Source organism: Ruditapes philippinarum, unplaced genomic scaffold (genome assembly GCF_026571515.1).
Source record: "Ruditapes philippinarum isolate M1 unplaced genomic scaffold, ASM2657151v2 ctg613_1_1_1_1, whole genome shotgun sequence".
NCBI classification, from domain to species: domain Eukaryota; kingdom Metazoa; phylum Mollusca; class Bivalvia; order Venerida; family Veneridae; genus Ruditapes; species Ruditapes philippinarum.
The window spans coordinates 156,251-228,339 of NW_026856642.1; the positions used below are offsets into that span (position 1 = coordinate 156,251).

At 32.8% G+C, this 72,089-nt stretch overlaps 2 protein-coding genes across 2 annotated transcripts; one reads left to right on the forward strand and one right to left on the reverse strand.

Moving 5' to 3' along the window:
• Positions 1-1,360: 1,360 nt before the first annotated feature.
• LOC132747201 (neurotrypsin-like) lies at positions 1,361-33,277 on the reverse strand. The gene is made up of 6 exons (XM_060736533.1): positions 32,630-33,277; positions 24,353-24,511; positions 22,434-22,598; positions 17,587-17,916; positions 14,824-15,126; positions 1,361-1,955 (listed from the first exon to the last, which is right to left on the reverse strand). Exons 1-6 carry the CDS (start codon positions 32,742-32,744, stop codon positions 1,387-1,389), a joined length of 1,641 nt encoding a protein of 546 aa, XP_060592516.1. The 5' UTR covers positions 32,745-33,277; the 3' UTR covers positions 1,361-1,386.
• A 30,054-nt stretch (positions 33,278-63,331) lies between these two features.
• Positions 63,332-69,913, forward strand: LOC132747203 (protein canopy homolog 2-like). Its single transcript, XM_060736534.1, has 7 exons — positions 63,332-63,441; positions 63,683-63,780; positions 64,191-64,306; positions 64,854-65,048; positions 65,890-65,989; positions 66,197-66,364; positions 67,941-69,913. The coding sequence occupies exons 2-7, from the start codon at positions 63,693-63,695 to the stop codon at positions 67,997-67,999; spliced, it is 726 nt and encodes a 241-aa protein (XP_060592517.1). The 5' UTR covers positions 63,332-63,441; positions 63,683-63,692; the 3' UTR covers positions 68,000-69,913.
• Positions 69,914-72,089: the final 2,176 nt, after the last annotated feature.

Sequence of the window (72,089 nt, forward strand, 5' to 3'; positions counted from 1 at the left end):
AATGGAAGGAATAATCAATATGGGCAGGGTTTAATGTACAGATTAAATCAGTTAAGAGGTATGTCCTCAGTTAGCCAGCTATAGTACAAATTGCGTAACTTTGTTTTCCAATCATTTATTGGAGGGGAAAACGGTGGCCTTGTGATAAACAAGTCTGCCTCTCATCCAAGGGACCGTAGGTTTGAGCCGTACTTGAGACATGACCACTGTCTCTGCAGATGACATCAGATGTCGAGGTTATAAAACTTTTTTTCTTAGATATGTCCTAAATCTTATGTTTTTATTGGTCAGTGTCCTTTTGTGAAGGTTTCTGACCAATAAAATGCATGTACCCGAGAAACAAATCGAGAAAAACAGAGGGCCTGAGGGCCCCGAGGTCGTCACCTTATATGGGCCCCCCGGAGCGGGCCATTTTAAACCCAGAGTTTTTTTGACAAATTTGGGAAGACACCCATTAGAAGATTTTCATGATGTTAAGTTTTTACTACACAAAAAATGAAAAACAATGACCTCCGCCCCCCAGCCCCCCCCCCCCCTAAATTTTTACTATATCATTTAGGGGAAAAAAAATGACCCTGGGAAAAGGGCCAATTTGACCCCCGGCTTTTATTTGAACAAACTTTGGGAGACACCCATAAAGGGGAAATGTTACTAAATTCTTTGTCTAGCTCTATGGGTTTTTTTAAAAAAAGTTTTTTTAGTTTTTACTATTCATATAGGGGAAAATAATGACCTCTGGGGGGGGGCCAATTTTGACCCAGGCCTTTAATTTGAACAAACTTGGTAGACACTCACTAGAAGATGTTTCATGCCAAATATCTAAGCTCTAGCTCTTTGGGTTTTTTAAAAGAAGATATTTGAAGTTTTTTCTTTTGGTTGCCATGGCAACCAGAGTTCTGCATGGAATTAAATTCTTTGAACAATTTTTAAAGGTGACCACCAAAGGAACATTCCTGTGAAGTTTGGAAGAAATTGGCTTAGTGGTTTATGAGGAGATGTCATTTAAAGTAAAAGTTTACGGACGGACGGACGCCGGACGGACGACGGACGGACGCCGGACAAAAGGGATCACAAAAGCTCACCCTGTCACTTTGTGACAGGTGAGCTAAAAATTCATAACTGTCCGTCTCAGTATATTGTTTCATTAGATACGCAAGCTCCAAGGGAGTAACAATTCGTCTTTTGTTTCAGTTTGTACAAATTTACTTTAGTTTAATTGTGTTGGAAGCTATAAGCTTATTGAAACACTCTTATATCCATTCCCGGAACCAACCAGTACTAAGCTATGAGTGTAAAGTTTCTTGCTCAATGAAAACAATGGTTTTCCCCTGACATTGTAATGATCTCATGCGGCCAGCAATCCTTAGATTTCTTGATACTAGTCTATCAAATGAACCACTCATATTCGTACTTACATAGCATTTTCTGGCAGTCGTTTATCGTCCAGCATCTAGGCATTTTCTTATCGTATTCTAATGTTTGATCACAGTTACTCGGACACTTGTTAACGCATTCTTGTACATCTTTATTGCCTTTAAAGTAGTTCTCCGACATCGTCACTCCCGTTGTTATTTTCTCCCAGTCAATCGTTTCAATATAACATAGGTTCGGATTTTTCTCCAATCTGATGGCACCTCTAGGAATCGACACCAAACTTGACAAACCAAGTTCCACGAGATCGGGCATTTCAAAGGCGACCAATGCATAATCGTTGAACAGTCGATCTCCGCGAATGATGGCGAGGTTCGGAAACAAGTGATTTAGACTTCGTAAATTATCGACTCTGAACAGCACCAGATATTCTGTGATTTCTACAAGGTTTGGAAAGCTGTATTTCTGAAAATCTTCCCACTTGCCAGCTATCAGGAGTATCGTCAGGTTTCCTTCGATCACATTACAGTAGCGTAACTGGTTCAATGAATCTACCGAGTTTCTGACGTCCATGGTACCGCATACTGAAATTATAGAATAAATAATGTTTTAATGTATTTATACACTTGTTACTATAATAGTAACAAAATTGCCTAAATATAATATGGAAAAAATAAAAATCTGCCTTAAATATCAAAAGACTGTGCCCCACTCTTTTTTATAAATTGAACATTATATGTTAATTCAAATGTACATTTATTGAAATTTCTTTGGTCTACCTAAGTTATTCATCCTTCATGTGAAGTACATTTTAGAACTGGACGGAATTATGGCAAATGAATTATTTCTTATTACTTATTACTTGACTTTCACCTGTTCCTTGGAAGAGCTACACTTTAACCAAATTGTTACTGTAACAGTTTGTTTGTACCCCATGATTAGCTAGGGAAAAAAACAGCAAGTTCAGAAGTAACTATTTATTTTCAGAAATCAACAGGCACGAATCAATATCCCCCACAAGTAACAACAGAAATATTGATTATCAACCAGTACCAATAAAAATATTTATAAACCCAAAGTCATTAAAGGAATTAATTTTAAAATTGATTAATATATCTGACTAAAAGAAAACTGGCACTTTCTCACTTATTTTAAACATTTATAGCTGCTATCCCACGCATAAAATAAAATTGAAATTTTAGCAGGATATAAGTGCCAAATATTTAATGAGCTGTTACTTCTGTGAGCAGGATATGTATAAAATTTATAATCATCTAATGTCATATATTCAATCAAAACCGTGATGTCAATTCATTTTTCAAGGATATCTCTTTTTTGTAAATAAAAGATTAAACCACCCTACAAGGAATGGTAAATTAGCTGTTACAGACTTAATATATGCCATAATTCTTACTGTCTTTAGTGCCATGCAGTTTGACAGGGCTGAATACTAATTGGCAACTTCATCTAAGATTTTTCCCGCAAAATTTTAACACAGTCATGGTAATATCTCAGCGATTAATCCACCAAACTGACTTTACTTGATAACTTACCAGTGATCAATCCACCAAACTGATTTTACTGGATAAATAACCAGTGATCAATCCACCAAACTGACTTTACTGGATAACTAGGCAGTTATCAATCCACCAAACTGACTTTACTGGATAACTTTAACCAGTAATCAATCCACCAAACTGATTCTACTGGATAACTAACCAGTAATCAATCCACCAAAATGACTTTACTGGATAACTCACCAGTAATCAATCCACCAAACTGACTTTACTGGATAACTAGGCAGTTATCAATCCACCAAACTGACTTTACTGGATAACTCACCAGTAATCAATCCACCAAACTGACTCTACTGGATAACTAACCAGTAATCAATCCACCAAACTGACTTTACTGGATAACTAACCAGTGATCAATCCACCAAACTGACTTTACTGCATAACAAACCAGTAATCAATCCACTAAAATGACTTTCCTGGATAACTTAACCAGTACTAACCAATTTCTTCCCAATTTTCTTCTCCACTTATCCTAAATAATTTCTGAATCAGCGGTGAGAGGTAAATGGCCGATATATATTATGTTGGAGATCAAATTTGCTTAATTTCTTATACAAACTTGTCCAGCTTCCATTTTTTGGTACTGTCAATATCAATTTTGGGTATAACAAAATGAAAATTTGAACAGAAGTACAGATTCTGGCAATGTTCAGGCTTGTCTGGCTCTAAATAATACTGGGGCTTAATAATTTCAATGCAAGCAGACGGTTACTAGGTTTTAATTACTAAGTTGTGGTTTTATGCCTTTACTTGGTGTCTATACTTGTACAAAAACTGATTTTTCCATAATAACTATAGTAACAAATTATCACTATGGTCCACTTCTTGAATCAAAGGTTGATGGACACAAGACTAACTCTGAGGCTGCAAGAAGCAAATGAATCTACCCATGCACTAAGTGCAGACCAAAATCAGCCGGCACAACAATACTGTCTGATCATGGCCAGCACTCCTCACTTTTCAGTCAGTACTAAAGTTTTTCAAAAAAATTCCCTAAAAACTATCAATGGTTTTGTCCAGATTAATAAGTTTGACTAGTCCATTTACATAGGTAAAAGTTGGAAATTTTAAAGCAGTTTTTTGTATAGTTTACATAGGGAAATAGAAGGCTTTGAGGAGACTGAAAATCCTGAACTTCAGGTATAAAACTTTTATCCATGCATTCAAGATATTAACAGTAGCAAGGGCTTATTAGACCTTCCAACTACAGCAGACATCAAAATATAACACTAATTAATATTCGTTCTCATCCCACGTTATACAAACAGGTTCTAAAATATATTTTTAACCGCAAATAAAACATTACACAACAGATTGTTATCTGTGTACGGCCTTCAAGGTCTCTTAAAATTCATAAACGTAAAAAAATTGTGATTACATCAAAAACAACTTACAGGGCGACTAGACTGTTTTGTCCAAACCTAAATGTCAGATGCGTCACTAGAGAAAGTTCATGGCCGCCTATTATCTTCTATAACTGTATTGATTTATAGGAATTTTATTTTTGTTGTTCATGTTGTTGTAGTTGTTGTTGTTTGTGAAAGACAGTTTGCTGACTCATGAGTTAATTTGAGAATTTTATATTTGAAGTTATATTGTCATGTTTCATGTTTCAAGTTAACAGTATAAGAGTATTTTATTAAGTTCAATTTATTGGTACACATCATTTACTATTTTACGAGGGTCAGCATTTGTGGTTTTTCTATGGAATGTTGTTTACTACATATAAATTGCACAATGCATAATTTGCTTCCTGTCATGATTTATTCACTGGCAATGCCATAATGCTTACTGGTACAGTAATTTCTGAACATTTTTTTCATTATAAAGCCCAATGCCAAAACATAATTATGTTATTTTTCCAATTTCTTTTTAGCAAATAAAATCCCAATTAACAGTCTGTTTTAACTTCTTTTTTTTTTATTATTACTATTTTTTTTTAAAAAAACAGAGTATGTTTTACTCAAAATGGAAACCCCTTTAAACTAACACAAGAAAATATGGACATAGAGAAACTATTCTTTTATACATAACATTAATTATGTGTTTACAAAATTCTATAAAGTTTATGTAACATTCTTATTTTGGACTTTTCCCAATTCCATCATGATGTTGGTGGCATTCCCAAAAATTAGTGAAAAAAAAAGAAAGGCCTGCATAGGCATGATGGCGATTTCAACACCCTTGATAGTCATGATACATACGTCCGAGGGCAGCTGCAGGTGTTCATGCATGTAAAAGGTGCATTAGTGCCATTCTTGCATAAAGATATTTGTCTGATTCCGTACTTTGTTATATTTGTCTGAACTTGTGCTAAATGATTCCATATTTCATCATTTGTTTTTCTTGTACATACATGTACAAAAAACCGTTGGTGCCCTGTGTAATGCATATTAAAAATTTGCAATTTAATATTGCCTATTCACATAATTTTATCTGGTAATGTACATGTATACTGTTTTGTTTTTTCTTCTTTGTAAATGTAATACAATTGTTTGCGCAGTCTTTTTTTTTTTCTAAGAATGATGAACGCGGAACATACACTTTATTAGGTATAAATATAAAATATGAGTAACAAGAACCATTGTACATAGGGATCTCTGATAAAGAATCATGTTATATTTTTTTTCTCTCTAAAATGTGCATGACATAAGCTTTCTTTATTCACCGAAACATTCCTTTCTGAACCACACTATAATGTTTATAGTGACATGTTTATTATCAAACCTTATTACACATTCCTTTACAAAAATATCACTGCTTATCAGAGTGATACCATAAGTAACGTTTTTAATCTACTTTCTTAAATACAATCTTCAATACATAGAATAATATTTATTGTATCATAGTTTGGGGACCTTTCTAGAGTTACATCGTATACACATACATGCACAGTGTGTTAACTTGAGTGCAGGTATTAGCTACTTGCACTTTATTGACTGGCTCATTTTTTTTCTGGGGTTTATTTATTGCAACGACAGAGAAAGGGATTACAAGTGAATCAAAGTGATAGAAAAGTCATATACAGATGCTCGATCATTGGTTAGTTATTTCTGGGGTTTCATATTTTGATAACAGGGAACATGTTTTCATTTTGCCTATGATACAAAAGAGAAAGAATATCAAAAATCAAAATACTCAGCAATCTTATTTATACTTGGGGGCTATGCTTCAACCTACAAATCAAATAGCCTCGTGTTTAAATGCTCTGTCCTTTACTTACATTTACCTTATAAATACAATTAATTTCACAGCTTACAAAAATAAAATAAAATAAAAATTAAAGATATACAAGAAAATAATGTAACCTTCATGACAACAGATTCTACCCACGTGACCAGTGCAGACCAGCAACAGCCTCACTTTTACACACAGTCTTATTGTAGTCTGCACTGTTCCCTAATTAGTGTGTCTAATTGTGGTCCGCAATCAGCACATACATGTATTTTGAGACTTTCCAGATTGAAATGGAACATAAAAAATGAAAAGAGTATACAAGAAATGTCACCTTCATGACAACAGATTCTACCCACTTGACCTGAGTGCAGACCAGCAACAGCCTCACTTTAGTCTGCACTGTTCCATAATCAGTGTGTCTAATTGTGGTCCGCAATTAGCACATACATGTATTTTGAAACTTTCCAGATTGAAAGCTGGACAAGTTCATTTTACAAAGTGGTAAGGGTCCTAAATAAAGCCCAAGATGCAAATAAAGAATAACATTCACTGCATTGTTTCCATTTAACGCCCTGGTGGCATTTTTTTTTAATCAAAATATTTGGATAATTTGACTGCTCTCTCATGAGTTAAAAATCTGTAAGGTTAGATTTTTCTTCTACAGAATGTGGTGGGGCTGGGGGTGCTAATAAGAGGGGGGGCATTAAATGGGAAGAATACAGTATATATATATTTATCACCTTATAATTACGATTGATTTCAAAGCTGTATAATCTACAAGGAATTTAAAATGAAAAACGCCAGACGGAGGTCATTTACGGAGGTCATTTAACTATCAAGGTGAATAGGAAATTATGTGAATGCAAAAAGATATTTTCGAACCATTTATATCAAAGATTACTAGGTGCATACAAACAGTTCAATATAGATATTTGTTTCTTTCCCGCCGCTGGGGCTTTGCAAAAGAACTGGATACTAAATAAACACGACACTTAACAAACAAGTTTCAAGGCTGATAAGTGATAACAAAGTATGTTAGAAAATATATTTTTCATAAGGCTTATAGGAAAAATGTAACTGAAAATTGCAATAACTGCCTCTACATTGCCTCCCATTTTTGTTTCCATTGTATTATTGTATTGTTTGGCAATATTGACCTGAGACATTTAAACATTCACTGACCTTTTGTTGGTAATTGTCGGATTCCAAGGTATATACGGATTTTTAAGTATGGCATAATGATATACATGGTTTATGTATAAACTTGAAGTTTACCAACACAACACTTGCCTAACCTAAGCCTAGGTGATAAGGAGTTATTACTCTTAGTTTCTAGTGAAGGTTGTAGGTTCGAATCTTAATGAAACATTATCTTTTATGCATTCTTTTTGTTTTGTTTTTTAAATTATACTTTGCAAAACTTGACTACTACACAAATTTTTGTGCATGCTAATCACCATGGTGTGACTGTACTATTGAAATTATGAAGTTTTACAATATACTTCTATACATCAAAGTTATTTGTTTTTGGTTTTGTTTTGTTTTTTGTTTTCTTTAAAGAAAAGACATGAGAAATAAAAGCAAAGATTCATCCATTAATGCTGCATATAATTAAAAGGTCAAGGTCATTTATGGATGAAGGTCAGGGTGAGTGTGATCTACTGAAAGGTCTTGTCCCAAAGGTTGTTGTGGCCAAGTATGAAGACAATACACCAAGAACTGAAAAAGTAATGATCCAGGTATAAGTTTGCGGACGGCAACGCCGCCAGGACTATAACAATACCTCTACTTTTTTTTCAAAGAAAAAACAGTCGAGCTAAATATCAAAACTAAATATTTTTATAAAATTTATAAGCGTTGTTTCCATAATGCTACGGTAGATTCTAGAAAGAGTTGTCAGATGGAGTATCTCAAGTTGTATAACATATATGGATATTGTAAATAAACAGAATCGAATGATTATGCTGCTATCTTAAAGGGTATAAATCTATATCTTATGAAATATTTTAATAAAATTTATCAACAGTAAAATTATATTGGTTCCATTATTATATGGTTGATTCCCGAAAAAAGTTGTAACATAGAATGTCTCTGTTATTTAATACACATGAATAATGTACGTAAACAGAATAAAATGTTCCGGAACAAAATATTATTTTGCTATTTTAAGTAGGGTTTTATCCGTTTAGCAATGATTTTGTGCATGCGCCATTCGCTTTTAAGGCAATAAATTACCATATTTATTTCATACAAACATTTTGGATGTATACTTTTTTAAAATTCAAACAATAATTTTTGCATCAGATATATAGCTTTATACACTTTAAGTAAGATTTTTGCTATTCAGTGCATGCAGTATTTCACGCTAAAGAAGAAAACACACAAACATATCAAAATTATTTTCTTTCATAAAGGTATTTTTGCGATTATTCTTTTTTCAAACTTCAAAAAATTATTTCCTTACTATAGGTTTCAGAAAAATAGCTTTAATACACTTGAAAAGTAATCAAAATAAGATTAGAAATAGAGAAATACAACAACAAAAAAGTCTCAACACTAGTGCAGGTTCAGTAATTTAATAACCTACCGGTTTCAGTTCTAACGACCCTTCATCAGCAATAATAGTTACTTGATAGTAAATTAAAATTAATTTGTAGCTCAACAACAACATTTTTTACTGTCATTTATTCAGAACATTTTTTTTAATTTCCGTATAAAAAATTCGCACAAATGAAGAGGATGTGTCTTTCTTTAAATACACCTACCAAACTTTCAAAATAGTATGAAAGTGTAAGAAAATGAAAAATTGTCTTAAATTGCATTTCCTGTTTTACACACAGTCAATGAATGGGAGATGGTCATAAATAAACTGTTTTCTATTTATATACTATATATGACATCTTTTCCCATTTATATAACATTAAATTTATGTGCTTCTTAAAGTACTGTCAAAACTCAAAAATATGTTTTCTGGAATTTTTTCTTTAAAGTGGCAATATGCACATCCATGTAATAAGTGCAGGACAATGAAAGAGAAGATAAGTTTACATTTTGCCGTAAATTACCTTTCAATTTCAGACCATTAGTTCTGTCCAGCCAGCGCATTCTTGTTGGTTGATTAATTGGTCTGCACTGTTCACTATTCATTCACAAACATAATTATTTTCAACTTTTCCCCTTAAAATGATGAATGGTTTTGTCCAAATTGAAAGATGGACAAGTCCATTTAAGATATTTAGAGTGGTATAGGTTAAATTAAAGTTGCATTATGCTCATCCAAGTGTTAATGGTCAGTAAACCGGTAAAAAATAAAAATAACTTGACATTTTGCCGCAATTTTGTTCAATTTCATATTTTACATTAAAGAAAAAACCAATAATTCATGTGCCCAACAAAAATTTCCATAAATAACATTCAGAATGTATCGGTTAATTGCTCTTTTCTTTAAATTGAGAGTCGCAATCTTTTCATAATTTAGGTAGTTTCTATATTGTATCAAAAACAATTTCCACTATCAAATATTGGTCAATCACCATAATATTTAATAATTGCCAATGTTTTGAGATATATTACTAATTCAACTCAATTTGACAGGTGTTTTATAAAATACCTATCATTATTCTAAGAGATCACATGGTTCAGGTATATGATATTTTTTTATGTAAAACATATCTCTGTGCATAACTACCTTTATTCGGAAACTACGTTCATTCAAAATATATCCTAATTTTTTTTGCTCCTACTTTAGGAAATATGGAAATTCGATACTTTAACATAAAGCATTAAAATTTCAAGGTCATTTCCTCTGAAGACTATATGATACGACCGAACCACATTTTTTCATTTATCGTGACTTTTCTAAAACAGATAAAACCCTATACTGGCGAAGGTCACTCTACACTAGCCTTGACTGAATTCATTTTTTTTCATTATCTAAATCAGTATGACAGCGTTAACGAGAGTTAAATATAGCACAAAATTAGTATTAATTACAGTGTACAGTTAACTACGTAATCGATATAAAAAAAACACACACAACAACGGTAAACCAGTCCTTTTTCAATGATTTGTAAAGAATCATTCATGTATAAATACAATTCTTACTTTTCTTATCGAGCAATAATTATTATTATAATTATTATTATTATTATTTATATTATCATTATAATTATTATTTATTCACAGTTTCTGCAAAAAAAATGTCTTATTATTGTCCGAAATTATCATTATTATCATTATTACTTTTATTATTATTTATTCACAGTTTCTGCAAAACTTTTTTCTTATTATCATCCGAAAAATATCTTAAATCAAATATTTTATCTGGGGAACAATATTTCTTTCTTTCTGACTGATTTGGTTGATTTTAAGTTAAACGGATGTTCTGAAGGTCAAATCGGCACTTTTAAGACATTATTACCGAAGAAAGACCCCAGGTGTCTCTTCATGCGCTAATCTATACAGGACAATAATACAGCTCTGACAGTTACCGTCTTTAAACCAGGAAAATGTTGCTGTAGTTAACTCTTTTTTTTTTCAAAAAACATTTTCAGACAAGCAGAATTTAGAATGGGTCAGTCAGAAGGGCTAATTATAAACAAAGTAGTTAGCAAGGAAAAGTTTACTTTATGAACATTTCATAGTCTACAGGAAGGGTTCAAGGTGGGTTAATCATTTACACTCATCCCTAGCACGCACACAATTCAGTTTTCTCACCCACACACAAATCAATTTTCTCACCCACACACAATTAAATTTTCTCACCCACACACAATTAAATTTTCTCACCCACACACAATTAAATTTTCTCATCGGCATAAAACAAACATACAACAACAAAACAATGTTTTCTGTTTGTTTTTTTTTATTCTGATTTTAACACATTTTGGACATACTGTATCATGATGGTCATTTCAAAAACTGGCTTTCCCAGATAACTTACCAATAACAACAAATTTCTAAGCATTGGACCAACTTTTAATCCTTCATGACTTTGTAAGACAACAGTGAGAAGAAAATGAAAATTAAGACTTAATGTCTGAGATCTTCTATCCCGGAGAAATTTTGCGTCATTCCAAGTTTAAACTAGCAACCTGACTCTATATAGATGGCAAACACTTAAACCACAATTCATTTCCGGTTCTAACAATGTTAAGGTTTTACAAATGAACTTCAAAATATTTAACGTCATTACACAAATATTAAAAAGACCTTGACACGAGTCATCCTTGTTTACGAGAAGATGAATTTATAAACAGAATATGAATCGTGTTTCAAATATAGTATGAATGAAACAAAAACAAAATGATACAGATATGGTATCGCTTTCATAAGACATATCTCATTATCATATGAATGATATTGACACTCGTACCTTTAATCTAGTTCATAACTAAAATCTCGTTCAAACGTCAAAAGTGAAAACATAACTTTTTCTTTAAATTTTGTTACAAAATTACCATTCTGAAATTAATACAAAATAGTTTAACTTTTATAAAACCAGTATTTCATTATTTGTTATTGTTATTTTGACCTTGAACTGGTAACAAGAGTGCAAAAATCACGATAATAAATGCAAAATGAACACAAACAGAGATAGCACAAAGAAGCGAACCTTAATTACGTTTCATTAACAAAGCTGACTTCACAAAAAAACAACAAGTAACTTATGCATTTCAACACCTGAATTTATACATAACAAAAATCAATATCTGTGAATAAACAGCCTGCTGCCATGTGAAAGTCGAGCACAGTTAACGAGTACTGTTATAATACAGACAATTATTCTGATTCAGGTATTACCATATATTGACTTTCTATTTTTCTTATTAATGAGCAGATTTCAGTCATGTAAGCAGTAGGAAACACAGCATAGTTACGAGTTTTAAGCAACTTATTTATTTGATATGAACACATCTGCAGATGTTCTTGCAGAATCCAAAATCAGAAACTATTCATTTTTCATGTCATAAATGTTGGGTTATTCTAAAGCCTGAGTCAGCGGTCAATGACTATAGGAGATTGATTTTATCACTGCCTAGAGCTGTAACGGTTAACTGGTTCACCGGTATACTGGGGTACAGAGGAAATATATATTGCACCGCGGTTCACATTCAGTTATTCTGGTTTTATTTAAAAAGTCTTACTTGGCATTCACTTTCCAACGTAAAATCATCTGTGAGTCAGCACTTTAAAGGAACTTATTTTAAGCCAACAGTTTTTAAATTTATTGCAATGGTGTCTTGTAATATATTGCAGTATGCTTTTTGCCATCTTTTTTTGCAGCACTACCACTGCATTCCATAAAGAGCCTAAAACAACCCTAGCCAGGATTATTTTGCAACTTCGCCGTGTTGGATAATATAAGTTTCTAATTTTTACTATTCATTATTGTAAATAACTTCTTTAACCTTTTCATCACTATATTTGTAGGATGAATTAGCCTGACTTTGAATTGGGAACTGTCAATTGCTATTTTAAAGGGTATCAATATGAAAAGGCTAGAATGCAGCCAGCAGTCGAGTTTGGTCAAAATGCACCTCAAAGTCTGGCTGGACTGCTACATTCACATTGTTTGTTTTTCTGGTGTAAACACCGACTTTAACACATCTTTCAAGTTATATATAATCCCCTCAAATTTTCTAAGTAAATCTAATAAAGGGGAATAACTCTAAGAGTAGGCAAGGCAGACTTATGCTCTGGATAAAATTTAGGACAGATGCACTGATGGCGACCATTTCTAATATCATCCTCTTTGCATTTGGCTAGGGGATAAAAAATGCATATCCAATTCTAAAACTAACTGAAATCCCTAAAATATTTTGCGGACTGTTTCAAATTCATGATGTAACATAACCAGGGCAAGTTCTGTACACATGTTAAGTAGGGTCAGGAGTTAGTCAGACTCAAGTACAAGAAAGTGAGAAAATAATCATCTTAAACAATATGCAAAGTGACTGTGCCTTCAGCAAATATGATACCTATCTGATATAAATACAATTGTTTAAACCTAATTACCTGTATCCAGTTTGAACATGAATAGGTTTGTTGCTGCAGGAACGACTTACAGTATATAAAATCCTTACTTGTTTTTGTTTTTTTTGTTTGTAAAATTGTGGGAAATTCTAACATATATTGGTATATTCATATAAAATCCTTGTTAACAATTTGTTTTTTATTTGTTTGTTTGTATAATGGTGGGAAATTCTAACCGAATATCAAATCTTTACAACAAGAGGTAATTAATTATCTTATAAAAGTTCTTTTGATTCTTTGCCAGTACTTACTTACCTGCTTAAACTTTATATATAACTCATAAATCCTTCAAATAATTATAACCCTAGATTCATTAGTGAAAGACAAAATATGAAAAAAACTTGATGAATTGAAATTTGCCCAATTGCCAGCTAAAGATGCCCTCGAGATTCTACTTTGCATATCAAATTTCCACAAATTGACTCTTTAACCAGTTGTCACTCCTTTCAAATATGTCATAGAATAAAGCAAGTGGGAAGTTCTTTAATGCCCCCTGAAGAAGCAATGGTCATATTGCATGTAAAAGAAACAAGAGGGCCATGATGGCCCTAGATCACTCACCTGAATTATCAAACTCATCCAAACAATTACCTAGACAAGCATTCTGACCAAGTCTCATGACAGGTGAGTCAAAAATGTGACCACTACAGTGTTAACAAGGATTATCCATATTTGAGCAGTGCGACCTAGTTTTTTACCCAGGTGACACATATTCAAACTTGACCTAGAAATCATCAAAACAAACTTTCAGACCAATTTCCAGGATACTTGGATCAAAACAGTAGCAACTAGAGTGTTAACAAGATTTTTCTATTTTTAGCTCCGGTGACCTAGTTTCACATGCGATTTCGAACTCATCCAAGCAATTACCTAGACAAGCATCCTGACCAAGTTTGATGATAATTGAGTCGAAAATGTGACCACTAGAATGTTAACAAGGTTTTTCCATATTTGGGCGGTGTGACCTAGTTTTTCATCCAAGATGACCCATGTTCGATCTTGACTTAGAAATCATCAAAACAAACTTTCAGACCAATTAACAGAATATTTGGATCACAACAGTAGCCACTAGAGTGTTAACAAGATTTTTCTATTTTTAGCTCCTGTGACCTAGTTTTTCATCCGAGATGACCCATGTTCGAACTCATCCGAGCTATCACCTAGACAAACATCCTGACCAAGTTTGATGATGATTGGGTCAAAAATGTGACCTCTAGAGTGTTCACAAGGTTTTTCTATTTTTAGCTCTTGTGACCTAGTTTTTCATCCGAGATGACCCATGTTCGAACTCATCCGAGCTTTCAACTAGATAAGCATCCTGACCAAGTTTGATGATGATTGAGGCAAAAATGCGACCGCTAGAGTGTTCACAAGCAATTGTGGACGGACGACGGACGACGGACATTCACCGATCCTAAAAGCTCACCCTGAGCAAGCTCAGGTGAGCTAAAAAGTGATCAGTTAGCAGTTGTTAGCAGTTTTCCCAGAGTTTTTACACAGCTTCAGCTATCTAACATGCATCCTGAATTGAAAGTTTAAATCAAATGTGTGGGTAAATTCCATTTTCAGTTTCAGATTTTCCAATTTTCTGATTTATCGAGCTATATTTTCCCCTTAGGAAACCACAAGTTAGTTAAGTGCTTAAAACAAAGGAAAAACGTACTTTTGATTTCGCAGATGACCTCCGCATCGTGACACTGGCTCATCGACCCGGTCCAGCTCGAGTGATGACTACACTCTAGAATTGAACTTTCCGATCCGGTGCAATTCACATCATTGATCCGTACTTTTCCTGGGCTTTCACTCGGAGTGTTTTCTGCCCGTCCGTCAACATAGCCGAGCTGTCTACATAGAGTACTGGCTTCCTTGTTACCCCAGTTAGCATTGCAGACGCGGCCCCATTCCCCGTTGTGTTTTACCTGTACTTTACCATACCAGCGATCGGAGAGACGAAATTGTACGCCATCTGAAAGTAGGAACAATAGACTGTAAGTATAAACAAGATTGCATTTGAGAAAAATGCTATGCCACCGCATTAATACAACACTAAATAGTAGTGTATAGAACAGATATTTTTTGTTTTTATACAATTGAAGATTGTCATAATGCATAGATCCCTGACCTATCTAATTCTTATCATCAGATTAGTGGTTGAATCTATTGTTAATCCAATAAAAGATCAGAGTAGGAATATATCAATGCACTTGAGTCTGGTGAATTTTGTGGTGAAGGTAATATTTTCACACAGCCTAAATTTCATGACTCTATCAATGGACAACACAGTAAGACACTTTGTTAAAATCTAAATCCAGCTGATATCAGAGTTCACTTTACATCTTAATCTGTGCACATGGTTCAAATTTCATAGCTGTACATCAAAGGACAAGAAAGTAGGTCACATCATCAAAATCTAGATCACCTGATATCAAAGTTCAATTTTACAACTTTAACTGTGCACATGGTCAAAATTTCATTGCTGTACATCGAAGGATAAGAAAGTAGGTCACTTTCCCCTTGGGCAAGGCAAAATTTTGACCCAAGGGCTTAATTCAAAACAATCTTGATACAGGTCCACCAAACAACATTTCAAGTCAAATATCTAAGCTGTAGCTTTCTCCCATTCAGAAAACATTTGTTTTATTTTCTGTTTTTACTATGTGTACATAATGAGAATTACTGCCCCCGGGCAGGGCCAATTTTGACACCAAGGGAAAAATTTGAACAACTTTGGTAGAGAACCTATAGATGTTATTATATAGCAAAGATCAAAGCTCTATGCCTTGTTCCTTCAGACAAATTTTTTTTTTTTTTTCACTATATGTACATAATGAAAATCAATGACCCCCGGGGTGGAACCAATTTTGACCCAAGGGCTATAATTTGAACAATCTTGGTAGAGGTTTAATTCGCAAAGTCTAATGCCATATATTTAACCTCTAGCCTTTGTCAATTCAGAGAAAGTTTTTCAAGTTTTTACTTGATACATATAAGGAAAACAGTCGCCTCTGGGGCAGGGCAATTTTAACACTAGGGGCATAATTAAAACAACTTTAGTAGAGGACCCATGATATTACATACCAAATATAAAATCTCTAGGCCTTGTACCGTCAGACAAGAAGTCTTTTTTTTACAATATGTACATAGTGAAAATCAATGACCCCTGGGGGTGGGGCCAATTTTGACCCCAGGGCTATAATTTGTACAATCTTGCTAGAGGTTTACTACACAATGTTTCATGCAAAATATCTAACCTCTAGCATTTGTCAATTGCTAGAATTTTTTTTTAAGTTTTAACTACAAGTTTTTACTATATACATATAAGGAAAACCAATGACCCCCGGGGCGGGGCCGATTTTGACCCTAGGGCTATCATTTGAACAATCTGGGTAGAAGTCTACCAGACAATGCCTTATGCAAAATATCTAAACTCTAGGCCTTTTGGGTCTTTACAAGAAGGTATTTTAAGTTTTTACTATATGACATATAGTGAAAATCAATGACCCCCGGGGCGGGGCCGATTTTGACCCTAGGGCTATCATTTGAACAATCTTGGTAAGGGTCTACCAGACAATGCCTTATGCAAAATATCAAAGCTCTAGGTCTTTTGGGTCTATACAAGAAGGTATTTTAAGTTTTTACTATATGTACATATAGTGAAAATCAATGACCCCTGGGGCGGGGCCGATTTTGACCCCAGGGCTATAATTTGAACAATCTTGATAGAGGTCTACCAGACAATGCTTTATGCAAAGTATCTAAGCTCTAGGCCTTTTGGGTCTTTACAAGAAGATTTTTAAAATTTATTCTTAAAATTCCTTTTGGTTTAGATTTCTGCATGGAATGAAATTCTTTGAACAACTTTGGAAGCCCTTCACCCAAGGATCAATCCTGCCAAGTTTGGTTGAAATTGGACCAGTGGTTTTTCACAAGAAGATTTTTGAAGTTCACTATATAATCTATATAACACACACACACACACACAAACAAACAAACAAACACACACACACACGCACACACAGGTGAATCGCTATATGCCACCGCATCGCAGATGCTGCGGTGGCATAAAAATAACAGACATTTTTCTCAATTCATATGATACATGGAGTCAGTTGAAGTCCAAGAAACAAAATATAAGATATTTGTGAAATATGGTAAGAAAAACTTCATTTGGGTTAAGCTTGTACCATTTTTTAATATGCATTAATAAGATTTTCAAGGTATGAAATTCTTTTGAATATCACCACCCTTATGCAATAATTAAATTTTCAAGTTATAAGGGAGTGGAGCAAAGGTTTTGAGTAGTACCCCATTCAGCGTCGCCCCTACACCATCACGTAAGTTCTCAGGTTAACACAGCGGCACATTAATTTATCATATTTTTCAGAAAAAATTTATACCGATTAATTTTGCAAAAAGCTTGACTTACCTTTATGGTCATAGCAAAACACACCAGCAGCCCTTCTGTATCCTTTAGTGATCGGGTACTGACAACCGAGAGCCTCTCCAAATCCTTTGAAATCACAGTGTTTCAGAGCGCCCTCACCACCGGAGCAATTAAACCGACCAACCACCATGGGATCATCAGAGTTACTCACAGCGTAATAAGCGTATCCGCCTGCTTTACCAAGTTCCCGGCAGGCTGCGTCGGCTTCCAAATCGGTCCAGTCAAAATCACAAATTGGTCCCCAGAACCCATACTGATTAGCTTCCAACCGGCCATAGCTATATCCATCTTTAATTCTGATTTCTACACATTCTGGAGTGGGAAAAAAACAAACAACGAATTTTTATTTAATTTCACCGAATAAATATTTGTCATATTATACCTTATTTATTTTTTGAAAAGAACTATGAAATACAACAGGCCTTGACATTAACTTTTATATTTGGTTGTCCTGTCAAGCAAGTACTTTTGATTACAAATATGAAAGTGGGCGGAGTCAAAATTCATATTTATTTACAGAGACTACTTTCTAAGATGTTATTCTCTGACAGCCACTACAGTCAGTTTAATCATTACATCATAACAAATTATAACAAGAGCCATGTCAACATGGCCATCCCCAGCCGAATGTGTTTGCTCATTGGAAGAATGTATATGTAGTAGAGCAGAAAAATTCCATTTTAAGAGGTCTTTTGGTAATGAAAACTGATGGCTATAGTGATTACAGATTTGAAACCTATGTGAATACTGATGGCTGAAAATAACAAAGGGCAATAACTCAAAAATAATGCAGGGTAGGTTATCATCCTTGTGTGCTGCATCCCTCCTCAGTAAAATCTATCCACCTATGATGTTTCAAGTTGATACCTCAAATACTTTTTGAGAAAAAAATTGAATTGAAAAATTAAGTATGAAAAATAACAAAGGGCAATAACTCAAAAAATATAAAAGGTACAGTTATCATTCTTGTGCAGTGCACACCTCCTAAGTGAGATCTATGCACCTATGAAGTTTCATTTTGATATCTCAAAGGCTTTTTGAGTTATGCTCTGGACAAAAATTAATTTTGAAAAATAACAAAGGGCAATAACTCAAAAATAATGCAGGGCAGAGTTATCATTCTTTAGCACTGCACTCCTCCTCAATGAGATCCACCCACCTATGAAGTTTCAAGATGATACCTCAAATACTTTTTCAGATAAGCTCTGGACAAAATAGCATGAAAAAAACAACAAAGGGCAATAACTCAAAAATTGTATAGGGAAGAGTTATCATTCTTGCGCACAACATTTCTCCTCAATAAGATCTATCCTTCTATGACATTTCATGTTGATATCTCAAACACTTTTTGAGTTATGCTCCACTCAGGTGAAAAATTAGGTATGAAAAATAACAAAGGGCAATAACTCAAAAATTATGAAAGGAAGAGTTATCATTCTTGTGCACTGCACACCTCCTGAGTGAGATCTATGCACCTATGAAGTTTCATGTTAATATCTCATAGGCTTTTGGAGTTATGCTCTGGACAAAAATCAATTTTGAAAAATAACAAAGGGCAATAACTCAAAAATCATGCAAGGTAGAGTTATCATTCTTGTGCACTGCACTCCTCCTCAATGAGGTCTATCCACCTATGAAGTTTCAAGTTGATAACTCAAATACTTTTAGAGATATGCTCCGGACAAAAATTTCGGACGGAAGGACGGACGGACGGAAGGTCGGACGGACGGACGGACGGAGACTATTACTATATCCTCCGCCGAAAATTTTTGCGGGGGATAATAACATTTCTGGTTATGCTTTCCAAACAAAGTTCAAGATGGCGGCAATAAATTGTGTATTAAACCACATAACGCAACAATAAATAATTAATATATAAACTATTACTGCATGTTGTACAACTTTTTTTAAACAATGATGATAAAATTAAATAAAAAGATAACTTTTTTTCAAGTTTCATGAGATATTGAATATTTTTCCATTCAACATAATATTATTATATAGAGCAACATATTATTTTATTCAACGAGTTCAATAAATTCAGTAATGAACCTACACAAATATAATAATTCTATTTATCACATACACAAAGACTATTTAAAGTGCAAAAGAAATATTTTTTATTGATGCGACTATAGTGTAACGCTAACATTTTGAGCACCTTTACATTAAGTTTGTATAACACAAATGATGTCACATCAAAATATATGCATAGCCGTGCAACACCTTTTTTACGGAGCTGCAAAATCGAACCGTGTATGTAGAATTTCATATTTCACTCTCAAAGAAAAAATCACCTCTTATTATTAACATGGAATATGTTATTAAATGTCTATGAACTTATGAAGAATGTCAACGCCTCTATTAATAATACTCTTAGCCTTGCAGACATGTCTGTGAAGTTCATAAATGTCCAATGCCCTTTAAGAGAGGTATATTGGATATCCATTACATAGTAACATACGAGCAATATCATTCATAATTACCATCACTTCAGATGAAAAATAAGTTATTTATAAAAGTAGGATGATATTGGTTCTTTAAAAAACATGAAGCACAATCAAATAGTATAATGTCTTTTTTTTATTCCTCTTTATTCATTTTATTTCAATTTATTATTTTTTATTTGATTTAAAAAAATTATTTTATTTCATTAATTAATTAATTAATTTATTTACTTTATTATTTTATTTATTTTACTATTATATTTATTTAGTTAGTTATTTATCTATCTATTATTTTATATAGGAAAGTTGCCAATTTGCCAAAGAAGCTATTTTATTTAAGGGCTAATACGAGTTAAATTTTAGGCAAAAAAAAACCACCAAACAAAGCATATGCCAAACCTACAGTTCAAAAACTCATTTTAGAGTATCAGTGGTGGAAATGTTGAGTTCATTGACTTTTTATCAATTACACCTAACCACTGGCACTGTGGGTTCAAATCCTGCCAGTGACGTTAGAATATCTTTTCGGAAGGATAATTTTACTCAGGGACCTCAATGTGCTTGAATTAAAATGCCTCCTCCAACAGTTAAGCGGAAAGGTCCCAACATGACCATAACAGAATAACCTTTAATCTTTACATTGCTGGGATTAAAAGTAATTAAAAGCCTTTTGCCACCAGTATAGGGCCAGGCCAGCATGCACGTCCCCTCTATACTATTTGCTGACCAAATTCAAAATTTTCATCTTGACATCCCCAAAAATGATAATGGACAGTTTTAAAAAATGAAAGCTGGACAAGTAAACTTAAGAAATAATATTAAAACAGGTTAAGGAATAGTAGTGGCCTTCAGATATCTGTACTCTCAGTGCCTGAAAGGGTCGATGGACCCTCATTAAGCACAGAATACACAAAAGTGGCCTTCACGCTTCGACTCATGAATTTTATTTATCATCCTGCATTAGTTAAAATCATACATACATGATGTACAAAATGTATATGGAAATTATACGGATGACTGTTAATAAAGGTAATAAATAAATGTGGTAGCACAGACAGGTGCACTCTACAGGTTACCACAAATATGTTCTTTCATATCAACACCTACATTGTGTATTTATCATTGTTGCAATTTTATTCCTTTCATATCCTGCCCTATCCTCATGCCCCGTTCAATAATATATGAGCCGCGTCATGACAAAACCAACATAGTGCGTTTGCGCCCAGCATGGATCCAGACCAGCCTGCGCATCCGCGCAGTCTGATCAGGATCCATGCTGTTTGCTATTAGTTCCCCCACTTGTAATAGAGTTGGTAAGCGAACAGCATGGATCCTGATCAGACTGCGTGGATGCGCAGGCTGGTCTGGATCCATGCTGGTCGCAAACCCATTATGTTGGTTTTGTCATGACACGGCTCATAATTATACACTATAAATTACTTTACATATCACTGAAATAGACACATTAATTGAACACAGATGGTGACACTCCCCGATACCTATTTATTCGTCACATCAACATTCCGAATCCGTATTCAAAACAAATAAATTTTACTAATATGAACACAAGGGGGAAAGCCAGTTTCCAATTAAGGACTAAATTTTGCAGAAAATTGTGTGTGTGGTTTTTTTTTAATTCATTTATACTGCATGGAAATAATACAAATATAAAACTTCATTTGTCTGTCTGAGATTGGTCTATCGTATCAGCAAACAATTTTATGCACAGATTTATCTTCAAGAGTCAAGGTCACTACAAATGGTAATTTTTCTCCCCTGCTGTATAATTTATTATAAAGACTTGTTTTCATGTTGATTCTGTGGTCACGCCAACTTGCTTCATTGGATGAAATTAAAGGGATATGCCTTAAAGGGACTCCACTGACTGTATATTTGACATGATGGGATTGGAAATAATTTTTCGAGATTAATGTTTCATTAATAAAAAAATTTTGATGTAGGTCTAGACCAATAACTTGTGTACGAAATTTTATATCATTCGTTCACTCCATTTTTCCAGTATAATAATTCTTATTGTATAAAATTACTCAAAATTAAACAATTTTGTTTTTATTTATTTATATTCATTAATTTCAACTTTATTTCTGAGTATATTTTCTTAATTATCCCATGCTTATCTTCCTGTTTTAAGTTAAAAAGGGGCATAACTCAAAAAATAATTATTTCAGAATTATCCCCCTAGTCTAACAACTGCATCATTCTTGTCATGATAAGTTTCATGTTGAAACCTTTTAACGTGTTTGAATAATGGACTACATTAATGTTTCTGCACAACAATAACAAAGACAGTGATCCCACAACCATCATAATACTTTGAGATTTTTCTATGAAACAAATTAGCTAAAAATAATAAAGTAGTACCTTTTTCCACAATGGTACGAGGGCTACAGTACAGTGTAACATAGTTTTCAGAAAGACAGTGATTGGACACGGTATTGCTGCATTGAGATAAGTCGGTCTCGTTACCACGACAATCCAGTCTGACAGCTCCGATGACTTCCTGTGCCAGTCTGCCCAATGCTGAACCTGTAAATAAACGAGTACACACTACACTTGTATAAAATAGTATATTTTCATTCCATTAAATATTTCAAAACGATAACTGAAAATTGGCTTTGAAATCAACAGCAAGAAATATTTGTAAGAAGTCATATCAAAACATAAACGTTATAGATACATCAAAGGTGTAGTAGGGTAAACAATGACAAATGTAATTGTATATACATGTATGGTTCAATCAGGAATTATTCCAAATTCATATAATTTATATAAACCAATCAGACATTTTACCAAGTTCACATATAAACCAATCAGGAATTTTTCCAAGTTCATATATATACCAATCAAACATTTTTCCAAGTTCACATATAACCATTTGGGAATTTTTCCAAATTCATAAATCATCAATTTCAGGAATTTTCTAAGTTCATACAAAAACCAATTCAGGGACATTTCCAAATTCATATTCAACCAAATCCGAATTTTTTCTAAATTCAAATATAAGTTAATTAAAATATATTTTTATTAATTAAATAAATTGTTAAATCTGTCTGACTATTGTAAATAATCAATTATTGATTTACCATCAAGCTCCAAATATTACTGTAAAGAAAACTTCTACAATTAATGTTACATTCCTAAGAACTTGATGAGAATCTTACCAACTGGTGTCTAGTTTGAGTGAAATTATTTGAACAAATTGAGAAATGATTGTCAGATCCACAAAACAATAAATCTAGTGCACTTCTGGTACAAGATTTTGTTTGAAGGTTGCATATTTTAACACATATTAAGCATTTTTAACTCTCACAACACTATATGGACTTGACCATCCTTCAGTTTGGACAAAAGTTGAAGCCATTTAACATTTAGTAAGGAAAAAAATTTTAAAATATGTCTTAACTAAGTAAGCGGACAGCCCTGACCATGATCAGATTGTATGGAAGTGCCGACTGATCTTCAACTTGGTCTGCACTGGTCACATGGTTAGGATTTATAGAGGCTTAGAGTTAATACTGACACTAATAAATTTAAGTAATGAACATGTTCTACTGTAAATCTGGAACTGTCCATTGTCAAATAAAAGGGGTTTTTTTTCTTGTTTGTTTTTTGTTGTTTTTTTATTAAAAAAAAGATTCCAATTTCATAGTTCTAATTTTAAGGTAACTACAGTTTAGTTTGGTCAGACTCAAGGTGTTGGATGGACTGGTGACTGGTTCCAAACAAATGCATAATCATTAACATTGAAACCATGCTTAATAGGATCAATGACTTTATTGCACTCTCAAACTTTATTATACAGTGTAGATCTAAATTTACTATGCAAATCACTTACAAGTATGGTACATACATGTTATATGTAAATCACTTACATGTACAAGTATGGTACAACAAAAACAATCCTGATGGATGAAGTTTTGACAGTAAGTTGACACCTTTTTTTTATTAGATTTTACATTGCACCAATTCTGAAAAGGTCATATGGCAACTTTCCAGCTTTACTGGTGGATGCCCCTCTGTACATTATTTTAGGAGCAGCTCGATCCTAGTGGCAAAAGGCAACAACCTTAACCACATGGCCTTAGAGGCCCCTATAATACAATGTACATTGTACATGTAGATCTACATATAATAAGTAAAGCACATGTATCGTTATGGTAAAAAAGAATTTAGCTTCAAGTTCTGTTCCTATTTTCTTCTCTGTGCTTAATATAATGGTGAAATCCTACTACCGTAATTCTATTTCCTATAAAATCAAGGAAGTATTCAAGAACACTAACCAGGTTGAAATCTTCCGTCAACAAAGTTGAGCTGTCGACAGGCCACAACTGCCGCTGCATTGTCATCGAAATTATCATCGCAGACCGCTGTCCATGTTCCATCTATTGACACTTCCAGTATTCCATAATTATTCTTCTTGTTCGAGTTGGTCAACCGTACTGTAAATAAGCAAAATAACTTTCAACAATGATCTAAATTGACCTAAATGTATTCAGACTAAGTTTAGTTTGGTTATTTTTAATACAAATATAACATAATTTGATCCGATGCACTGTTATCAACTTAAATTTTATTAACTGAACAAGGCTGCAAACCTATATATATCTAAGTTTAACTGTCAAATTCTGCTAAAGCCTGTGCATGAGGGCATGGACGGCACTACTGTCCAAGACCACTTTAGCAGGCTCAATGAAACTGAGCCTGCAACATTTTCAATTTTTCTGTTTTGTGCTTTCTTGGGCGATTATGTTTTTTCTTTTTCTCTTCTTACTTGCATAACACATTTGTTTATTTTTATAATACATTTTTTTTTTGTATTGCACGTTTGTAACATAGCTTTTTTTTTTTTTTTTTTTATAATCAAGATGCTTATATAAAGTTAATAAACTCTATATCCAGCTGCGCCTGTTTATGAATAATTGCAATTTTATATCTAAAATAGGAAATTGACAGTATAATAAACTTATTAATAAAGTTTATAAATTTATAAATAAAGTTTCTTGACAGGTAATTTGGTTGTACATTTTCTGATTACTTGTAATATAACCCAAGCCATATAATTATACAAACAACTGTTTATATAGGACCATATAACATATCAAAAATCTTTGTAACTAATAATATAAACAAGAACTGTCGGAGGACAGTAACGCTTGACTACTCGTATAATAATGCTAACCTATATGAATACGTAAATTGTCCGAAAAGGTACCAATGCTTGTTATTAAGATGTTTTATCGAGTTAATCACTGCTTTATTATCATGAAAGCATAGAACTGTTCAAAAAAAGGCACAAACCCTTCAGTAGTTATGGAGATAACAGCTTACAAGCAAAAAATTTACCTTGAATTTCTCAGCCCAAAAAGGGGCATAATTATGCCAAAAAAATCAGAGTTATGGGACTTGTGTCAATCATGTTAAATAATCACAGAGAACAAGTGTGTGAAGTTTCAATACATTCACTTCAGTAGTAATGGAGAAACCAGCTTACACGCAAAAACATAACCACAGTGACGCCGACAAATGGGTGACTGAGTGAGTCTGAATATTCTGCGAATAGTAAAGCTAAAAACTATATTCAAAAGGATTTCTTATAGTGTAAAACACAGTTGAAAATGTGGATTTATTTTTTTTAAACTACATTAAAATTCATTTCTAAATTATGCATGTATCTGTTCATTTGCAACTAAATTGCACTTTTCATTTACCAGAAACAATACTCAGCCTTTAATGTTATCTAAATTAAAGCAGCATGACATCAGATTCATGCTAATTTTCATGAAAATTAAAAAAAAAATGTACTTAGAAGGTAAATATTGTCAAGTCAACAAGGATATTAATTTACACATTACAAACAGTGCTTACAAATCACGTAAATTACCAACAAGAGGTCAAATTATGCAAACGTAACCCTTACTTAGTGTTACTCACGCAGTAGAAATATGGTGAAAAATACTGCAAAATCAGATTAAAATAAGTCACACATATAAACATAAAAATTGTTACTTAAATCTCTTTCCTTAAAACCTTAGTACAATTTACTCAAGTTTGATTTTCTTGGAATATTTTAGCTAATATTTAGCTAATCTGGAGTTATGCAGCTTTAAAAGGTGGCATTCAATAATTCATGAAATGTAAAATCTATTAACAAACACAATTTATTCAAAAACTTCAAAAGCAGGTTTTAAAATTCTATGTGTTTTTTTTTTAATTATCATTGGGTACGTAAGCAATGTCAAAAATATTGATCCAAATATATCAAATTATCTGCACAGTTTATGCTATCTCATTACTTTACTTTTTTTTTTTAAAGGGACTTCACTGAGGTTTTTTGACGTGTAGGGACTGGGAACATTTTCCCAAGATTTGTGTACAATTTGATGAAGGTCTGGGCTAATAACTTGTGTGCAAATTTTCAGTTTATTCCCTCATTCGGTTTTTCCAGAATAATCATTTTTATTCTGCAAAATGACCAGAAAATGAAAAGCGTTGCAATGCTTTTCACTCAAATCCTGGCTAAGAATAGCACAGAAAATTGATTTTCAATTCAATTCTTAGTATATTTCTTTGTTATCCTTGCAGGGTTTACCATTTTAAGTGTTCCACTTGATATTTTTAAGATTTTCAAATTTTATGTTTTTAGGCCTTTGGACCTCAGTGGAGTTCCTTTAATATACTTTATTCTGATTTTTCAATTTACATGTATACTTAGTCTTTAATTATTTTTATTTTTTTTTTGTGTCATTGGGCTGATATTTTTTATCATTCGTTTTTCTTGGTGCGGTTTGGGGGTGGAGAGAGTGGGATGAAGTTAGTAGCATTATTCATGTTTGACCATGAACTTTACTGTCAGTATCCCAAAATGCAATTCTAGTTAGTCAACCATTCAGGCTCAACAATCAAGTATCATTTGAAAATGTATCCAAAACAATTTTACCTTTACTTTTAAATTATTTTAAATTTTAAGGCTTCGTCAAAATAGTGAAGTATGTAATTATTCTTTTACAAGGTTAATTTTATAACCTTTCGTTAGAAAGGTCACCTTTAAAACAGACAATAATACTATAAGCGCACTACATGTAAGCAACCATAAAAATAAATATCATGTAACCATTTCATGTTTGTCCCATAAATTCAGAGGTTTGTTTTGACAACTTTTGTTATTGGAGATTCCAGCAAATTAATCGATTCCAATAAAGGCTTCCTTGTATAACCCTTACCACTTCCATGTAACAGAAATTGCGTGCATATTTAAGGTTTCAAAAAGTGACAAATGTGAAACAAATACAATTATATTCATGAGATTACAGTCTGGTTCATTTTTATTTGTTTGTTTTGTTTGTTTGTGTGTATATGAGGTTATTGCATCAGCTCTTATATTTATAACCCGCAGGGGTTTTTCCCCCAAGATTTTGGGAAAATGACCCATACCCATGGGATTGAGAATTTCAGTAATGTTTTGTTAAAAATGCATGCCTTGAATTTTACAGTGATTAAATGAATGCAAATAATCACTGTCTAGGATGGCATTTTCAAACATTTAAGACAGGGTTCCGTCTGGGTTGAAATTAGTTTGTGCCACCAAATTCGCCAATCAGAAAAAGTTGGAGCCAATGGCTCCAAAGTTGGAGTACCATAACAGTGAAGAAGCCCTTATTTTTTAAGATTTAAGACTTTGTTATTCCATATTTCTATTTCATAAATTTCAATTTGGAATTTTTTCCTGTGGATTCAGGGAAAATAATATACTATTTTAATTTGATTAATTACATGTATACTCCTTTGATATTTCACTCATTATCACATACAGTACATTTAATATAAAATGCAATATGAAATGCAAGATAACCACTTTCTGTGACTCAGTGCTAGGTGCAATTAAATGTAACAAAATGACAATACTTGTACTTGTCTTATTTTATTTATTGTTCCTTAAATTGGCAATTTTCTTCTTGAAATGGGAGAAAAAAACATACTTTTCCAAATTTTGGCATTAGGAACATGGCCCCAATATCGGTCATCAAAATGGGCCAGAAAAATAATCAAACTGGCTTGATTGTCTATTTATCTGTTGTCACCTGGTCAGTTAATCTATCTATTCTCTATGCCAGGAGCCAAACAACAAGCATGCATTACGACTTCATACACATCGAAAATTTGTGTCTTTATTTTCACGATATTTCGCCCCACGGCAGAAACCCATGGTGGAAATGTTATCAGTCTGAACCGAATAGCTTCAAATAGAATAAATAAATAATACAAATTTAGATATCTAGATAAGAAAAATATCTTTATCATGAGGTCATATATCTAAAAACAGAATTCGAAATTTCATGTTCATTTTTTTTTAACAAATGACAAAAATGGCTATCAGTAAGTTCCTAAGACCTACGCACCATAAAATAATTAAAATTTTAAATCAAAATGGCAAAAAAGGCAGTGATTTTTCACCTTATATAACAGCTAGAGGTCTATAAAAAGTCTCTTGAACCCAATTGAAATTATCTTTAAAATCATGGAGTTTTCCCAAAAATCTAAACTTACACTACTCAGCTTTTTTACTTCACAAATTAGCAATTTTAGAGATACTTTTTCAAAATCAATAAACTATTTAAAGGCCTATTCTCAATTATGTGAGAAAAAACACTGAAAGGCCCCACATGGCTTATGTGTAACCTTCAGTAATGAAAAATTCCTGAAATGCGATAATTTTAGCCTAAATTGCTACAAAGCATACATTTTGCAGGGATTATCCCCTGGGGGGGGGGGGGGGCAGGGAGTCCATAGTAGTTCTTAAGAGAGGTGCCCATATTGAAACTTAATTTACACAACTGATATCAATAAAACTTGTCATAAACGTTCATACTTTTCAATACTTGGTTTCTATTTCAAAGACAGTCATCTTAAAGATAACCTGTAGAGGTTATAAACTGGGTATCTTGTTGAATAGAAAATCTGCCTTAATTATACTGAAGATCAAATTTTAATTATACCAAAAGTCACAAAATTACCATAAAGGAATTAAAATTCTAAAAATTGTTTTGCAAGTTTTGTGGGAGTCTTGTTGCAAAATAGCAATCCTGGGACCAAAACCTGGATAACGACAAACCCTGCATTTATGGCACATGTATTTTTTTCGTGCTTAGTTTTAAATAAACTTTTTCATCAAAATTTTTGATACAGCTACAGTTTTTATTTTGATTATATAACCCGAATATAACCAGAAGCCGTTAAGTTTTATGTCAATGTACTTTAGGTATTCAAGACCTATCCTGATTCACCGGATGAGTTCATTCACAGTCAACATCTACATCTAGTTTGCATAAAATTTAATGAGGTCTTTATTTTCTTATACTACGAATAAACAGAATACGGAATAAACATGTTTGCAACCCTATTTGAGAATATAAAATGGCAAACAAACAAAGGTGTCAGGCATTGTTTGTGAATTCATAAAGCATTAAGTATTGTCTTTCTTAAATATTTTCATGTGATGTTACCATGTATGCTTAATTTGAGTGTTACTGTAAAAGAGTTACCAGGTACTTTGTAACTACTTAGTTCTTTGACAATTTAAAGGGATTGCAATATCATATATACATACATGTACATTATTAATAATGCCAGGGCTTTTTTTCACAGGCTAGTGAAGCAGCCCTTACCCTAATTTTTGGGGGAAATAATATGGTATTTTTGAAGGGGAAGGAAAAATTTGATTGAATTTGATGTCAATTCAATTTTTGGGGAAAACTGCATGATTTTAAAGATTTTTTCTTTGGGGAAGCCACCCTTAAACGGCCCCTGCTATAAAAGGGATAAAAAGCCCTGAATGTGAAAAATCAGTTTACAGCAGCCTGAGTCTGACAGCATATATGTGCAACTTCGCCTCTATACTGGTCACATATATATGCACATTTCTGTAAAATGGGACAGAAATAATGGGGTATCATTAAGGATGGTAATTTATCTCAGATCTTTTTCTTGAGACCCTTAACAATGACAGAATTAGAGGGGAAAACGCTTGTCATAGAGCACAATTTTTAGAATAAGGGTTTCTAGTCTGTGTACTTAATAAACAACCCTCCTCCTACAGACTGTGTTATAAATATGACTTTATGTGGCTGTGTTATAAATATGACTTTATGTGACTTTGTTACATGACTTTATATGACTTACTGTGTTATATATGACTATGTGACTATGTTATATGACTTTATGTGACTGATTGTGTTATATGACTTTATGTGACTGATTGTGTTATATGACTTTATGTGACTGATTGTGTTATATGACTTTATGCAGAGCTCCAGATAATTTTTTTGGCCAAGGGGTTTTTACCCCTCAAAATTTAGAGTGAGGGGTAAAATGCAAATTCTGAAAAACTTAAGGGGTAAAATCTGTCAAAAAAGCATTTTGCATTTTTTATAAACAAATTAAACTTATTGTTTTGTTTGTTTGTTTATTTTCTTTTTTTTTTTAGAAAAACCTGTACAAATTAAATACTGATTTAATGTGAAACAATACAAAACATGCCATGTAAAGTCAGACTTCCAGAGTATACTGGAACTCAAGTTTAGGATACACAGCAAAATTATCAGGGCTTCCATTTTCAAAATTTGGACGTCAAAGACTTCAAAATCTCTGATATTGGAAGTCACATTTTATAGGTAAAGAAGGGAAAGTATTGATTTTCAGAAGTCAAGGAGTAAATAACTCCCAAACTTCCACTAGTGGAAGCCCTGAAATTATTTTATTTTCTAGGAGTCAATATTTTTCTTTCTTTATTTCTGTTTGCGTGAACCTTATCATGTACTCCATTTTGAACAATTATAGTTGAAATTAGAATTAAAGAAACATAAACGAGATTTTTTATATCTTTCCTTAAAAAAAATATTGGTCTGAGAGAAAATTGTCCATAACTGTAGACTGGGTACGAAAATATTGAGTACAAAACTGCATGTGAAAAACATGTTATTTTGTTCCAACAACAAAAGTAAAAGATATTAAAATATATTTTTGTTTATATTGAAGCATAAGCATGTCAATAGATGACTAAACAAACTTAATACTGTGTTAGCTCCTACGAAGATTATCTGGCACAAAGTTCATCGATAATTTCACAGGTTGATCTACGGGAGTTACCTCCCTTCTGTATTTCCTGCTACTTTCGTTTTTAACATGCGTTGTTGACAACAAAATTTTTAGTTTTCAATGCAATAAAATGGAAATATATGGTATTTTTATGCTCAAAACATTTTCTTTCTACATATCAAATGTTTACATTTCTATTCTTTTTCACGCATAAATTTTGACATACGAGCGTATTTTCATTTTGTTGTGCGTAACTGTGACGCACGAATTTTGAAAGTGATGCGTGTTTTAGATTTTCTATGCGTATTTTACGCTTATACGCACGCTATCTGGAGCTCTGCTTTATGTGAATGATTGTGTTATATGACTTTATGTGAATGATTGTGTTATATGACTTTGTGTGACTGATTGTGTTATATGACTTTATGTGACTGATTGTGTTATATGACTTTATGTGAATGATTGTGTTATATGACTGACTGTATTATATGACTTTATATGACTAACTGTGTTATATGACTTTATGTGACTAACTGTATTATATGTTGCCTCAAATTATATGATACAAAATAAAGGGATTCTGTCCCCTCAAATTTCCTTTATAATTATACAATATACTTGTATATCTATACAGTACACAGATATGACTGTCATTGATAGAATTGTATCGATATATCAGAGACAAATATTGAGGAAATATCAATATAATACTTTAATGATGTATCGACTTTGACAGTAGATACAATTCAAACGTTTAAATATGTGTTATAAATTGAGATCATGGTGTCATGCATGCTTGTTTTAAACATTACAAATACTACAAACAAACAGAAAGTTTGTTTTTTTTCTGTTATTTTTGTCACTGGCATTTGAAACGGAGTTTGAAGTTCAAGTTACAAAAAGTGACTTCTCTTATTAGACAAAATAGTGAGGCAGATCTATATTCCCTAACAGAAATAACATTTTTTTAGCTTGTATCATTGTTGAAAGTGTGTATCAAAATTGTATTAGATGATAATGCAATATTCAATGACAGCCCTAAACACAGATACCTAAAACCAAAAGTGACTCGATGCGTTGTGTATATGGTAATGGTAAATCATCTTGGATTAGTCATCAATGATATTGGCAGAAAAAACATGTGTTTCATGCTAGTTCTTTGCACTTTTTTATTAAATAGATCTATATACCAATATCTTCAATGTTATCTTTAGAATAGACTAAATTTAGAATTAAGAATATTTTGTTTTTTCCCAGCGAAGTACAAACAAACTTTCAAAGTTACAGCTTCAAAAATAAGTGCAACAAGTTGACTGATCTATTGTGAACAGTAGTGCACTGTAAAGTTACAACACTAAAAGATTATTTATATATCAAGGGATCAGCTTTGAAAAACCCATATTTGTTAAAGTTCCAGAATACAACAATTGCACGAGAATCTGAGGCTGGTACCCAAAATTACTCACCATCAGTGACCCGTGCATCATTGAAAGACCCCAGTGCTGGTTCTTCTGAGGTAACAATGGCTATCACAGGCACGAAATAAAGTAAAACTGTAACAAAATAACTCAAAGTCTGCATAATATCTGTTTACACTACATCTTAAACATTTAAACGTTGTTAATCGTCTTATGTCGCAGTAACCTGTGGCGAATATATTTGTTTTGGTCTAGCAATGGCGGCTGTTTATCAATGAACGATTCGGAATGTAATTCCAAGGTTTTCGACATGGTCTTCTTTCAAATAATCACGATACTGATCCACAATCACGTGTAACAACTATGTTAACGTATAAACAATACAAGTTATTTCTTAAAACACTATTTATTCGCTGAAAACAGGCATTATTGCACTGACTTCCTGTGTATTAAATAAGGCATCCATTTTCAAACAGCCTTGAACCTTGGTAATAAAATGTCACCCGCATATACACAATATTAACTTTCTAATTTGAATTAAAGAACGAGAGACAACAATACTCCATGATTTTCGTTAATACACCTGATTCCTACGGTAAAATATGTGTACATTATGTCAATTAAAATTACACATGTGTATTCCAAGAGTTTAGCACATAGAGAAACACAAACGTAAACAACCTCTCGCGTTGATTGGTCAATAGATCGCACAAGTTATAGTCTGTTTCAAATACAGAAAAATCGGTGACTGCACTTGTCTCGAAAATGGCGGACCTTGAAATTCGTGTTACAGAAACAGGACGTGTAGGGAGGCATAAGCTAATAATAGATTATTTTTGTTGAATTTAGCATCAGCGTTAAAGGCTTCTTCCGGCTAGGTAAACCGATTACTTTGGCAAATTGTTTTGCAATAGAAAAGAATAAACTGATACGTAAATTGTAATTAATTTAATCGTTAACTTGTATGAAATTGAGCTTTTGATAGTAGGTAGCTACCTCAACGTTATCTTAATGAGTCACAGTGAGTGCATTATGAGGTGCAAATTTTTCGTGCTCGGGTAAAAAAAGTTAAGATGTTTCAAGGAAATGAAAAGCTTGCGTTGTTGTAGTTTACATAATCATATAAAATGCCTACCATCTTTAAAGCAAAAAAAAATGTTATTTAAAGTTAAACACAGATTTATATTATTTGCTTCAGAAAAATAGATCTATACAACCATTTTTTCTAAACATATTTTAACAAAAAAAATATTTAAAGGATGCTCTAGATGTTTATCATGCGAAAGAGTAACGCTGAATAGAATCCTGCACTAAATGCAAAATGTTAGGCATTTAGTCATACAGTACTCGCAAATATTAATTAAATCTATGACCAATGAAACTGTAGCATAACACTAAAATATTAAGTTTTTGAGAATTAAAAAAAATATATAAATAGATAAAAAGTAGACATGTAATCTTTGTTGGATATTTAAATTCTTCATCAATAGTTATATAAATAACAAACAAAAATGAAAAAAAAAAAACAGAATCAAATATAATTAAATATAATTAATCAAAATAAAAGATAAGAAAAAAAATAAATAAAAAGATTTAGGTCTAGATCTAGCTGAAATCGCAAAATCGGCTTCATTGAGCCTGATAAAAAAGCGCAATTTGTTACGTTACACTGCATCCAATCCTTCAGCCCTTGAAAGATTTGCAACTCCCTTCTGAACATTGAACAAACATTTGTTTCAAGAGTGTCTTTACAAATATATTTATCCATTTTAATTTGCACTAAAAACCACGAAGAATTATTATGGTCGGAAATGACGAAATATGCCTTTTTGATGGTCATTAACAATTGCATAATTTACCCGTGAAACTAGTGGTAAAATTAGAAAAAAAATCTCAAATTTATTTCTAAATGTGTCACTTCATGTCTTTTCTGCAATTATATCCAGCAATCCTTAAAATAGAGCACAACTCCAAAACCAAATTCCACCAATAAATATGATGATAATAATAATAATAACAACAACCAAATCCCACCACCACTACTACCACCACCACTACAACTACCACTATTACTGCACTTTAGAGTCTCTCACCCCTCGGTACGTGCACCTCATGAAGATACAGATGATTGAAGATAGATTGGTGTTGGTAGTTTACCCTCCAGATCACGGCAGTGAACCACATTGAATTTACCAGAGAACAAATCACTTCCACTGCATCGTTCCTGGGTAGGCTGTCAAGCAGTTTACCAGCGGTACGTTACGATACCGAAATCAACTTTTCATTACCGAAATCAACTTATAAAATCAAAATTAAGCGTTTTATTATATTTTTTTCATTATAATTTATTGCAATGGGTTTAGTTTGACTTTCATGCAAAAAATCAGCTCAAAATAATTTATAATTATGAAATTAGAAACAAAAATCTAAACATCAAGATTACTTCCCTGATTTGTCACAACCGAAATATATGTTTCCATACCGAAATCGGCTTGTAAAAGTTAAAATAAACATTTTAATTGATCTTTTTTAATTAATCAATATAAAATAATTCAAACTGAACCTTAAACAAAGGAAAATAATATATAATTATAAAAAACGATGATGTTATAGACGAATATGTACTAGTATATTATATCATGATTACTTGGCTCATTTTAAAGGTTGCTATTTTTAAGGAAGATGGCCTTACTTAAATGATTGCAGAATTATTTTCACACAGCTTTCAAATTTCACAGGAACAAGTTTATCAAAAGAAAACATTAACTGTTAAAATGTTAAAACTTTGATCGAGCTTTCCCGAGTAGACCAACACTAACAGTTACAGTAAGACACTTGGTAATCGGCGAGGCGCTCCGAATGGAAGAGAGACACAGGCAAAATTTTCATTTCTTCGTTTTGAATTTTTCATTCATTATTCCGTAGATGTCATAAGACAGTCACAGGAACAAAACTTTTCTCCTTATAGGGAATAAAATAGTGGTTTCCTCACCTGACCCGCGTGGGTTAAGATTTCAAAAAAAAGTTGTCACAGTGAACTCTAATTATTTCGCGTTTTTGTTGTTGTTGTTGATGTTGTTGTTGTTTATCAACATAATTATTTGTGGAATCACTGCCTTTCCATTTATGGACTAATTCACTTTTAAAACATTATCTTAGAAAGTTTTCTGTTGAACAAATCACTACCATTGATTGACTGATTTTGTTGTTGTAGTTAGTACTTTTATGTACACATGCGGGAACTTCCTTTTTACATATCAAATTGAAAATATACTTCGGAAACGGCAATAATCTGGAAAAAAGACCGATTTCAAATGATTTTATTAATGAGCAAGTAAAATATTTCACAGATTAAAAACGTTTCTTATTGTTTTATATGATTTACTACGTAAAAATGTTATGTCATTTCAAAGCAGTATATACGTACAAATCAAATTAAAGTCTAATTCTGAAATAATTGCATGTTCTTTTCCCAGACTAATTGATGCCGTACATTTACGTCTATACAACAAAATGTGTGGGATTTTTAATTTGATATTATTTCTTCGATAATTGTGTTTACATCTCAGAAACAAATATATCAAGGAAACGACTCATTATTACGCACGGTTAATTTTGTAATTCATGTAACAGTACACCTAAATCATCTTATTTTTATGGGAAAAAATAAAATAGAAACCTCTTTAGATGTTATTTCAGGCAATCTTAGACCGCAGAAATATCACAAATGGAAAATAAAATTCTGCAATCGGAACGTGCTCGGCTATTATTCATAATCCTTATTTGAAGGCAATCGCAACTTTTGGGCCCTTTAAGGACTTTTTAAAGTACTTACTGATAATAGCCGAAAATGTTTCGATTGATCCAAAGGACGGAAAGGGCCGAAAAGTTGCGATTGATAAATTCTGCTGAAAAAACAAATGACGTCACTGGATTTATTTGAGAAACAATTTACTTTAAGGTAGAACGCGACACTTTGCGAACTTTCGAGTAGCGTCTTGAAAATCGGCATGCAAAAAATTGACCATATTTCTGATTGGATTTCGTTGATTTTATTTAAATAGTTTTAGCCAATTTTTGTACACACGACGTCAAAGTTGACCATGAAAGCCCGTTTTTGAACATGACGTCGTTGCGTATCCTTGGCAACTGTTACGGTATTTCAACGCCATTGGCGGCCAAAATATCTTAAATCCTACAGCATTCGACGGAAATTTATTTTTCCTTTCAAGCAGATATAAAATGTATTGCTTTAACGCCGAAAATTGTTTGAGTAATGGAAAGAAAATTGTCAATTTTGTGTAAAATTTGACGTTCAGTTTAGCCGCATTTTTAGGCTTAAAATCGGCTTATTAAAAAATTCCTGAAATAAATTTTTGATTTTTTTCTTTAAACGTCCTTTAAAATGTATACTTAGTCAAAATAACTAAAAAAATTAGGGGGTCACCGACTAAATTTTTTCGGTACACGTGATTTTATTTCCCCCACCCCTTTGGATAAAAGTCACGCTATAACGGGGCGTTTGGTTTTTTGATGTTATTAAAACGATCGCACTGTGTCAAAATCCCCTTTTTACGGCATTTTAAGCTATTATTACCACTGCGGAAAATATATGGATACAATAAAGGGTACGGAATTCCGTATAGTATAGATAGACAGGTAAAAATAAGTGAAATTTGATGTACGGGACAGTATATCATGCAATACGTATATGACTAATATACCGTGATCCGTACACTCGTAATATGCGGGATCTTTGAATGAAGTCCGTATTTACTAAAATGCGTATTTTTTTAAATTACACGGTCAGATATTAACAAAAAATGATATTTTATTCTTGTAAATACAGATTTTGTATATAAAACAAAGAATAAAGATGTACTTCAGTATTACCCACTTTCTACAAGAGGAAAGAAATAATAGTCTGATCTGACATTTGTCAGAATAACATTAAATAGTAAAACTTTGAGTAAAATGTAATATTTCTCGGTTTTATTAACATGTCAGTATAGTTAGTGAAACATCGGCAGATCCTCTACAGTGCCCGTAGCAAAAACGCAACACTCCTTTGTGCAGTATATAGCTCAGGGCCGCCGGTTCGCTAAAATCCGCAGACGTGTATTTACAGCGTTTCATTATATTTCATGTTTAAAGTACTGTTTCCTGTTCAAAATAAATTCTACCATAAATTTGGCTATACAGTGAATAATGAATATTTGCAAAGGCCGATTTGATAGTAATGTGTTTAATACAGCGTTTATGGTGATTCCTCAATTAAAATAATAAGCAAAACGAGAGAATATGTATTACAGATGTTTGAATATGTATAACAGATGTTTATTTACTTGTAGAATCTGACGTGCTACATCTGGCTGTAAAATACAGAAAATCAGAATCCCTAAAGAAATTCCAACACAACATAATTGAAAATGTTGCAGGCTCGGTTTGATTGAGCCTGTTCATGGACGGTACTGAAAAGTGCATATTACCGCCCACGCACCCTAGCACCAACACCCGCTGAGCTAACGTTTCAAGCATGACTGTTTGCTTCACGCTAATATAATTGACTAAGTTTCATTTATGAACCGTATATTTTAATTTGTCAATATTTCGCCAATTCTGTCAAATTGTTGCAATAGTTTTTGATTACAAGTGAAATTCAAATTTTGGTTTTTAATAGGTGAAATAAAATACATATCACTCACAGTTTATCACTCATAGTGTGGGTAATGCAAAATGTATATATTTGCAGAATTTCTTGTATATATAGACTACGTATTAATTTATGATTGAATTTCCATAAATTTCTAAATTTACATAAAAATATATACATGTAGTTGCTTTTTGTTCCATGTGGCAAATTTCTCGATTCAAGTTTATTAATCTTATTGTATTACAATATCAAAAAGGAACACCGCAAATGATTACTCTCAGCTGTATTTATTTTTGTTTGCGCAGCGTAAGCGTTACCCTTGAACGCCTAACGTCATTTTCTTTACATGCGTCTGTTTACAAATCCTTATGAAGTTAGTAATCGTGCTTAAAAACAAGAAAAAAATCGTTTGTTTTTCGTACAATTTTAGGAAATTTGCAATGGAACATTGTTGTTGTTGTTTTATATGTATTAGTGAAACTCTAAAACAATTCTCCTGATAAGTTGAACATTATTGCCGCACTTTGAAGTCTCAAACGTATCTGCATACGTCGAATTTTGTTACAAAATTACTCACGGGGTGGGGGAAATAAAATCACGTGTACCGAAAAATTTGAGTCGGTGACCCCCTAATTTTTTTAGTTATTTTGACTAAGTATACATTTTAAAGGACGTTTAAATAAAAAAATAAAAAATTTATTTCAGGAATTTTTTAATAAGCCGATTTTAAGCCTAAAAATGCGGCTAAACTGAACGTCAAATTTTACACAAAATTGACAATTTTCTTTCCATTACTCAAACAATTTTCGGCGTAAAACAATAAATTTTATATCTGCTTAAAGGAAAAAATAATTCCCGTCGAATGCTATAAAATTTAAGATATTTTATCCGCCAATGACGTTGAAATACCCGTAACAGTTTCCAAGGATACGCAACGACGTCATGTTCAAAATCGGGCTTTGATGGTCAACTTTGATGTCGTGTGTACAAAAATTGGCTGAAACTATTGAAATAAAATCAACGGAACCTAATCAGAAATATGGTCAACTTCTTGCATGCAAATTTTCAAGACGCTACTCGAAAGTTCGCAAAGTGTCGCGTTCTACCTTAAACAGTAACAACGTCAATAACAAATTAACAGTTCTAGCTAACAATTAAATAAATGTTATCATAGAAATCATGAAAACAACAAACAAGCGTTCGATAGACATAGAACAGTATCTCTCGCGATCTCTTCTTTTTTCCCAAAATGATGCGTTGTACTTTGATTGCATGATAGTTAAAAAAGTTGTTTTGAATAGTGTTATGCCAGTTACTAGAATTAGTGAGTTTATGGTTTATTTTTTGTTGATTTATTTTAGTGAAATTTCAGGAATTATAACTTAGTTTAAATATCTTTTTCTGGGAAGGGCTTAATCTAATGTTGCTAGAACTTGTTGCCCAACCCATTTGTTTCTTGTTATATACTCATCATTTGTTTAATATTTTACATTTTTGTGCTGCAATAAAATATGTTAAAACTAATAAATTCTTTATGTTTCAGCACTGAATCTTAAACACGCTTTTGGTAAATAGTCCTATTAGCTATATTTAAATAGAGACAAGTCAATTAACACGTCATATGACGTTAGATCCATGACGTCAATAGGTAGAAAGACCGCCATTGAAAAGATTTGTAAAAGAAAATCAAGAAGTGTAGACAGAAATAAATGGAAAATCGTATTTTTGTGCTATTCTTAGCCCAATTTGAGTTTTAAATTTGGGCTCATTTTTCATGAATAATTAATATTTTGGGCAATTTCCATATATTTTAAGTGCCGTTTGCAATGTGTAAATTACTTTCTTTGTTCACTTGACAATATTTCAATTTTTAACATATTTTAAATAATTCCATGAAAATTAGCACGAATCTGAAGACATGCCGCTTTAAGTGAAATAGCACAAATTTATAGCCCTGTTTATTGTATTTTAAATGTTGTCAGGGTCGTCAGGTTGTTTGTTTGGTTGTGTGTGTGGGTTTAAAGAGCGGGAATGGTGGTCTTTTGGTTTGTTTTTGTTCGCGTTGTGGAACGTTATTTACAAGTGGTAGTTGTGGTAGTTAGGAAGGTTAGATGCATTTGAATGTCATAAGATGTCAGATCTGACGTCAACAGAAAGTAAAATAGAATACTTTTTTCAATCAAACCGAGCCTGCAACATTTTCAATTTTGCTGGATTGGGCTTTCTTTAGGGATTCTTATTTTCTCTGTTTTATCGTCACATCAGCGTTGTTTGTGCCGTGTGGAGGCAGTAAAAAGTCGCCCCGTAAATTCAATCAGAGATGTTATATTTCAGATCCTTAAAGATCGTTCAGCACGACATTTTTGTTGTGTTTGTGGTATTTTTGTTTTAACGTTTTGGCATCTTCAAGTTGGGTGGTTCCAATATTCCAACTTGAATAATGTTGAATCACCCTTAGGATATGTTGCCTGCATTTTAACTTTGTCTTTTGGCGTCTTATCTGTGATAAGCAGGCTTCATCACCTCTGATCCCCTTCCAAAATTCCATTTTGTTAAGTTCCGCCCATTGTTTTCTCGCGTTTTATTACTTGGGGACCATACGCCGATTAATTTTCGTGGAATGGAACTACTGTGTTACATTAAAGGTTAAGCCTACATGATAACCGCCGGATAAACACATTTCTAAATTCAAAATATTTACCTTTTAATGTTTAAATGTTGAATTCTGCTTAAGCCGGTGCTAGGGGGCGTGGGTGCTAGTTTGCACTTTACAGTACCGTCCATGAACAGGCTCAATCAAACCGAGCTTTCTTCACGGATTCTTATTTTCTCTATTTTAGCAATACGTTTTTGTAATTTGACAACATTATTTATGTAGTTTGTGTTTCATTAACCTTATATAAAACAACAATGTAATACAACGCATGCACGGGACCTCGATTTGTTGTCTCAACCAAAAGACTGTTTAATAAGTAATGTAAAAAATCTGGAAACAAAGCGATCCATCGGAAGCATTATTCACAACAAAATTACATAAGAATTGCAGACTCGGTTTGATTGAGTCTGTACATGAGAGATACTGAATAAGTGCAACATATCTCACGCCCCGTAGCACCGAATTGAGCAGTACTCTATTCTCAACACTAAATAGTGTTGTAAGTTGGCAAGCCCAGGAATCAGACCAATATTTTCGAGATTACAAATCTCGCGCTCTAACCGATTGAGCTAAGCGTGTTTTTTTTTCATTGTGTGCTTTTTGGAAAACAATGACGTCATGTACCCATGAAATGAAGTAATCCCGTAAGTTAACATTTTCGTGAGATTTTTCGAGCCCGTGTTCCGCTATCTTAAATTTGCAAAGAAAATAGAAAAAATATGACTATATCGTATTAGCAAATGCGCTAAAATTGTTAGAAATAATAATAAAATGGCAATTGAGACGAAATCTATACGTTACATGTTTGTCATTTTAAATTTCATAACCCTGTATGACGTATTTATTAGTCTGTTGCAAGACGGTTTGGTGAATCAGTAAAATGTCTTTCGTGCAGGATCTTTAAATTACTTTATTGACAAAATAAGATTTTGCATTTTTCTTAACTATTTTATTTTTTCTAAAATTAATTTGAATACTTATTGTAGCATAAAAAATAGCACCTTAAGGAGGCCTTTAAATTACATAACTGCAGAGATGTACAAGTCACTAAATAAATATGACGCAATAACATGTTGCATTCTTTTATTTGTTTCATTTGTGTTATAATAGCCTAAGTTCAGCCGTGTCGCATTCAGTACTTTCAGTGCTTTGATCTGTATTGCCATATCATTTTCTTTTATTCAATGACAAGTTTCTAATGGACCTTAAAACTTTTCATTATGCAAAATAGCCTGTTTATTTGCTTTAAATGTAAGAAGTCGGGAGATTGGTACTATAGCAACTCTTGAAAATTTCGGAATTCAGTCTCGGTTTTAGGAACACTCTACAAAAAGATTATCACACCATCTGATATATCAAAGAATTCCGGGTACCCTCAACTAAATTTCCAGGGTATCTTAAAGTAACAGCAAAGTTATCTATAAAATATTACCTAAACCGAGTAATATTCTCTTTGACGATATATAAAAAGTCACGTGTGTTGGCCACATATGTAGAGGTGTTAAAATTTGATTGCAATACACCTTTGTACGGAAGAGCATTAGTGCCAGATGTATGTTTTTTATTAACTCGAAATTTCGAGTTACTAACTCGAAATTCCGAGTTACTAACTTGAAATTTCGAGTAACTTATCTAGAAATTTCGACTTACTAACTAGAAATTTCGACTTACTTACTCGAAATTTCGACTTACTAACTCGAAATTTCGACTTACTAACTCGAAATTTCGACTTATAAACATTACAAGAATGGCCAAAGTTATTAGTTAGATGGTATAAGATATAGTAGGCAGTGCCTTTGAACGATGGAGATGGAGAAACGGGTGCCTAGACAAAAACTATTGAAATTTAACTTAAACTTAGTAATGGCATGTACACACCCGACATAAAAAATACAAGGCTTCCTTTAATTTGTACGTTAAGGCGTTCTTTAAACGTTGTATTGTATCCCATCTGTTCGAACATATCTTTTCACTAATCATATTCTTCTCATTCCTGTAAAAAAAAACGATCATATACTTCACGTGTGGGACATCTGATGAAAGTATCGCGGCGTGGCCAAAATAGGGCGTGCTGAGGCCTTTGTCAAAATTGTTGGACTGACTATATTTCTTGTAAAATCGGATGCTTTTATATTATTCCCAACATATATATAACAACAAGTACAAAATGTATCACTTTTATCAACTTTTATCAACACAATATGAATCAAAGTATCAGTAAATAATGAATAATGTTACAAAAACATTATTAGTATAAAGACACGTGACAGACTAACTGGGCTATACACGCCATTTAAAACTTATTTAACACATGATATTGCACAGTTTACAATAGGGTGGGTTTTGGACTTGTTGTTTCTCCACATGATTGGTTGTATGTGTGCTAAAAGAAAAAGAAACACCCGGTTAACACGGAAATTTTGGAAAGTGTGATTTTACAAAACCCCCCCCCCCCACTCCTCCACAAAAAAGCGAAGGATATGTTCAGTATGTGTGGACAATTTGACCCTATAAAATTGTTCTGTTAAATAAATGTTAAAGGTGCTCTGTCAATGTGCAACAGCTACACACGAAAGAAAGTATCTTGAATTCAATCCTTGCTTTCACCGGCAACCAATGAAAGTCGTGCAGTGTAAGTCGAAATTTCGAGTTACTAAGTCGAAATTTCGAGTTACTAACTCGAAATTTCGAGATAAGTTACTCGGAATTTCGAGTTAGTAAGTCGAAATTTCGAGTTAATAAAAAACATACACCTGGCACTAATGCTCTACCGTACCTTTGTCAGCCATTGAACTAAAAATGTATATAGGACTTTCAAAAACAGTTAATATTCAGAGCGGGCGCAATGGTGCACTGGTTACACTGTCTGCTTACCAATCAAGGGGTCGTGAGTTCGATCCCCCGCTACTCCACTGAAAGAACGAAATGACTACGAGACTGACTAAACAAGAACAGAAGACTTAACTTAACGGAACAGGAAAGAAGGACAGTAAACAAGAACATAGAACTCTAGAGACTAAACCAATAGAACATACAAACAGGACTAAACAGTTAAACACATACAGATACAGACTAAACTGACCAGGGAAAAAAAGGAAAAGACACATAACGAAACAGACAGCGGCAGATAACAACAAATACTTAACAGAGCATTCTACGACAAGACTCGAAATGAAGACTTCAGCGATACTGACAAGAGAGACATCAATGATACAGACGAGAGAACAAAGGACTTCAACTATACATACAAGAGACACAATGACATCGTTACAGACATGAGAACAAAAACATCAACGAAACGGACAAGAGAACAAGGCTATCAATGATACAGACAAAAGACACATTCAAGAGAAGACTTAACTTATCGGAACAGAAAAAAGGGGACAGTAAACAAGATACAAGAGAATAATACCACAAGAAAAGACTTAACGGATCAGGAAAGGAGGATAGTAAACAAACACGACAAAAGACACAATAACATCAGTGACGATACAGACAAAAGACACATGGACATTAACGGTACAAACAAGAAAACAAGGCCATCGAAGAAACAGACAAGAGAGCAAGGACATCAACAATACAGACAAGATAACACATATAAAACATAACAATAGTTACTATCAAAAACAAGGACGATAACGGAAGAACTAACTGAAGTCGCAACAAGGACATCAACAGACAGCAAAATAACAGACAACGAATTCCTTCGTGTCCGGCTAGAAAACATTTAATGGGAACAAAGACAAATACAACAAGTTTGTAATGACATATTCAATATTCAAAACAAGGATGATACAGAAGATTGTCTAAAGGTTCCTTAATTTTGAAAAAGGGCCCTCTTAGCAACCAAGATTAAATTCAGAAAAGTGGCAATAACTCGATTTATCAAGTTTGTAAAGATGTAATTTAAGGTATATATCTGATCTATATTGTCAATTTTTCAGTTCCTTATAGTGCCCATTAGGATGGTCATACCTTAAAAGCTCTACAGAAATGTCAAAATTGGAAAATAATTTAATGACAACAAATGACGTCAAAGGGTCTATTAGACAAACTTTTTATTAATTGACGTCACGAATACATCAACAATTTCAGTTGATAATTATTTTTTTATGCTAACTTATTTATAGTGCGTAAGGGACGTTCGTTTCGAAAAATAGAAGATCGGTAAACGAATCGTCCGCTTTCCTGCTTTACATACAGAGAGCGGACGGATAAATTAGAGGTATCGGGGGTTTGCTTATGAGTCCCCTACCGGTTTAACCGTTGGGGACTTTAGGTTTACCCTCCGTCCGTCTGTCTATCCGTCTGTCCGTCCGTTCACAAAACTGGATCGGATGAGGCTTTAAATCGAGGTCCTGGGTATGAGTGCTTAAAAACTCGGCACGGCAGGAAAAGCTTCTGGAATTGGGACATATTTCTGCATCTGTATCTTGCACTATCCTCCAAAAATCTAATTCTGGAGGACTCGTCTGGCATCTGGTGGCGAGTATATTAAAGAAACTCAAAAATAGTGTATTCATTTTAGAACATTTACGGAATAAGAATTAACAGTGATACTGGGTTATATTATTGAAATACTTAGTTTGAAGCAGCACAGAATTGTTTTCCCATAAAAAATAAAAGCTGAAGGCCGCTTTAATTCTGAATAAAATAAACAATAGAAAAAACAACAGTATTATACGAAATACTCTGTAAGTTTATTTATATGTATTTTGAACAGTTTATTGAAAGATTTAATGCCTAAATAGGCATAAAAATTACAAGCAATTTCAAACAAAAAATACATACTGTAAACATACATAATTATAATACAACTTAATACATTGTTACATTTTATACCTTGAAGAAAAATCTCTCGTTGACTTTAAACCACTTGCCCCTCACCGCTGTAGATTCGAATCCGGCCAGGGACTTTGAATTCTTTCATGCGAGGAAACTATCCAGCTAGCTTGCGGTACTTGCCTCGGTGGTTCTGTTTGGGGGCAGCTGAGGTCTTTCTCTACCAGTAAAGCTGGAAAGTCGCCATATGACCTTTACTGTGTTGGTGCGACGTTAAAGCCAACAAAAATGAAGGAATATCTTTTGATATACTCAATAAAAAAATTATGATCAATATAATTCATTAAGTATAACAAGAATTACCTTGTCAATTTAATATTGGCATATTTTAAAGGTGGCTACTTTTAAAGAAGATGACCTTACTTAAATGATTGCAGAATTATTTTAACACAGGTTTCAAATTTCACAGGATAAAGTTTATCAAAAGAAAACATTAACTGTAATAATTTTAAAACTTTGAGGTTTCCCGTGTAGACCAACACTAACAGTTACAATAAGACATATATTTTTCAAAACTTGGTAATCGGCGAGGCGCTCCGAATGGAATTGGTGATCTACTAATACAATTAGCACTCTTTTCACAAGTATTTCAAATTTTGACAAGCTAAATGTTGATGCTGCACATCAAAGACGCCGCCAATGATGTGAACAGTCACAGGTACAAAATCAGAATTGAAAATCGTTCTCTATTACAGTTGAATATCCGAAGTACTAATCACTTTTTTCTCCATTTTCTTGGTATGTGTCTGAAATTCTGAAATGTTTGTCTGTTGCGCTGGTCGAAGCAAAATAAAGTGGATAACAAAAGAAATTGAAATGATTGGTAAACTTAAAATGAATATGTGCCGAGAATATGTCCATGTAAATATTCTACTATATAATATTATAATATATTGAGGACAATATTACATATTATAATATTTTGAGGACGAACTGTCTGTTATTTTACAAATAGCGAAAATATGTCTGTAATATCAAATAATAGTTCTAAATAAATTGATATATATATAATCAATTCTTTGTTACGTATTGTTTACTTATTTATAAAAGATTAAACTACTTGAATTAACAAAAAATTGCATATTCGCCTAGAATCTAGGTTTGGGACCACTAAATGTAATAAAAAATTTACGCAAAAGAGAAGAATCGTCGAAATAACCTATTGCAAAAATTTGTGATACGTTTTAAAATGAACATACTTTTTTCACTCAGTTGATCTGTTTTATAACTTAAATGTTAATTATTTTCATGAATTACATGTCGCACACGTTTTGCCTGTTTTGCAAAAAATATTTCCGCTGCGTCCGTAGCGCCAAAATAATCTCCGTTGCGTATTTTAATGATACCACTTGTTCCCTGTCCGAATTTGGTTCCCTTCATTAGACTATAGACGGGACTGTGTTCAGCTAAGGGTTGAGGTAGAACTGCCCAAAGGTGCTGGTGGCATTGATTTGACCTAAAATGTGTTTAACCTTCTCATTTATGCAATAAAATATCAATATATTAAAAAGAAATAAAACAATAAATAAATAAATAATTTTTTTTACTGTTATATTATTATAGACAATAATAATATAAAAATATTTTATTTTTTTTTTTCATTTCTAATATATGTAGAATCGTATCATGTACTACACTTGCCAACAACATCGATTTATAATTATTCCGCGTTTTTGTTGCTGTTGTTGTTGTCGTGTTTAATCACATGTGATACTCTTTGCTATCAACATAATTATTTGTGGAATCACTGACTTTCCATTTATGGACTAATTCACTTTAAAAACACTATCTTAGAAAGTTTTCTGTTGAACAAATCACTACCATTGATTGGTTGATTTTGTTGTTGTAGTTAGTACTTTTAGTTACGCATGCGCCAACTTCCGATTGGACGTACTCAAACCACAGGTGTTTGGACACCACACCCCATCCTGCCCCTGAACCCCTGCTACAACCCTGAAAAAATAATTCAACACTCTAAGGTTTACTATAAGTTACCAAATACAAAACCATCGATAAAATAAGGAAAAAATCTACTATCAAAATTATAGTTAAAACTATAATTTTGATAGTGGAAAAAAAGTTGAAAAAAAAGACAGATTTCGAGGGGTTTTTTTAAAGAGAAAGTTATGTATTTCACAGATAAAACAAATTTCTTATTGCTTTACATGATTTACTACGTAAAAAATGTTCTGTCACTTTAAAGAAATATACACTGTACGTACACATCAAATTGACGTCGTGGTTCTGAAATAATTGCAGGTTCTTTTTCCAACTAATTGATGTCATACAATGACGTCTATACAACAGAATGTTTGGGATTTTTAATTTGTTATTATTTCTAAGATAATTATATTTACAACTCAGAAACAAATATATCAAGGAAACGACTCAATATTACGCAAGGTTATTTTTGTAATTCATGTAACAGTACACCTAAATCATCTTATTTTTATGAGAAAAAATAAAATAGAAACCTCTTTAAATGTTATTTCTGGCGGTCTTAGACCGCAGAAATATCACAATTGGATAATATAATGTATATATATAAAATTCTGCAATCGGAACGTCCTCGTCTATTTTTCATAATCCTTATTCGAAGGCAATCGCAACTTTTCGGCCCTTTAAGGGCTTTTTAATGTACTTATTGATAATAGCCGAAGACGTTCTGATTGATACGAAGGAAGGAAAGAGCCGAAAAGTTGCGACTGATAAAGTCTGCTGAAAACACAAATGACGTCACAAGATTTATTGGAGAAACAATTCACTTTAAACAGTAACAACGTCAATAACACATTAACAGTTCTAGCTAACAATTAAGTAAATGTTGTCATAGAAAACAAGATGACTCACTCATTGGAAAACAAACAGCTAGTAAATTAACCTCTTTTTGTCTTAATAGTACAGAAATTGTCTGTGAAAAAGCGTGAAACTTCTTAGTGTTGAAATAGACTCTTTACTAAATTTTGACTTACATGTATCTAACATTTGCAAAAAGGCTGCAAAACAAATCAACATTCTTGCTAGACTGAGTAAATTCTTAAAACCAAAATACTAGATAGTTAATTTACAAATCCTTTGTTCGTTCAAATTTTAATTATTATCCTTTAGTTTGGCATTTTTGTAGTAAACAAAATACTGAAAAACTTGAAAAGTTACAACATAGATCATTGAAGATAGTTTTTGAGGATTACAGCTCATCATATGAATTTCTTTTAAGTAAAGCTAATATGCCAACTTTACATATCAGTAGATTAAGACAATTAGCTATTGAAGTTTTTAAATGTTTACAAAATATATCACCAAAATATGTTCAAGAACTTATTACAGTAAATTCCTCTTATTACAGAAATTATTATTATAGAAATAACAACACACTTGAAGTTCCTAGAGTAAACACAGAGACTTATGGTAAGAAAAGCTTTCGCTATGAGGCCACCCAGGTCTGGAATAGCCTCCCGAATGAACTAAGAACAGAAACTGATTACGGTGAATTTCGGAGGCTTATCCAAACCTGGAGTGGCTTCAAATGCAAATGTTCTATGTGTGCCTAAGTGTTATGTTTTTGTTGGCGTCCGCGCCGAAGCGCGGCGCTCTTATGGAATGAGATCAGATTTTGTGAAAGGGCGACAGCAACTTCTCGAGCCTTTTAGTCGGTCATAATAAAAGCCGAAAATTCCGATCGGTATGAGGGTGCTTGATTATTAAATAAGAATGAAATGTCGCGATATGTTACAATGAATTTTCGCAATGCAAACATTTACAAATGAAATAACCTTTTTCCGTCAATAAAATCGCGCTCTTCGGGGTTTTTTATTTATCATTTTTGTAGTACACAGTCGTTATCATGTCATGGTATGTTATTGTTGTACATGTATCCTAGAATGATCAGTTGATGACCTAAATATTCCAAAAACCTATTTATAGATATATCTTTTTATCACTCCTATCGGTAAATGCCGGTCTCTCCCGGTCTATATTGAACCAGGATTTACTAGTGACCGGCGAATAGTACCACACGGTTTATTGTCCGGTCTCTCCCGGTTTTGGAGTAGATGTTTGATATCGTTACAATTAGAAAAAAACAACAATAGCATGTTTCATTTTATCTATATGAGATAAAAACAATAAATATGTACACGGATTTATATGTAATATAAATCCGTGATATGTACAATAATTGAGAAAAAGGTACATTTTTTATGGTATTAAAATGACATTATCAACTTTGAAACATTTTATTTAATTATTCAATTTGTTATCCGTGTTTAGTAAAGATGCCGAGGAATTATTTCAAAGTTACAAATTAGATTTTATGAATTATTCAATTGATCGATAATTTAAAAGATGATAAAGAAAAATACAAATGTACATGTAGCATGTTTTAAGAATAAACATATTATATATTGAAAGATAACCCATAATTTACTGACTTTTCCCAGTTAAGCTTTGACTTATAATCGTCGGTCAATATGACAATTGAATTCTTAAAATTTATTTACAATTTTAATAAAAAAGAGTAGTAAAAACTCAGTATTAAAATAGCACATAAAATACAAAAAAAGCAAATTAAAAGCAAACAATATTCATTAAAATTTTTTGTTTTTTTTTTTAAAATTAAAATTAATAGATATTACAATTATTGTATAATAAACAATTATGCTCAACTTGATCAAACATGGTAATATAACCAGTGTCATATTTTTACTAACTTAAAGTGTGAACAGATACCTTAAGGGGGTCTTCGCTAATAGCGATAACATGTACATAATAAGGGGACAAATGTGTGGGTACGTGTTTGATCATGCGTTTACACATATGGATTATAAATGATTGCATTACATGTATATCCGTTGCTATTAATAATCACGATCCATAAAAAAATAACAAGTAATATTCTAATCTCTAGCATGCCATTCAAAGTTCATAATGAACAATGTCTTTTCGTCCGCTCATTCATAAGTGGTATACATTTCTGGTAGTTTATAAGAATATCTTGTCATCATATGTGTACTAGTTCATCTTCACTTGCTGCATTTCTTGCTTGGACGCCCTTTGATGCTTTGCATCAATGCTTTTCTTGTTGAGTTTTGAAATGTGAATCAAGTGAATCTGCATGCTTCTTTTGTTTCTTCTTTTGTTTTTCTGTATTCTTGTCTGCCATAAAGAAATGCTGTATAAGGCCTGTAATGCTTTTCATGTGCTTCTTGTGTGTATATTTGTATAGTCATTTGTCAGTGTGTATGTTAGTGTTTGTATGTGTGGCAGCTGCTGATCAGCTTTTCATATATCCATTAATAGGACAATAGCTTCTTAAAGTCTATTTTTACCTTTTTATTTCTACTTTTAATTTAATTTGGTTGTAATCAATTAACTAATTAACCTAGACCATGAATTTATCTAGGCCAGCTCAGATCAGCAACTGTTTACACAAACATTTTCAAAATTTTATTATGATACTTGAACATGTTTTTAGTTACACCCATATTTTCATGAATTGAGTATAATATCAGATGCTGCTACTACTGATATATGCTCAAGCATCATGCTGCTGGACATTTAGGGTCAACTATATTAAAATAAAATAAAATTGAATCATTTATTTTTAAAAATTTAAAGTTTTAAACATTCTTATTTCTGATTTTAGGGTTATGTACATAAATAGAATTGTATGATGTAATTTTATGGAATGTTTGATTAGTGTTATATATCTTATTTGTTTTACAGAGTCTTTCATAAATGTACATTGATCTTCTTAATATATTTTCTTTTATACAGATTGTTTGTTTGTTTTGTTAAAGGATAGTCATTTATGTCGGAAAATAGCTTATACATTGTATAGCTAATGTTTATATGTTTTATGAAACCGACTATAAATAAAGATTATCTTATCTTATCTTATCTTATGAAAACAACAAACAAGCATTCACATGGTTCAATAGACATAGAACAGTATCTCTCGCTATCTCCCCCCTGAATATTAAACACGCTTTTGGTAAATAGTCCTATTAGCTATATTTAAAAAGAGGCAAGTCAATTAACACGTCATATGACGTTAGATCCATGACGTTAATAGGTAGAATGACCGCCATCCACTTATTAATTGGTCAACATGTTTTACAGTCGGGACACCTCTACGATTATTCACAATAAAATCCTAAGATTGACTGAAAGGGCTCAACATGCGCTACTGCAAGGTAAACATAAACAAGAGGGCCATGATGGCCCTGAGGTCGCTCACCTGTATATAGGCCCCCCAACCCGCATCCCCCCAACGTTGCAGGGCCAATTTTACCCAAGGGCTTTTATTTGCACAAACTCGGTAGACACCCATAAGAAGATGTTTCATGCTAAACATCTAAGCTCTAGCTCATTGGCTTTATTGAAAGAAGATTTTTTTAAAGTTTTTACTATACACATATAGTTAAAAACAATGACACCCCTGGGGCCGGGCCAGTTTTGACCCCAGGGCTTTTATTTGAACAAACTTTGTAGACAATTACTAGAAGATGTTTCATGCTTAATATCTAAACTCTTGCTATTTGGGTTTTTTCAAAGAAGATTTTTAAGTTTTTGCTATACATATATAAAGAAAATCAATGACCCCCGGGACGGGGCCAATTTTGACCCCAGGTCTTTTATTTTGAACAAACTTTGTAGACACTCACTAAAAGATGTTTCATGCTTAATATCTTAACTCTAGCTATTTGGGTTTTTTCAAAGAAGATTTTTTAAGTTTTTGCTATACACATATAGGAAAATCAATGACCCCCGGGCGGTGCCAATTTTGGACCCCAGGGCTTTTATTTGAACAAACTTGGTAGACACCTATTAGAACATGTTTGATGCTAAATATCTTAGCCATAGCTCTTTGAGTTTTTAAAAGAAGATTTTTTTAAGTTTTTTTACTATATGCATATAGGGGAAATCAATGATCCCCCGGGGCAGGGCCAATTTTGACCCCAGGGCTTTTATTTGAACAAACTTGGTAGACACTTATTAGAACATGTTTCATGCTAAATATCTTAGCTTTAACTCTTTTGGTTCTTTAAAAGAAGATTTTTTAAATTTTTACTATATGCATATAGGGAAAATCAATGACCCCCTAGGGTGGGGCCAATTTTGACCCCAGGGCTTTTATTTGAACAAACTTGGTAGACACCTATTAGAACATGTTTGATGCTCAATATTCTTAGCCATAGCTCTTTGAGTTCTTTAAAAGAAGATTTTTTAAGTTTTTACTATATGCATAAAGGGAAAATCAATGACCCCCTGGGGGGCGGGCCAATTTTGACCCCAGGGCTTTTATTTGAACAAACTTGGTAGACACCCATTAGAACATGTTTCATGCTAAATATCTTAGCTCTAGCTCATTTGGTTCTTTAAAACAAGATTTCTTAAGTTTTTACTATATGCATATAGGGAAAATCAATGACCCCCTGGGGCGGGGCCAATTTTGACCCCAGGGCTTTTTTTGAACAAACTTGGTAGACACCTATTAGAACATGTTTCATGCTAAATATCTTAGCTTTAACTCTTTTGGTTCTTTAAAAGAAGATTTTTTTAAGTTTTTACTATATGCATATAGGGAAAATCAATGACCCCCTGGGGCGGGGCCAATTTTGACCCCAGGGCTTTTTATTTGAACAAACTTGGTAGACACCCATTAGAACATGTTTGATGCTAAATATCTTAGCCATAGCTCTTTGAGTTCTTTAAAAGAAGATTTTTTAAGTTTTTACTATATGCATATAGGGAAAATCAATGACCCCCGGGGCGGGGCCAATTTTGACCCCAGGGCTTTTATTTGAAACAAACTTGGTAGACACCCATTAGAACATGTTTCATGCTAAATATCTTAGCTCTAGCTCTTTTGGTTCTTTAAAAGAAGATTTTTTAAGTTTTTACTATATGTATAAAGGGAAAATCAATGACCCCCCGGGGCGGGGCCAATTTTGACCCCAGGGCTCTTATTTGAACAAACTTGGTAGACACTCACTAGAAGATGTTTCATGCCAAATATCTAAGCTCTAGCTCTTATGGTTTTTTAAAAGAAGATATTTAAAGTTTTTTCTTTCGGTTGCCATAGCAACCAGAGTTCTGCATGGAATTAAATTCTTTGAACAATTTTTAAAGGTGACCACCAAAGGAACATTCCTGTGAAGTTTGGATGAAATTGGCTTAATGGTTTATGAGGAGATGTCATTTAAAGTAAAAGTTTACGGACGGACGGACGGACGGCCGGACGGACGACGGACGGACGCCGGACGAAAAGCGATCACAAAAGCTCACCCTGTCACTTTGTGACAGGTGAGCTAAAAAGAAACCGGAAACTAAGAAAAAAATGTTTTGTTACACAGTAAAAACAAAAAGATGTGCAGATGGCATGTGCACTTACAGGTTATTATTGGATTCATATCAAAATATTAATCTGAAAATCAGGGATATTAACTCTTCGATTAAGAATGTTACTGTTCTACACAAACAGTCGGAACATCTCTGATACCAGTCTTTTTCTGAAGTTCGACGGAAAGGGCCGAGAAGATGCGATCGATACTCAAATTGAGTCAATTTATGCTTAGTTAATTTAAAGGCACTCGACTGAGGTCCAAAAGATTTGAAATTCTTATAATATATGCATCTGCTGGGCCACTGAAACAGAAAGATTTGTAAAAGAAAATCAAGAAGTAAAGTCAGAAATAAATGGAAAAACCTTATTTTTGTGCTATTCTTTGCCCAATTTGAGCTCATTTTTCATGGATAATTTATATTTTGGGCAATTTTCATATATTTTAAGTGCCGTTTGCAAATGTGTAAAATTACTTTCTTTGTTCACTTGACAATATTTTTCAATTTTTTAACATATTTTCAAATTAATCCAAATGCCAAATTAGCACGACTCTGAAGACCTTTAAGCTTTAAGTGAAATAGCACAAATTTATAGCCCTGTTCATTGTATTTAAATGTTGTCAAGGTCGCCAGGTTGTTTGTTTGTATGGTTGAGTGTGTGTGTGTGTGTGTGTTTGTTTTTTTTTTTTGTTTTTTTTTTTTGGGGGGGGGGGGTCTTTTTGGTTTTTGTTTTTGTTCGCGTTGTGGAACGTTATTTTACAAGTGGTAAATGCGCCTAAAATTGTTAGAAATAATAATAATATGGCAATTGAGACAAAAAGTTACTGTATTGACAAAATAAGATTTTTGCATTTTTCTTAACTATTTTAAGTTTTTCTAAAAATTAATTTGAATATTATTGTAGCATAAAATATAGCACCTTAAGGGGGCCTTTAAATTACATAACTGCAGAGATGAACAAGACACTAAATAAATATGACGCAATAACATGTTGCATTCTTTTATTTGTTTAATTTGTGTTATAATAGCCCAAGTTAAGCCGTGCAGCATTCAGTGCTTTCAGCGTTTTGATCTGCATTGCCATATCATTTTCTTTTATCATTACAAGTTTCTCATGGACCTAAAAACTTTCCATTATGCAAAATAGCCTGTTCATTTGCTTTAAATGTTTGAAATCGGGAGATTGAATGTTTGAAATCAGGAGATTGGTACCATAGCAACTCTTAAAAATTTCGGAATTCAGTCTCAGTTTTAGGAAAACTATACAAGAAGATTATCACACCATCTGATATATCAAAGACTTCCGGGTACCCTCAACTAAATTTCCTGGGTATCTTAAAGTAACAGCAAAGTTATCTATAAAATATTACCTAAACCGAGAAATATTCCCTTTGACGATATATAAAAAGTCACGTGGGTTGGCCACCTAAGTAGAGGTGTTAAATTTAATTGCACTACACTTTTGTCAGCCATTGAACTAATAATGTATATAGGACTTTCAAAAACAGCTATTATTCAGAGCGGCGCGCAAATGAGCAGTGGTAACAATGCTCTGCTTACCAAATCAAAGGGGTCGATGGTGAGTTCGATCCCCTGCTTCCTCCACTGAAAGAAAGTGAAAATGAACTTACGAGACACTGACTAAACAAGGACAGACAACTTAACTTAACGGAACAGGAAAGAAGGACAGGTAAACAAGAACATTTAAAACCTCTAGAGACTAAACCAATAGAACATACACAACCCAGGACTAAACAGTTAAATACATACAGATATAGACTAAACTGACCACGGAAAACAACGAAACAGACAGCAAAGATAACACAAAAGGGACGTAAAAGCGGCAGATAACAACAATTACTATGACATGATTCAAAACGGACCAGATTTAAAACGACGAACTTAACGATACTAAGGGAACAAGCACATCGACGATACAGACAAGAGAACAAGAAAATCAACGATACAGACAAGGGAACAAGGACATCAACGATACAGACAAAGGAACAAGGACAACAAGACACAATGACATCGTAACAGACATGAGAACAAAAATATCAACGAAACGGACAAGAGCACAAGGCTATCAATGATACATTCAAGAGAAGACTAAACTTATCGGAACAGGAAAAGTAAACAAGATACGATACATACAAGAGAATAATACCGCAAGAAAAGACTTAACGGATCAGGAAAGGAGGATAGTAAACAAACACGACAAAAGACACAATAACATCAGTGACGATACAGACAAAAGAACCATGGACATTAACGGTACAAACGAGAAAAGGCCATTGAAGAAACAAACAAGAGAGCAAGGACATCAACAATACAGACAGGATAACATATGTAGAACATAACAATGGTTACTAGTCGCAACAAGGACATCAACAGACAGCAAAATAACAGACAACGAATTCCTTCATGTCCGGCCAGACAAATATTCATAAATTAGGAAATATTTAATGGGAACAAAGACAAATACAACAAGTTTTTAATGAAATATTCAAAACAAGGATGATACAGAAGATTGTGTCTAAAGGTTCCTTAATTTTGGAAATAGGGCCTCTTAGCAACCAAGATTAAATTCAGAAAAGTGGCAATGACTCGATTTATCAAAGTTTTGTAAAGATGTAATTTTAAGGTATAATCTGATCTATATTGTCAATTTTTTCAGTTCCTTATAGTGCCCATTAGGATGGTCATACCTTAAAAGCTCTACAGAAATGTCAAAATTAGGAAAATAATTTAATGACAACAAATGACGTCAAAGGGTCTATTAGAACAAACTTTTTATTAATTGACGTCACGAATACACAACAATTTTCAGTTGATAATTATTTTTTTATGCTAATTATTTATAGTGCGTAAGGGACGTTCGTTTTCGAAAAATAGAAAATCGGTAACGGATCGTCCGCTTTTTCTGCTATACAAACAGAGAGCGGACGGATAAATTAGAGGTATCGGGGGTTTTGCTTATGAGTCCCCTACCGGTTTTAACCGGGTGGGGACTTTTACGGCTTTACCCTCCGTCCGTCTGTCTGTCCGTCCGTTCCACAAAACTTGATCGATGAGGCTTTAAATCGAGGTCCCTGGGTATGAGTGCTTAAAAACTCGGTACGGCAGGAAAAGCTTCTGGGGAATTGGGACATATTTTGCATCTGTATCTGCACTATCCTCCAAAAAATCTAATTCTGGAGGACTGGTTTGGCATCTGGTGGCGAGTTATATTAAAGAAACTCAAAAATAGTGTATTCATTTTAGGACATTTACGGAATAAAAAATTTAACAGTGATACTGGGTTTATATTATTGAAATACTTAGTTTTTTGAAGCAGCACAGAATTGTTTTTCCCATAAAAATAAAAGCTGAAGGCCGCTTTAATTCTGAATAAAATAAAAACAATAGAAAAAACAACAGTATTATACGAAAATACTCTGTAAGTTTATTTATATGTATTTTGAACAGTTTAATTGAAAGATTTAATGCCTAAATAGGCAAAAAATTACAAAAACAATTTCAAACAAAAAATACATACTGTAAACATACATAATTATAATACAGTGTAATACATTGTAACATTATATATTTTGAAGGAAAACCTCACGTTGACTTTAAACCACTTGCCCCTCACCGCTGTAGATTCGAATCCGACCAGGGACTTGGAATTCTTTCAGGCGAGGAAACTATCCAGCTAGCTTGCGGTACTTACCTGGGTGGTTCTGTTTGGGGGCACCTGAGGTCTTTTTCTACCAGTAAAGCTGGAAAGTCGCAATATGACCTTAACTGTGTTGGTGCGACGTTAAAGCCAACAAAAATGAAGGAATATTGGCATATTTTAAAGGTGGCTACTTTGAAGGAAGATGACTTTACTTAAATGATTGCAGAATTATTTTAACACAGCTTTCTAATTTCACAGGAACAAGATTATCAAAAGAATCATTAATTGTTAAAATGTTAAAACTTTGAGGGTTCCCGTGTAGACCAACACTAACAGTTACAGTAAGACATATTTTTCAAAACTTGGCGCTCCGAATGGAAGACACACGGAGACACAGGCAATATTTTCATTTGTTCGTTTTGAATTTTTCATTCATTATTCCTTAAATGTCCTAAAAATGAATACACTACTGCTAGACAGTCATAGTGGTTTCCTAACTTGACCCATGTGGGTTAAGATTTCAAAAAAGTTGTCACAGTGACTCTGGAAACGTTGAAGAACATGTCAAATGAATGACTTAAGACTTGTTTCAATCATGCAATTTATTGTAAATTCAAGGGTTTGTTAAAGTCACATGACTTGTTTTAAAACTACTCGGTGATTCTGTTGGCATCTAAATTTCGTTCAACATATATAGATATTTTTACGCTTCAAACCCAAAATATATAGAATTTATAATGAAATTCATGCTGGGTTTTAAAAATGTCATTTTAACGTGATTTGAGTACATAAGATCATTTTGATATTTTTGTTTGAGTATCCCTTTAAAGTGAATTGGTCCACAAATATAATTAGCACACAGTATTTCAAATATTGATAAAACAAAAGAAATGTATAGTCTCATTTAATATTCTCATGAAATATTTCTTAAAAAAAGTTTATAAAGTTCTAAATGGTTAAGTATAAATATTTATATGATGATCAATGAATATCATTGTGTTCTATCTGCTATATAAATATTAATGTAGAATCGTATCATGTATCCTACATTTGCCACCAACATCGATATATAATTATTTCGCGTTGTTGTTGTTTAATCACATGTGATACTCATTGCTATCAACATAATTATTTGTGGAATTACAGACTACATTTATGGACTAATTTACTTTAAAAACATAATCTTAGAAAGTTTTCTGTTGAACAAATCACTACCATTGATTGATTGATTTTGTTGTTGAGGTTAGTACGTACACATGCGGGAACACCCTATTTACATATCAAATTGAAAATATACGTCTACTTCGGAAACGGCAATAATCTGAAAAAAGACCGATTTCAAATGATTCTTTTTAAAAGAGCAAAGATAAAAAAACGTTTCTTATGGTTTTTATATGATTTACTATGTAAAAAAAATGTTCTGTCACTGTAAAGCACTAAACGTACAAATCAAATTGAAGTCTAATTCTGAAATAACTGCATGATCTTTTCCCAGACTAATTGATGTCGTACATTTACGTCTATACAACAAAATGTGTGGAATTTTTAATGTGTTATTATTTCTTCGATAATTGTGTTTACAACTCAGAAACAAATATATCAAGCATTACGCAAGTCATGTAAAAGTACACCTAAATCATCTTATTTTTATGGGAAAAATAAAATAGAAACCTCTTTAAATGTTATTTCTGGCGGTCTTAGACGGAAAAAAAATCACAATTGGATAATATGATTTATAGTAAGAATGCTTATGCCTTGGGCTATTATTCGACCCTTTAAGGACTTTTTAAGTATTTATAGATAATAGCCGAGGACGTTCCGATTGACCCTAAGGACGGAAAGGGCCGAAAAGTTGCGATTGATAAAGTCTGCTGAAAACACAAATGACGTCATTGGATTTATTGGAGAAACAATTCACTTAAAATAGTGACAACGTCAATAACAAATAAACAGTTCTAGCTAACAATTAAGTAAATGTTATCATAGAAAACAAGATGACTCACTCATGAAAACAACAAACAAGCGTTCGATAGACATAGAACAGTATATCTCGCGATCTATTCTTTTTTCCCAAATGATGCGTTTTACTTTGATTGCATGATAGAATCTAGTTAAAAAATTGTTTTGAATAGTGTTATGCCAGTTACTAGAATAAGTGAGTTTATGGTTTATTTGTGATGATATTATTTTAGTGAAATATCAGGAATTATAACTTAGTTTAATTTTTTTCTGGGAAAGGCTTAATCTGATGTTGCTAGAACTTGTTGCCCAACCTATTTGTTTTCGTTATATACTCATCATTTGTATAATATTTTACATTTTTGTGCTGCAATAAACTATGTTTAAACTAGTTAAAGCACTGAATCTTAAACACGCTTTTGGTAAATATTACTATTAGCTATATTTAAAACGAGGGAAGTCAATTAACACGTCTAATGACGTTAGATCCATGACGTCAATAGGTAGAAAGACCGTCATTGAAAGAAAATATCACTTATTAATTGGTCAACATGTTTTATAGTCGGGACACCTCTACGATTATTCACATTAATATCCTAAGAATGACTGAAAGGGTCGAAATGTTGCGATCAACATGCGTTACGGTGAAGTTAACATAACAAAGAAACCGAAAACTTAGAAAAAAAAGTTTTGTTACACAGTAAAAAACAAAAAGATGTGCAAATGACATGTGCACTTATGGGTTGTTATTGAATTGATATGAAAATATAAACCTGAAAATCAGGGATATTAACACTTCGATAAAGAATGTTACTGCTTTACTCGAACAATCGGAACATCTCGGATATCAGTCTTCATCTGAAGTCAAACGCAACTTTTCGGCCATTTCCGTCAGCCTTCGGATTAGGAAAACATAGAAAATAGCATTCGGAACTGCCTCGGCTATTATCTATACCCAAGATTGGCGGAAAGGCCGAGTAAATGCGATTGAGAAAATAGCTGACAATAATCCGATTGTATCTGGGGGCGATTGCTACTCAAATTGAGTCAATATATGCTTAGGTAATTTTAACTAACTCGACTGAGGTCTAAAATATTTGAAATTCTTATATATATCTGCTGGGCCACTGAAACAGAATGATGTGTAAAAGAAAATCAAGAAGTAAAGTCAGAAATAAATGAAAACTCGTATTTTTGTGCTATTCTTTACCCGATTTGAGTGAAAAGCGTTTTTCATGAATAATTACTCTGGAAAAACGAAGTGAGCGAATTATTTGAAATTTTGCACACAAATTTACCTCATATAAAACAACAATGTAATACAATTCATGCACGGGACCTCGATTTATTGTCTCATCCGAAAGACTGTTTAATAGAGTAATTTAGCAAATACGTTAAAATTGTTAGAAATACATGTAATAGTAAAATGGCAATTGAGAGGAAATCTATACGTTACATGTTTGTCATTTTAAATTGCATGACGTATTTTTAGTCTGTTACAAGACGGTTTGGTGAATCGGTTAAATGTCTTTCGTGCAGGATCTTTAAATTACTTTATTGGCAAAATAAGATTTTGCATTTTTCTAAACTATTTTAGTTTTTCTAAAATTAATTTGAATACTTATTGTAGCATAAAATATAGCACCTTCAGGGGACCTTCAAATAACAGAACTGCAGAGATGAAAAAGACACTAATTAAATATGACGCGATGAATTTGTGTTATAAAAGCCGTGTCGCATTCAGTGCTTTCAGCGCTTTGATCTGTATTGCCATATCATTTTCTTTTATCATCAAATGAATTCAATTACAAGTTTCTCATGGACCTTAAAACTTTTCAATTTGCAAAATAGCCTGTTTATTTGCTTTAAATGCTTGAAATCGGGAGATTGGTACCATAGCAACTCTTGAAAATTTCGGAATTCAGTCTCGGTTTTAGGAAAACTCTACAATAAGATTATCACACCATCTGCTATATCTAAGAATTCCGGTAATCATGTATATAGGACTTTCAAAAACAGTTATTATTCAGAGCGGGCGCAATGGTGCAGTGGCAACACTGTCTGCTTACCAATCAAGGGGTCGTGAGTTCGATCCTTCGCTACTCCACTGAAAGAACGAAATGACTACGAGACTGACTAAACAAGAACAGAAGACTTAACTTAACGGAACAGGAAAGAAAGGCAGTAACAAGAACATAGAACTCTACGACAAGAATCAAAACGGATCAGATTTAAAAGGAAGACATCAGCGATACTGACAAGAGAACAAGGACATCAGCGATACTGACAAGAGAACAAGGACATCAGCGATACTGACAAGAGAACAAGGACATCAACGATACAGACAAGAAAACAAGGACATCAACGATACAGACAAGAAAACAAGGACATCAGCGATACAGACAAGAAAACAAGGACATCAACGATACAGACAAGAGAACAAGGACATCAACGATACAGACAAGAGAACAAGGACATCAACGATACAGACAAGAAAACAAGGACATCAACGATACAGACAAGAGAACAAGACCATCAACGATGCAGTCGAGAGAACTAGACCATCAACGATACAGTCGAGAGAACTAGACCATCAACGATACAGTCGAGAGAACAATGACATCAACGATACAGACAAGAGAATAAGGACATCAACGATACTGCCAAGAGAACAAGGACATCAACGATACAGACAAGTGAACAAGGACATGAACGATACAGACAAGAGAACAAGGACATCAACGATACAGACAAGAAAACAAGAACATCAACGATACAGACAAGTGAACAAGACCATCGACGATACAGACAAGTGAACAAGACCATCAACGATACAGACAAGAGAAAAAGGACATCAACGATACAGACAAGACAACTAGGCCATCAATGATACAGACAAGACAACAAGGATATCAATGATACAGACAAGAGAACAATCTATTATGGCAACAACGATACAGACAAAAGACACAAGGACATCAACGATACAGACAAGAAACCAACGATACAGAAAAAAGACACAATTAAGGCCATTAACTATACAGACAAACAACACATTGACATCAACGATACAGACAAGAGAACAAGAACATCAACGATACAGACAAGAAAACAAGACCATCGACGATACAGACAAGAGAACAAGGCCATCAACGACACAGACACAAGAACAAGGACACAAACGAAACAGACAAGAGAAGACTTGACTTAACGGAACAGGAAAGGACAGTAAGACACGACAAAGACACAATATGCCATCAACGGATACAAAAGAACAAACAGACATCAACGATACATATAAGAAAGGCTTAACTATACGGAACAGGAACAAATTAAACGAAAAAACACATACAAATAAAAACTTAAAGATATACACTAGCATTGAGTAAAATATTTTATTCGCAGAAATTTGAAATCTATGAATTTCTTACTGAATACATACATGTATGTCTAATTTGAATGAAAAATGAATAAAATTATGTTTTTAAACAGGCCATCATATTTTACCTGTAATATAATGGAATGACATAGTCTGTAAACGTCCTTAAAGTTATAGTCTCGTGAATTACGTGCAAGACTCTCTATGGAGAGACAGGCCAATACATGCATGAACGCCACCTTGGGCTCGGAGCAAATCGGGAATTTACACGTCATATAATTTAGTTTCCGGTGTAAGATTTAGTGGTGGCGTGCCTACAAAGCCGAATCTCAAGCATTTTTAAAATTTACACAAGAAATTAAAGGTAAAATGTTATTTTCTCACTAACAATAAATGTAATGATGTGTTTAAAAATCTGCTTCAATATTCAAACCAATAGCTGCCATAATGACCAAAATGAAAGATAAAAATTTAATTGTTTATGTAGTGACATAGAGTTCGGATAAGTCTCGAATATCGGATAGTGTCTTTTATTCTCGATTTGTTATGCCAAATCAAGACATTTCTGTATGAGTTCTCATTATTGTTTTGATATTCACTTTCAGTGTAAAGAAAATGGATTTTACATTCTGGCTCCATGCCCTGAATATGTTGATGGTAATAAAACTGTCACTAGGACTGGATAAAGATATGTCATGTGCAGGTGAGGTTATTTCAAGTTGTTATGTTGTAATCATTACAAATGCAACAGTCATTTGTAATCCCATCACCTGTCTACAGAAGAATTTCGGTCAACGTTTTTTTTTGCCAAAGGTTGTCACAAAATTTCAACAAGAGGCAATGCATATTGTAGAGGGTGGTGGTGGGGTGGCATTATACTCACTGAAAAGTCCCATTTGTCATAACCATAACATGTTCATGCCAATTGGCGAAAATTGAGATGCCAAAAGCTGAATTATAAATATATAGTTTTAAAAGTACATTAGAAAACACAATTATAAAGACATTTCTTTGACCTCTCAACCCGGATTTTTTAGTGTAAAAGATCAGAAACAATTTTTTTATTACTTAAAAATGTTACTTTCATAGAATTGTGTTTTATTTTACTGCTAGTTTGCCGAGCTGTTGTAGACGAGGTTAATTACAGTATTAGTAAGATTGATCCTAAGAGAAAGATCCAAGTGGGAAGCTTTAGGGTGGATTCTAAGGGTAATCAAGCTACATATCAAGTAAGTTAATAATTTTTGTCTGCTCACTTAACTCCAAATAAAGGCCACTTGTCTGTTAAGACCATGGTCGGTCTCACCATCGGATGGATTTTGTCCACAGATTTGACAGTATAGTAATTATTAGAAATATAAATGGATAAAGAAATTCCTGCCTTTCCTTTTTGAAACATTGGCTGAGGTTATAAAGAAATTTTCTCAGCTCAAACTGAAATGTCAGGTATTTTATTTATTGGAAATCAGCACAGAATGTACACTGGCCAATGAAAAAAATCAAGGCAGAAAATTTGAGACTGAGTTCAGGAAAAAGCTATGTACTTTTTCTTTCTGGTATATGTCCAAAATACTGTTATCAACTGAAACGAATATCAAGCAAATAAATAATCAAATCTATTGTAAAATATTATTTAAAATAAAATTTGTAAAAATATTGTTATGTCCCTAGCACCTGATATAATGTTAATGTGGTAAAACTTTTTGGGTTTAAGTTTAGAAAATATTTCAAATTATTGTCAACATAAATTTAGTCTTTCCATTTTTTTTTCTCCAGAAATCATATGCAAGATCAGAAGTGCACTTATTAGAGATATTTGAAAATTTATGTGATAGTTTCAAAGATTATGCTGAGACCAATAATGATGCTGGTAAAAGAAGTTTAGGACGAACAAAGGCAAGAGATGGTAAAACTCTGGCTCTGAAAGACATCAAAATAAGTGCAGATATACAAAAAGAGCTTAAATTTAATGTAAGTATTGGTGTCAATGTTTATAACAAGGTAGACAACTCATGATATTATATAGTTACTTCCCTTTGACTAGTTTGTATAATTATATCCATTTTGATTTTTCACACATTCATTGTAGTACTTAACTAACGATAATCAGATCTGATATGAAAATTTTCTATTTCAATTTTCTTAATATAATGAAATAGTTCATAAAATCTAAAAAAAAAAAAAGAGTAAAACTACATGTATATTGATTCCATAAGCCTGTGGACAATCCTCGAAATAGTTGTAACAAAAAATATCTCTTATATCTAACACACGTAAATATTGTAGTTTGTACATATACAATGTATGTTTGTATGTTGTGGAACAAAATATCATTCTGCTATTTTAAGTAGGGGTTTAATTGTTGATGCATGCACCATTTTGCCTCTGAAGGAAATATACATTCATATTTCTTGTATGCTTTAATTCAGTTCAACTCAATATTTGATATCAAGCCATTTTATGATTTGAGCCGCATCACAACAAAACCAACATTGTGCGTTTGCGACCAGCATGGATCCAGACCAGCCTGTGAATCCGTGCAGTCTGATCAGGATCCATACTGTTCGCTATCAGTTTCTCTACTTGTAATAGGGTTTGTAAGCGAACAGCATGGATCCTGATCATACTGCAAGGATGCGCAGGCTGGTCTGGATCCATGCTGGTAGCAAACCCATTATGTTGGTTTTGTTGTGACGCGGCTTATTTGTGTACCACTCAGATGATGCAAACATGAGGTAATATTATAAAGGATATATTAAACAAGGCTTGTTTGTGATTATTGTCTGATATGTTAATTGTATAACAATTTCAGTGTGAGACTTTATTAGAAGAATATGAAGATGAAATTATAGAAATATTTAGAAATGAAGAAGATCAGAATGAGGAGGAACTGATATGTAAAGATCTGGCAGGTAAGCTACTTTTTAGGCTATTTTTCACAATAAAAATGATTATTCTGGAAAAACAGGATGAGGAAACGGGCTGAAAATCTGCACACAAGTTATTGGATAAGACCTTAATCAATTGGTACACAAATCTAGGAAAAATATTTTCAGTCCCCACCTGTCAAAAAAATTTCAGTTGAATCCCTTTAAAATTTGAATATCTTCTATTTTTAGGTAAATGTACCGAGGGTGATTTACAGATTCCGATGCCTAAAACAGAGTTTGATGGAATGGATGAACTAATGAAGGAGGCAGAGGAGGACGATAATAAAACAGATGAGAACAAGTCTACAGATACTGATGACGATGAGCTTGTGAATGATTACCTAAAAGACAACGCAGGTATGTCTCCTTGATTTTGATATTTAACGTAAAGTTCATTTTAACAATGATTATCTAAAGGGCACTTCAGGTATGTCTCCTTGATTTTGATATTTAAAGTGAAGTTCATGACATTGATTGCCTAAAAGACAACGCTGGTATGTCTCCTTGATTTTGATATTTAAAGTGAAGTTCATGACATTGATTGCCTAAAAGACAACGCAGGTATGTCTCCTTGATTTTGATATTTAAAGTGAAGTTCATGACATTGATTGCCTAAAAGACAACGTAGGTATGTCTCCTTGATTTTGATATTTAAAGTGAAGTTCATGACATTGATTGCCTAAAAGACAACGCAGGTATGTCTCCTTGATTTTGATATTTTAAGTGAAGTTCATAACATTGATTACCTAAAAGACAACGCAGGTATGTCTCCTTGATTTTGATATTTAAAGTGAAGTTCATGACATTGATTGCCTAAAAGACAACGCAGGTATGTCTCCTTGATTTTGATATTTAAAGTGAAGTTCATAACATTGATTGCCTAAAAGACAACGCAGGTATGTCTCCTTGATTTTGATATTTAAAGTGAAGTTCATGACATTGATTGCCTAAAAGACAACGCAGGTATGTCTCTTTGATTTTGATATTTAAAGTGAAGTTCATGACATTGATTACCTAAAAGACAATGCAGGTATGCCTGTTAAATGGTGTAGTTTTATTGAAAGTGTAGTTTATTAAGGTGATTATGTAAAAGACAACACAAATGTTACTTGTAACTTTATAAAAAGTGAAGTTTATAACGTTGATTATCTAAGGGGTCAAAGCGGGTATGTCTCTTTAATTTTGAAATTTAAAGTGAAGTTTATTTTAACAATAATTATCTAAAGGGCAAAACAGGTATGTCTCTTTAATGTTAATATTTAAAGTGAAGTTTTTTTTAACGATGATTATCTAAAGGGCAAAGCAGGTATGTCTCTTTAATTTCAATGTTTAAGTTAAGTTTATTTTAACAATGATTATCTAAAGGGCAAAGCAGGTATGTCTCTTTAATTTCAATGTTTAAGTGAAGTTTATTTTAACAATGATTATCTAAAGGGCAAAGCAGGTATGTCTCTTTAATTTCAATGTTTAAGTGAAGTTTATTTTAACAATGATTATCTAAAGGGCATTGCAGGTATGTCTCTTTAATTTTGTTATTTAAAGTGAAGTTCATGACATTGATTGTTTAAAAGATAATGCAGGTATGTCTCTTTAATTTTAATATTTAAAGTGAAGTTTATTTTAGCAATGATTATCAAAAGGGCAAAACAGGTATGTCTCTTTTATTTTAATATTTAAAGTGAAGTTCATGACATTGATTGTCTAAAGACAATGCAGGTATGTTTTTTATTTTTTTTTATTTTTTGAAAGTGAAATTTATTAAAACATCCGTTTATCTAAAAGGTCACCAAGGTATGTCTCTTGAAAGTGAAGTTTATTAAATTGAATATCTTAAAGGCATGTCTCTTCAATGTTAATATTGACAGTGAAGTTAATAACATTGATGATAAGGAAAAGACTATTTGCTAACTTAGGTTTTCTTACCTTGTTTCAGGGAGCATTCCAGCTGACACAGTAATTGATGATATACAGAAAGAAAAAGAAGAATTGTGATAGAATAATGATAAAAAGATCTCTTTTGTATTACCTCCCTTTAATTCTTAATGTCAACATTGATAAATGAATTGATTTTATATGTGGATGAATGGATTGATGGTTGGATTTGAGCTTTCTTTGTGACCAAGAGGTGATTTTGAATGTACAACATCGGGTTTTTTAACATGACGGAAGTGGAAATAATAAAACAAAATGAAAAACAAAACGTTAAAAAAGAAAAGAAACTCTGTCTGTTTTTCTACATTGATTAACTTAACTGTGCAAAATGACCCAAAAATGAAAATTGTTAAGAGCTTTTTATGCATTTGGGGTAAAAATAGCATGAACAGAGTATATTTCTTTATCTTTTGCCTATTTGTTCATTTAAAGTTCGACAGTTTATTTTTGTTAGAATTTTAAATTTTATGTTCTTAAGTTGTTAGGAACTCTTAAGTAGACAAAGTAATTTAAGGTAGCATAATGCACTTACAGTTTCCATTCATCATTTTAACTTATAATATGTTGATATATATACAAGAAGTTCCAGCAGTAACAAGGTAAAAATAAGGTGGTGAAAATGCTAAATGCATGTGTACTTTAAGTGTTACAATTAAAAGTACATATATATTGATTGTGAGCATTTATTCATTTATTACACACTTAATGTATTTTTCTTTAAACATTTGCTCATCTGAAGTTTAGCAACTCTTTGTGTCTTTAAAACTAGGTCGTGAGTGGTGTGTTGAATGTTTCTTGGAGAATGATACAACTAGAATTCACAGCATAATTTCATGTTTTTTATCAACAGTATCATGTTTGTTGTAAGATTCATGCACTTGTTTTGCCTTTATTATGATATTCCATAAAATTTTCATGTAATGAACTGTATTTTTTGTCGTTAAACCGTAACCTGTTAGAACTGAAAGTGAATAGCCTTTGCCAGCAGTATAGAGCCGCCAGGCCACTCTGAACATCTTGGCAGTTTGCCTGTAACTCTATTGTATAATACAGTATTTTAAAGGCACATTATGTCTCAGAAATCCATATTTTTATTTATTTTGAATTATCAAACATGCCTTTAATAATGTTTAAATAAGGGATTACCAGTAAGAGCATTTAGATGTTTTGCAACTGAAAAAAGTAGCACTGAACATGAAGTTATGTGTTGTAAAAGGTAGCAAAATGTAAACAAAGTAGTAATTTGACTTTTTGCAAAATGGTAATTCAGTATAATTATATTACATGTAATTGTAAATACAACTAAAGATGCAAAAGATAGTTTATGTATATAGTAAATGTGTATATTTTAAGAAACTGTAACAAGATACCAAAAATAAACCTTTTTTGAGAAATAAAAGTGATAGCATTTCTGCGACATAATGAGCCTTTACTATTCAAATGGATTGTTCTAGATTTAAAGCAAAGGCAAAACCATTTCACAAAAACAGCAGTTTATGGACTAATTGTGTCTTATGAATGGCAATATTATGTTAAAGGGACTCCACTGCGGGTTTTTGACATGATGGGACTGAAAAATACTTTATCCTGATAAATGTACCATTTGATGAAGGTTTATATCACTAATCTTTTTGCAAAATTTCAGATCATTCGAGCAATTCGTTTTTTCAGAATAATTATTCAAATTGTAAAAACTGACTCAAAACTAAAAGCGTTTAAAAGCTTTTCACTCAAATCGGGCTAAGAAAAGAGTAAAAAATACGATTTTCAATTTAATTCAAAATATGTTTCTTTAGTTTCTTTGCATATATTTCTATTTAAAGTGCCCAAGCTCATTTATGTAAGAAATTCAAATGTTATGTTTTTAGGCTTTTGAACCTCAGTGGAGTCCCTTTAAGTGCGATTTGAACTTAATATATATATCTGTAATAGTACTATTTAAAATGTGTACTTATTTGAATGGAATAAACTTATTTTTCTGAATTATACTGTTTGTGTTTATTGTTGATTATAGTTATCCCCCTTTTTGTGCGGATTGTAGTTACCCCCCTTGTTGTGATGATTATAGTTATCCCCCTTTGGCGTTTACAGAAGATAATAGTTATTCCACCTTTTGTGTTTATTTCTGATAAGTTGATTAGGTTATTCCCCCTTTTGTAATGATTAAAGTTATCACCCTTTTTGTGATGATTATAGTTATCCCCCTTTTTGTGATGTTTATAGTTATCCCCCTTTTGTGTTTACTGATGTTTACAGTTTTACCCCTTTTGTGTGTGTTGATTGTTGATTATAGTTATTCCCCCTTTATGTGTTGATTACAGTTATCGCCTATTTTGCGTTGTTGTTAAGTATTGTAATCCTACTTTTGTTTTAATAGACAGTTTCCGAACTTAGCAGACGACAGGCTATTCTTATCAGTAGAATTGCGTGTTTGGAAAGCGTATGTAAAATAGTCTGACTTGTGGTAGGTTTAACCCCTATAGTGTTAAACAAATCGGACATTAAATCGCCCAAAAGTAGCGGTTTAAAAACGGATATCGATTTTACTTGAAGATAAGGGGAACAACTCGTATTTTTTCGCTCGATACACCTCTGTTATTTACGTTGTACATATAGAGACTTGTTGAATTTAGTCTGTTCAACAGCCCTTTTGTGTTTGTCGTTGATTATAGTTATCTTACCATTCTTGTGCTGGTTATAGTTCACTCCGTTTTAATGTCCCTGCTTTTTCGAAGAAAAGGGGGGTATAGAAAATAGGCTTTCGTCCGTCTGTCCGTTCGACCTTCGTGTCCGATCCAGTGTTACATATTAAACTTAAATTTGACATATGGATATTTCAAAGGAATGGGCAGGTCAAGTTGGAATTTGGTCATGGTTTGATGATTTTTTGGCAGAGTTATGTCCCTTTCACTTTGAAAATAATATAGATACATCTTAGTAATAAGCAGTTTAAGTTTGAATTTGGTTGTGGTTTAATGATTTTAGATAAACTTATCTTTCCTGAATGTAGGAAAAAGTGTGAACTTTCAGCACTCATACTTTTAGCCATTATTTAGGCTACAAATATGCAATATGCTATTTTTAAAAGGTTAAGACTGAATAATTTCAGTGCCTTGAACATTGTATGAAAATGGTTTGTGTTAACATTGAAAAGTTTTAAGGGCTTTGAACTTAAAATGAAAAAAATAATTTATGCACCATCTGAAATTTTAGCTGCATGCGGGGCATCCGTGGCATGATGACACATTTCTAGTTTCAGAATAATTATTCAAATTGTAAAAACTGACTCAAAACTAAAAGCGTTTAAACGCTTTTCACTCAAATCGGGCTACGAAAAGAGTAAAAAATACGATTTTCAATTTAATTCAAAATATGTTTCTTTAGTTTCTTTGCATATATTTCTATTTAAAGTGCCCAAGCTCATTTATGTAAGAAATTCAAATGTTATGTTTTTAGGCTTTTGAACCTCAGTGGAGTCCCTTTAAGTGCGATTTGAACTTAATATATATATCTGTAATAGTACTATTTAAAATGTGTACTTATTTGAATGGAATAAACTTATTTTTCTGAATTATACTGTTTGTGTTTATTGTTGATTATAGTTATCCCCCTTTTTGTGGGGATTGTAGTTATCCCCCTTGTTGTGATGATTATAGTTATCCCCCTTTGGCGTTTACAGAAGATAATAGTTATTCCACCTTTTGTGTTTATTTCTGATAAGTTGATTAGGTTATTCCCCCTTTTGTAATGATTAAAGTTATCCCCCTTTTTGTGATGATTATAGTTATCCCCCTTTTTGTGATGATTATAGTTATCCCCCTTTTGTGTTTACTGATGTTATACCCCTTTTGTGTGTGTTGATTGTTGATTATAGTTATTCCCCCTTTATGTGTTGATTACAGTTATCGCCTATTTTGCGTTGTTGTTAAGTATTGTAATCCTACTTTTGTTTTAATAGACAGTTTCCGACAGGCTATTCTTATCAGTAGAATTGCGTGTTTGGAAAGCGTATGTAAAATAGTCTGACTTGTGGTAGGTTTAACCCCTATAGTGTTAAACAAATCGGACATTAAATCGCCCAAAAGTAGCGGTTTAAAAACGGATATCGATTTTACTTGAAGATAAGGGGAACAACTCGTATTTTTTCGCT

Bases quoted from the DNA above. Each gene is read 5' to 3' on its own strand.
- LOC132747201 (XM_060736533.1), bottom strand. From the start codon at position 32,744: ATGCAGACTTTGAGTTATTTTGTTACAGTTTTACTTTATTTCGTGCCT. The intron at 24,512-32,629 runs GTGAGTAATTTT...GCTTATTTACAG, and splicing joins TGATGCACGGGTCACTGATG to TACGGTTGACCAACTCGAAC. The intron at 15,127-17,586 runs GTAAGTCAAGCT...TCCTACTTTCAG, and splicing joins GTTTTGCTATGACCATAAAG to ATGGCGTACAATTTCGTCTC.
- LOC132747203 (XM_060736534.1), top strand. From the start codon at position 63,693: ATGGATTTTACATTCTGGCTCCATGCCCTGAATATGTTGATGGTAATA. The intron at 65,990-66,196 runs GTAAGCTACTTT...TTCTATTTTTAG, and splicing joins GATATGTAAAGATCTGGCAG to GTAAATGTACCGAGGGTGAT. The intron at 66,365-67,940 runs GTATGTCTCCTT...ACCTTGTTTCAG, and splicing joins TTACCTAAAAGACAACGCAG to GGAGCATTCCAGCTGACACA.